General features: G+C 32.2%; 10 non-coding genes across 10 annotated transcripts; 2 read left to right on the top strand and 8 right to left on the bottom strand.

Moving 5' to 3' along the window:
* Nucleotides 1-26,329: 26,329 nt before the first annotated feature.
* TRNAY-GUA (transfer RNA tyrosine (anticodon GUA)) lies at nucleotides 26,330-26,421 on the top strand. Its single transcript is given in 2 exon segments — nucleotides 26,330-26,366; nucleotides 26,386-26,421. It is a non-coding gene; the product is annotated as a tRNA-Tyr (tRNA).
* Nucleotides 26,422-33,621: 7,200 nt separating this feature from the next.
* On the bottom strand, nucleotides 33,622-33,715 carry TRNAY-GUA (transfer RNA tyrosine (anticodon GUA)). Its single transcript has 2 exons — nucleotides 33,679-33,715; nucleotides 33,622-33,657 (listed from the first exon to the last, which is right to left on the bottom strand). It is a non-coding gene; the product is annotated as a tRNA-Tyr (tRNA).
* Nucleotides 33,716-34,106: 391 nt separating this feature from the next.
* Nucleotides 34,107-34,199, bottom strand: TRNAY-GUA (transfer RNA tyrosine (anticodon GUA)). Its single transcript has 2 exons — nucleotides 34,163-34,199; nucleotides 34,107-34,142 (listed from the first exon to the last, which is right to left on the bottom strand). It is a non-coding gene; the product is annotated as a tRNA-Tyr (tRNA).
* Nucleotides 34,200-34,590: 391 nt separating this feature from the next.
* Nucleotides 34,591-34,683, bottom strand: TRNAY-GUA (transfer RNA tyrosine (anticodon GUA)). Its single transcript has 2 exons — nucleotides 34,647-34,683; nucleotides 34,591-34,626 (listed from the first exon to the last, which is right to left on the bottom strand). It is a non-coding gene; the product is annotated as a tRNA-Tyr (tRNA).
* A 391-nt stretch (nucleotides 34,684-35,074) lies between these two features.
* TRNAY-GUA (transfer RNA tyrosine (anticodon GUA)) lies at nucleotides 35,075-35,167 on the bottom strand. The gene is made up of 2 exons: nucleotides 35,131-35,167; nucleotides 35,075-35,110 (listed from the first exon to the last, which is right to left on the bottom strand). It is a non-coding gene; the product is annotated as a tRNA-Tyr (tRNA).
* Nucleotides 35,168-35,559: 392 nt separating this feature from the next.
* On the bottom strand, nucleotides 35,560-35,652 carry TRNAY-GUA (transfer RNA tyrosine (anticodon GUA)). Its single transcript has 2 exons — nucleotides 35,616-35,652; nucleotides 35,560-35,595 (listed from the first exon to the last, which is right to left on the bottom strand). It is a non-coding gene; the product is annotated as a tRNA-Tyr (tRNA).
* Nucleotides 35,653-36,043: 391 nt separating this feature from the next.
* TRNAY-GUA (transfer RNA tyrosine (anticodon GUA)) lies at nucleotides 36,044-36,136 on the bottom strand. The gene is made up of 2 exons: nucleotides 36,100-36,136; nucleotides 36,044-36,079 (listed from the first exon to the last, which is right to left on the bottom strand). It is a non-coding gene; the product is annotated as a tRNA-Tyr (tRNA).
* Nucleotides 36,137-36,527: 391 nt separating this feature from the next.
* TRNAY-GUA (transfer RNA tyrosine (anticodon GUA)) lies at nucleotides 36,528-36,620 on the bottom strand. Its single transcript has 2 exons — nucleotides 36,584-36,620; nucleotides 36,528-36,563 (listed from the first exon to the last, which is right to left on the bottom strand). It is a non-coding gene; the product is annotated as a tRNA-Tyr (tRNA).
* Nucleotides 36,621-37,011: 391 nt separating this feature from the next.
* TRNAY-GUA (transfer RNA tyrosine (anticodon GUA)) lies at nucleotides 37,012-37,104 on the bottom strand. The gene is made up of 2 exons: nucleotides 37,068-37,104; nucleotides 37,012-37,047 (listed from the first exon to the last, which is right to left on the bottom strand). It is a non-coding gene; the product is annotated as a tRNA-Tyr (tRNA).
* An 8,523-nt stretch (nucleotides 37,105-45,627) lies between these two features.
* TRNAY-GUA (transfer RNA tyrosine (anticodon GUA)) lies at nucleotides 45,628-45,722 on the top strand. Its single transcript has 2 exons — nucleotides 45,628-45,664; nucleotides 45,687-45,722. It is a non-coding gene; the product is annotated as a tRNA-Tyr (tRNA).
* Nucleotides 45,723-72,089: the final 26,367 nt, after the last annotated feature.

Genomic DNA, 72,089 nt, shown 5'->3' with positions numbered 1-72,089 from the left:
GATATTTTTAGATTTATAAAAGATATTTAAAATAGAATAATATTATTATAACTTCAAGGAAAATCATGTTAATATAAAAAGAAATAATAGTTTTTTATTTTATTTAACAATTGATGATTAACTGTTATCATAGTAACAAAAATTGACAGAAAAGCTTTAATTTGGAAAAGGGTGAAACAAGAATGTAATATTTTCTAGTTGCTTTTTAATCTTTATACAGATTTTTTCCCTGGGCGCACAACGAGATGTAATTATCAATACCCGGACACAACAATTCCAAAGTAAATGAATAAAAATTGAAATTTACTTTAAAAATCAAAACCATTGAAAACGTATTTCTGAAAAATTTACTTCGAAATAAAAGTAAAATGAAAACAATAATAAAAATCTAGCATAAAATAGTACCCACCGGGTTGGTCTAGTGGTGAACGCGTCTTCCCAAATCAGCTGATTTGGAAGACGAGAGTTCCAGCGTTCAAGTCCTACTAAAACCAGTTATTTTTACACGGATTTGAATAATAGATAGTGGATACCGGTGTTCTTTGGTGGTTGGGTTTCAATTAACCACACATCTCAGGAATGGTCGAACTGAGAATGTACAAGACTACACTTCATTTACACTCATACATATCCTCATTCATCCTCTGAAGTATTATCTAAACGGTAGTTACCGGAGGCTAAACAGGAAAAGAAAGAAGCATAAAATAGTAAAATTGCCGGACGCAGAAGACAGAAACATGACATTTTTAATCAAATGGACTAATAATCTAAGAAATAAAATAAATACTATTTTGTATAAAAAAATGACCCGATTTCAAAACCATACTTCTGTGCAACCATGTCTGATCAATAAATGAAATTAAAGTAACTGAAAATGAAATTAATTAAATGACATTAAATGAACCATCTGAAAATGTGCGTCCTAGAGTTCCAAATACCGGCCGCCAGATTTTAATATTAGCTCTCAAACGTACGCTAACTTTACTCGTAAACAAGATGGCGTCGACGCAACAGAAGTCGTTTTGTGTCCTATAATTCAACAGTCCCGTAATAACGGTTCAGTATGCGTTTCAGGATTGATCCATCATCGAAATTCGTCGTATATACAATTTATAAATAGTTTGAAGAATCAAGGTGTTTATGTAAGGGGAAACTTCTAGAGCGACGATGCATTTCATATGAAAATTTTCAACGAATTCAAGAGGATTTTCAGCAAAGCCCAAAAACGTACACTCGTCGAGCCAGCCGAAAACTTGTGATCTCACATATGACTAATTGGCGTGTTTTAAGACGACGCGTGCATGTCAGTTCGAAATAAGATACGGAATCCTGGAGAGCTGCATCAAACCAGTCAAATGACTAAAGTAAAAAAACAAAAAATTTTTAAGAAAGCACAGTAATTGATTTTCGATCCAGAGTAACGTTATTATTTTTTTAAACGGATTTTGGGTTTTTATTTATTTACAAGTAAATTTACTGCTCAATTCAATTGAATCTGATAGGATTTTTTAATATTTTTTATGTATTTTCTTTTTCTTATTTGATTTTTTTAATTTAGTTATTTACGGATAATTAAATTTTATTTTAGAACAATAATTTTTTGCTGTTGAGCATTCTTATTATCCTGAGATATTTCAGGACTGGTTTTTGTTACATACCGAAGAATTTAATTTTCAGCAAGATGGGGCTCGCTAAATAAGCACAACCGAATGTGTAGCTTCCTAAATGAAACACGCCTCGACGTTGGATAGGGCGTACGGGAGCTCAAGACTTGGCACTGTACACTTGTACCCCAAGATAAACTCGCATCACACCTTGTGACTTTTTGTTGTTGGAATATGTGAAACAGAGGATTTCTGTTACACCATTACCTGCTAATTTTTATGAGCTGAAAACCAACATCAGAGTTGCAGTTACTTCTGTAACAGAAGTTGTTTTCAAAGCGTTGCGGAAGAATTCAGCTGTCATCTTGATGTTACCCGTGAAGTAGATAGAGAAAATTTATAACTTTTAACTGAAATTTTAAAGAATATTGAATAGTATGTAATTTATCTTTTAATTGTAACACGTTTTTATTGATATACTAGCTTTTCCCGGCGTGCCTACGGCACGGCCTTCCGCAGCTAGGCTCTCCGGACGAGTTGCCCTGACGGGCCGCGTCACCGAATGGGTTTATTACGTGTCCGAAATTGATTTATTATAATACAATAGAAAAGGATGGTGGTTTACAGAACCACCAAAAGTAATTTTATGTATTGAACAAAACTCATAGTTTGCGTGTGTGTAAATAAACGTCAATCGTAAATCAGTATCAACCCTAATATTTACCGATGATTTTAAGGTTTAATATCCAATTTTTTTTCATAAAAGAAAATAATTGAGAATTCATTCTGACACCATTTCGTAACTAAAACGTTTATTTTTTCAAAAAAAAAATTGAATAAAATTAATATAAAAAAAATTTGACTGATTTCTATATACAGTTTAAAGTTTTTCGTTCTCGATTAACGTAAAAATGTATTCCTATCTTCATCCCAAGAACTAAAATACACTTTACTGGTTCTTATTGCTCAGTGTGGACAATTTGTATCATCGATTTTCGGTTATTGGTCATTTTTCAAGCTACTGCTTCTTCTGGTTAATTTCGGAAATAATAGTAATTTTCTTAAAGAAAAGATGATATTTAACGATATTAGTATAAGAATTTCCTTAAAAGAAAAACATAGTTCAGTCAAGAGTACTCTATAATAAGCGCTAAATAGAACTATAAAAATGTATTTAAAATGAATAAAAATTCAATATTAAATAATAATAGAAAAAACCAATTTATAAGGTGAATTTAAACATCAGTATTAATAATAAAAAAAGTATTAGCAATTCCTCTTTACTTCCTTGTACGACGTAAAGGAAGTACTGTGATCGCAAAAATATTCGGTTTTCAGATTTCAACGGAAATATCCATTTTGATCATCCCTGAATCTATTCTGACTAGTTTCGACGTGACCTCTGCACGTATGTACGTATCTAGCATAACTCAAAAACGATTAGCCGTAGTATATTGAAATTTTAGATTTAGTGCTGTTGTAACGTCTAGTTGTGCACCTCCCCTTTTTGATTGCAATTGATTCAACCAAAACGTCCAAAAATGCCCAAAATTCAAAAACATCTGAATGTTTTACTTTTACTTAACTGCAATAACAAGCCCTCATTAAGGGCTTTTCAACAATATATCATAAGTGGTACTTATTTTCATTGCTTCCGGAGTTACTGCCAAATGAAATTTTAATTAATGAAATATTTGGATCTTACAAGGCACATCGTTTCGAATCAGGCTTAATCTCCTTTTTTTTAACATTATTTTTTTATTTAAATGTATTGAATTATTACTCCGTGATTGTGAAAAAAAATACTATAATTAATTATTCAATAACAAAAAAAGAAAAAGGAAAAAATCAGAAGTTATTAGTGAAATAAAATTTTATGTACTTTTAAAAATGTGTATAAGTAATTAAGTACACATTATTACATATGTGTATATATAATAGAGTTGGTGAAACATATGATTATTTAATATTAATTGAAATTTATAATTTAGAATCATATTATTTTTGGATTTTCTACTTTAATTTCCATTTAATTTTATCTAATTATTCTGTAATTTCTGTTTAATTTTATTTACATTAAAGTTGACTACAGAGTGACTGAAAAATAGATCTTCCCAATAACAACAGATACATGAGGCATACGTGCCCGATCTGTAATAAATTGCAAAAATTATTATCTTTTAGTTCATTACTCCTCTGACATTGTCGGACAATATTCCCCCTAAGTCGTACAAGGAAGTTATGTAGTTTCACATCAGATTTTTTTTAATTAAAGTGGATGTTCGATTGATAATGAATTCGAAAATTAAATGAAATCAGAAAAGAATGATGAAGGATAGTCAGAAGAAACTTCCAGTTGTATCATGGTTAATTTAAATACTATTTGGTTATATTTCATTATTTTATGAAGAAAAACAACCACAAAAAAAATATTTTTAATCTATATTTCGCATTTATATCGATATATGATAATATAAAAAGTATACACCTGACCACTACGAGATATGTACTAACGAATCCGATATTTTCCGCTAGTGATCTGTATATTCCAGTGCCTGTTATCTGTACTAAGAGGTACAGACGCCGGCCTCCGTGGCGCGAGTGGTAGCGTCTCGGCCTTTCATCCGGAGGTTCCGGGTTCGAATCCCGGTCAGACATGGCATTTTCACACGCTACAAAAATTTTCACTCATCATCCTCTGAATCAATACCTAAAAGTGGCCCCGGTGTTTAAAAAAAAAATAAAAAAAGGAGGACGGACACACACAGACAGACAGACACACGTACAAATGTCCTTTGTAGGATAGGATATCTCTTTGAAATTGGATTTTTTTTTAATACAGATTAAGGTCATCTCATTACATCTTTCTTTTAAATAAAATCTAAAGGTGAGAAAAAGAACCGAGTTACATTGAATGGCGTGGATTAATTACGTGGCAGTAAAACTCATTTTAATAATAAATTATAATAAAACGAAGTAACGATACTTGACATATAAAAAAAAAAATTATTTATAAACCTTTAAACCATAATATAAATGTAGGAAAATATAATAAGTTAAACGTTGTTTATTAACTATAAAACATTACGAAGGATGGATTATATCTTTCGTAATTTACATAGCACTATTTAAATTCCTTTTACTGAAAATAAATTACATCTAAAAAAATTAAAATATAATATATAATGAGATTTAGCATTTTTTTCTTGGTGTAAAAATATATTTATTTAAAAAATTGAAATAAAACAGCCAAGAGAAAAAGCTAAAAAGTCATTTAAAAAAAAAAAAATTGAAAAGTTGTACAATTCAATGAAGCTTTTACAGAGGAACTATTTTTATTTTTTATTTTTTTTCATTTGTTAACGGTGTTGCGGAGAAATACCATTTACATACCTCCCACAAGTATGGGAGTGTCGGACTCGCACGGGTTCGCCTAGATGTTAATACTAGGAGCCTATGTGTGCCCGCACACTACCGACTAAAACTCCTATTTCACCGTTCTTCCCCATCCGAGGTCGTATCCGCAGTTAAGCAATACGCGACCCCCGGGGGTGCATTTGAGCTCGGGGGTCAAGTTCCGCACAGGGCTGTCTATCGCTCCTTCGCTCTCCGGTCAGTTCTTCACTGTATTCAAGGACTTAATTTTCTTTAACTCTCTTTTATCTTCTTTCTCTTCTCACTTTTCTCCCCTACTTCTCTTCTATTTTCTTATTACATCAGTTTATGACTATGCTAGAACATCATGTTCTCAGGACTTCTTTTTTCCCTCTCTTCTCTCATCTTTTTCTTCACTCGTTTCTCTCACTTTTTTGCTTTCTCTTAATACATTATTTTATACTTTTAATGGTGCCTGCATCTGTATTCTATTTTAATTTAAACGTCACCTTAACGGACCCATGGAGTATTAAATAAATGGATAGAAAGAATTGATACTAATTAAAATGAATAAATAACGGATAAAAATATTGTATAAAATATATTTGCCGATATCTGTAAAAAAAAAAATTGTTAATTAAAAAGTTATACAATATCTTGTTTCATAAGCTCAATCGAATATAAACGGTAGCTTAAATTGCAGATTAAAATCGTTGACACTACATTACCGTAACAAATTGAAAGCAACCTACAAAGTATATACCAAAATCCTATACTGTATTACTCCACAAAGATTTTGGCCGTATTTAACTAAACATTCACTTTCGAATTGGATCGACAATATTGATACCGAACTAGTTTAGAGTAATTTTATTTTTTTCTAGCACGAGAAAATTTTTTTTTTTTTTTTTTTTTTTAATTTTGGATTTTATACGCTATTATACAGTTTAAATTCTTATCCCAGTAGTAGCTGCAGTTTTATTATCCTAGTAATATCTATAGTGCTGCTTTAGCTATATATCTATAAAAGAAAAAATATAATAAAAATATAAAATAAAAACAAATATAATAAATAAAATAAAATATAAATCGGCGGATGTTTGCAAGTATTGACATTTCAAGACTTCTTTTCTTAAAAGAAAAAAAAATCTGATGTGGACACCACATAACTTCCTTGTACACCTATTAAATTACATATACACATTTTTTTACTGCACTTATTTAACTCCTCGTTTCATTTGAAAGTGAGATACAATCTTCCAATTCATTTATAAAGTGGACAGTTACACAATTGCGTTGTGGTGTACACCCCATTTTTTTTGTGGTCCGTATCACCATTTTATATTAGTTTATATATTAATTTTGTTTCACGTAACTCAAATAGTTATGTAGTGTAAGTGAGAATGTGTCGGATCTGTAACCATGCACACATAAGTTCGAATCCGACTTAAAATACATATCATTTTTGTTCTTTTTTTTTTAATATATTTATTTATTGATAATTATTAACCTCTGATTAATAAAAAAAATGAAAAAATATCATAATTATTAATAAAATAAAATTTTACGTACTTTCATTTAAAAAAAAAAGAAAGTTATATGTAATTATAATAGGCGTACAAGGAAGTCATATGGTGTTCACATCAGATTTTTTTTATTGTTATTATTGAATTATTATTTACTATAAAAATATTTTTACAATCAGAGATAATATTTATTAATAAATCAATATATTTAAATTTAAAAAAAAGTTAAAAAAAAATGTATATTAAGTCGGATTCGAAATGTGCCTTCGCCTTGTAAAATCCAAATATTTTATTAATTAAAATTTTATTTGTCTATAACTCTGGAACCAATGAAAATAAGTACCACTTATTATATATCGTTGAAAATGTCTCAATTAGGTTTATTACTGCAATTAAGAAAAAGTACAAAATCCAAATGTTTTGGATTTTGGGCTTTTTTTGGATACTTTTGGTCAAGTCAATTGCAATCTAAAGGAGAGGTGCACAATTAGATGTTACAACAGTCCTAAATCAAAAATTTCAACATTCTACGTCTAATAGTTTTTTAGTTATGCGTGATATATACGCACATACGTACGTACAGACGTTACGCCGAGAATAGTCAAAATGGATTCAAGGATGGTCAAATGGAAATTTCTGTTGAAATTTGGAAACCGAAATTATTCGCGATCACTATAATTTTTTGTACTTCGTACAAGGAATAAAAAAATCGACATTTATAAATAACAGTTAATTATTTTAATTGGTCCCAAATTATTTTTGTTGGTAACTGGTCCCTGGTCATTGAATTCACTGCTGTAACAATTTGATTTTGCAGATCTTGAAGCGTAGCAGGCTTAATTGGTAAACCGACCGGGTTGGTCTAGCGGATAACTCGTCATCCCAAATCAGCTGATTTCAAAGTCGAGAGTTCTACGGTTAAAATCCTAGCAAAGGCAAGGAAAACGTTTTTACGGATTTGAATACTAGATAATGGATATCAGTGTTCTTTAGTGGTTGGGATTCAATTAACTACACATCTCAGGGATGGTTGACCTGATATTGTACAAGACTACATTTCATTTACATTCATACATATCATCCTCATTTTTTCATCTGAAGTAATACCATACAGTACTTCGAGAGGCAAAACAGAAAAAAAATAACCCTGATGTAAAAGGTTACACACACACATATATATATATATATATATATATATATGTAACCTTGTTTATATTCTAATGTCGACATATTACAAAATGTAATATATATTACATGTGTATAAACGAGTATTTCGGTCTAAAGAAATAAAAAAATTTATTACATTTGCTATTTAAAAATTAAAGAGGTAAAATATTTTATTTGATGGAACGTAATAATATTAAAAATGCCTATCTTATAAAACAAAATTTACAAAAAAAAATACGAATAATACACGTGTAATAAATACACGCTTATAATAAATTATAATATGAAAATTAAATTAAAATTTAATGTTATATTTTATCACATTATAATACAATACAAATAGAATAAGACAACTTGCACTTTAATATCAACGCGTCACTTTATATTTAAATAACTTAAAATAATGACGTGATATTTAATAATTAAAGGTCCGATGTATACATATAAAAGAGGTCATGATTTTAAATGGAATTTTATTTAAAATCAGTAAAATATTTTTAATAATTAAAAATAAATAATTGTTTTTATTTTTATGTAAAATATCTATTTTTCAAAGCGAATGAATTATGCAATTTTAATGGGTTGCAAATGGAAAAACCCCTTAAATTACAAAATAGTTTATTTTATTATATTTTTGGACAATCAAATGTTTTAGGGGGTATATTTCATAAGAAAGCTACCTATTGTAATGGGTTCCATGAATCGACTTTTGGAAAATTTCGACATATCTTCGCGTTTCACATCCCCCAGACCCCAAAACCACCCTCAACTTAAAAGTTTATATTTATATATTATATATATATATATATATATAATCATATATTTCACTTTCTTGTGGACACGATAACTACAGTAATTTTGCGCCAATCACTTTCAAATTAATACATAAAATATAACGACCCAAAATCTCGGTCGAGTTCGTTAATAGGGTAAATTGGACCATTGGAGTGGAAATTGGTGGGCTTTTTCGAAAAAAAACAAAATATTGCTATAACTTTCTTATTAATTAAAATATCGAATTCGTTAAGGGCCTAAAACTTATGTAGGTAATTTATTTTTTGATATCACCAACCACTGGCCCAAGGGTTGGAAAAAATTGGGTTTCGAAGACAAAAAAAAACCATACCTACCTTAATAGGCACAGTATCGAATCGGTTTAAAGTGGTCATTAGTCCTCTAAACATTACCTAAAACCTTTGCCTGTAACAATTTCTGATATAACCAACCTTTACGGCAAGGGATGACCAACATTTTGCTGAAATTTTAAGAACATGGACTTGTATGCTAAACATGTGAAATTTTTTTCATATGCAACCATTGTCGTATTGACTAAATTTGAAGTTTTTCTTAATTTTAAGGATGAAATCTATTTTATCCCCTACTTAGCACCTGTGAAATCTTCTTCCGTCTTCCGGCGTGTCGAAAGGAATAATTTTTTTTTAAATGTTTGCTTTTTATATTTTAAAATAGTATCTCCTTGCCTACTCTGATGATTTGGACCTCGTGGTGGTGGAGATGACTGAGCAGGGGGTGGCTAACGCTGCGAATGCTGCTATAGCTAAGATCGGAAGATGGATGACGAAAAAGGGGTTGCAGCTGTTCCGAAGAAAATCTGTTTTCTTCCCGCTGGCGAGGAGACTGATGCTGGCGCCCATCGCGATCAACAACGAGGGTGAGGTGGTCCAGTCGCGGAAAACCACCAAGGGAATGAAGCTGGATCACAAGCGATCGTTTACCCGACATATGAAAGAGGTTAACAGAAGGCGAGACGATAGGTGTAGCGTCTGGCTAGCTTGCTCTCAAACATCGGCGGTATACGAGCATCGAAAAGAAGGCTGTATTCACACGTGGTCAATGTAAAACTTTTCTACGGCGTTCATGCGTGGAAGAGGGCCATAGCCGTGGGGCGCAACAGGAGAATCCTAGAGGGAGTATAGCGCCGCATGTCCTTCAAGGTGGCATCAGCATACGATTCGGTGTCGACAGAGGCGGTGCTGGTGATCACGGGGCAGGCACCTCTTCAACAGCTGGCAGAGGCTCGAGTGTTGGGCCACCGGGGAGTTCCCAAGCGGGACAAACATACAGGCCAGGCATTAAGATTTGAATGAAACCGAAATCGGTTCGCGTAGATGCAACGCATCTTCTTGCGAGTCGCTTCCGTGTATCGGACGGTTTCAGAGTCTCCCGTACTGGTGGTCGCCGACCTCATACCCATTGCTCTTTTGGCAAGGGAGCGCCAGACAGCCTGCAGGAGGCGAGGGTAAGAAGACCGGAAAACCATCGCCAAGGAGGAACGGATTCGCACGTTTCTCGCACGGCAGGAAACCTGGGACCACGAAAAGAGAACGATGAATCGCAAAGCTTATCCCTCTGGTCAGACCGCGGACAAAGCGATGGCACGGAGAGGAGGAGTACTATGTGACCCAGTTTTTAACGGGTCACAGGTACTTCGGCACTTATCTCCATGTCATTGGTAAAGCGCCGTCCACCGGCTGCCTCTATTGCCGCGGTGTAAGGGACAACGCCGAGCAGACCTTTTTCAAATGTGCTCGGTAGGCGGCAGATCGAGGGACACTAGAGGCGGATCTTGGAGCACTGAGCCCCCAGAAGGTGGTTTACGATGGTGCTCCGTGATCTGAACAGCTGGGAATGTGTGGTCCCGATCAGCATTCTCAGGGACCAAGAGGAGTGTCCTGGATAGTCGTGAAAATTAAGTAGCGGCCTTCTCAGGCTAAGATAGGAGGACTCGGCCTGAAGTAATGTGTTAAACGGTTCCGGGTGGAGTTGCGGTACGAAGGGGAGTGGTTTAGTCGGTAGCGGTTGGATAATACCCCCAGTGGGAGCCCGACACTCCGAGCGTAAATGTGTATTTCCACCTAAAAAAAAAGTGAGAAAGACAAGAATTTTAAGGTCTATAGAACTGTTAGCAAGTCCAGATAAATCGTTGCCATTTTGTTTTTAAAGGCAATCTGCGTTCATAAAATTCAGTTACTACATTCTTAACCCAATTTAACCTTCTATAGACATAACGTTTTAATCTTTTATTCGGGTAAAAGGTTCTTTCGTTTTTTTTTTACTCCAGTATTAAGAATAACTTTTTAACAAGAAGAAAAATATTTACTGATTAAGAAGTAAAAGTTTTTTTTTTATTAAAACATTTATATTATATAATAGAATAAAGGAAATATTTGTATTCCCGTTTATCTAAGACTTGCTTTTGTTTATTATTTATATGCCTCAATTCAATTACGTACAGTTTTCAATTACTCGTAAATGACAAGGCAAATATCTTCAACTATAAAATTTAATTTACATTTATTTTTTATTATCCCACTAAAATCATTTTATTTCTTTGTAACCCATAAAAATGATGGGTTATCGATCGAGTAGTGATGACTTATATAACAGTTAATAACATTTGTACCGATCTTTGTACTCATAAAATAAATAAAGTAAGGTAAGGTAAAGTTTCAAGAGTAACTTCTTAACCATAGTTATATCCCAGAATAAAATTAAACGTAAAATAACAAAAATAATACATATCGAATAAAAAATCAGTAAATACAAATATTATTGTTATTCCCAAGAACATTTCTTAATATAATATAATATAATATTGTTATAAAAAATATATATACATATGTAGAGAGTGATTGAGATGGAGGGGGGTGGAGAGAGAGAAATTGTATAAAAGTCATTCAATAACATTAAAACGTTCTTCATTTTAAATAATAATAGACTATTGGTTTTCGAATATTTTCAAACTACTTTTATTTTACCCTAAAAAATATGTGATGATATTTTATACAATTTCACTATTTACTCTGTAAATTTATGTAAATATGTCAAACTTAAAATAAAATATGATTAAATAAACGTAATGTTAGTTTCTTATAATTTTTTCGATTTGGCTACGTTTACAACTTTTATTTTATTTTATTCTGTAGTTTTATTTTTTACAATATTCTTTCAACATTTCGGTATATCTTTTCATTTTTTATATCTTCCGACCGCTAGATATTATTGGTGTTTTTTTTTTCTAATTTTGGTCTGGAAACCGTCTAAAATTTTAGATTATTTTTTTCTAAAAGTTTCCCTATACTGAGATATCTTGTTCAAAGATCTGTTTTTCTCTCACATTTTTTCTGAGTTCTGAGAACACAGTTAATTCAGTATATTATTTTTACAAAAAAAAAATCTTTTTTTGACAATCTATTTCTGTCAATTCTTAAAAACCAACCGTATTAAACTTTTTTTCTTATCAAATCGCAAAGTTATTCGTTTTTTATATAATATTTTTAATTTTATATTATAAATAATTTTGTTTTACTATTGTGTAAAACCAACGATAAGATATTTAGTTTTTCATTTTTCTTTTAAATTATCGATTTTTTTTGTATGTTTCATTTTTTTATTTGTCTAAGCGATAACAATAACAACAAGTCTGCAATTTATCAAAATAAAGCAACTAAGTTGCTTCTATTGCTTTATTTTGTAACTATATCATAATCTACTATTACTATTGTGTAACTATATCATAAGTAACTGCATAACGATGACGATAAAAATTGTAAGACAATTAATTAAACATTTAACAAACCTATTGTGCAAATTAACCAAAAATTCAGTTTTATAATTTTATCTAGAACTGCCATTGAGATCAGATGTTTACTTTTATCTTTATATATAAAAATGTTAAATTCGTTTGTGTACGCTTCAAAAACTCAAAATTTTCTGCACCGATTTAGCTCAAATTTTAGCACGATAGATAACTCGCATCAAAGATTGTTTTTATCTATTTTTCGCATCAGTCACATACCCGCGACCGCGAGAAAACAGTTTTTTAACGGTCAGCTGTGTACCAGTGACCGCGCCATCTGCCGGAAGCGAGGGGAACACTCGCCATACTAGCTAACGATAACCGCAAACGTTCAACCATTCGGGAATGCTTTGATATTGCTCGCAGGAGATTTTAGGCAAACGTTGCCTGTAATTTCTCAATCGACACATAAATGCTAGCCTGAAATATTCAACACTGTGGCGACACGTACGTACATTGCAGTTGACTACGAATATGCGTGTCCAGTTGCAGAACGATTCATCAGCTGAGGTATTCTCACGACAGTTACTGGGCATTGGAAACGGACAGCTGCCAGTCGATGAGACGTCTAGACGAATATCATTTCCTGATAATTTTTGTAATTTAGTAACATCGAAAGAAGAACCGATCGAAAAAGTATTTCTTGATATTCAAATTAATCATAGAAATCACGATCGGCTCAGTGAACAAGCTATCCTTGCCGCAAAGAATAAAGATGTCTATTAATAATGTTATTCAATCCAGCATTCAAAGTGAGGAAATTACATATAAGTCGATAGACACCGTTGTGGAAGCAGATGAAGCAGTTAATTATCCAACGGAATTTTTAAACTCACTTGATCTGCCAGAGATGCCACCACACATATTAAAATTGAAAATAGGTGTGCCAATTATCCTGTTGTGGAATATTAATCAGCCAAAACTGCAACGGCACGCGACTTGCAATTAAGAAATTGATGGATAACCTAGTGGAAGCAACAATTTTAACGGGGCCTTTCAAAGGTAAAGATGTCCTAATTCCTCGAATACCCATGATCCCAACCGATACACCATTTCAATTTAAAAGATTGCAATTCCCAATTCGATTGGCATTTGCAATCACAATCAATAAAGCTCAAGGTCAATTTTTAGAAATGTGTGGTTTAGATTTAGATGCGGATTGCTTCTCACATGGACAACTGTATGTTGCGTGTTCCCGAGTCGGCAAACCAGATAGCCTTTATATCTACGCAGACAGTGAAAAAACAAAAAATATTGTATATCCACAAGAATTGCAAAATTAAACTTCTATGAAACGTATGCTTTGGTTTGTTTCTCATTTCTCATCCATGCAACCACAATGTGCCATAGCGAAGCGTGGCAGGGTACAGCTAGTTTTCTTATAAATTAAAAATAAATGCACAGATGCACTCATTTTTTTTTAATTTGTTAAAAAATAAATAACAGCTTTACCAAGGAGGTATCAAATACAAGGAATACAATTTTCTATTTATTTTTCATCTGTTTTGTTGAAATAAAAAACCGATTTTTAAAAGTTTTTATTCACTTTTTATTGGCTGTATTTACATTAATTTTTTCAGATATATATTCTCTACACATTTTGTTACTAAATCCTCAGGCATTTAACAAAGGTATTGTTGTACTACAATCCTAAAAAAAAATTGTTTTTCAACACTGAATTTTGTGTTTTATGTCGGCTATCTTAAAAATTACTAGAGCTTCAGTTCTGGGACTTATTTTATCCTATTTCCCAGCTTAAATTACATAAGAAATCATCAACTTTACTCCTTAATTTAGGTCTCAAAAATTACAAAGGGGCTTTTTTTATTAGAAGAGCTAAATCCGGGCGAAAGTTTTCGCTAGCAGTAACTCGGAAAAAAAAACGTTTCCAGACCTATGTTTATATGAATTTTTTACATTATTTTCACCATTGTCTTGAAAATTTCTCCGTTTCTTCGTGGAACACTCTTTACATTCTAGCTTTGATCTGATATTCGACATCATCGGACAAGGAGGCATTACGGTACCCATACTTATTTTTAAAACTATAATTTTTTAGCTTTTAACATAACACCAAATCGGGCAGACTTGTTAAAGTAAATAATTTCTCCAATAATGAAACTTTTAAGCTCCAGAAAACTGAGTCGAACCTGAAGTTAAAATAAATTTTTTTTTTTAATTTTAAATATTCAAGATTGATAATCTAGCTGTACCTAATGTTAACGTAGACGACACGGAAACATTTTTAATAAAGGGGTTCCGTTTTAAGAATTTAAAAAACATATTAGAATTTTTTTATAATTTCTGATACTTTATATGTTTTTCAAGTTGTAGCTGATGTTAAATATGTACTTTACTTATTTTACTAAAATTTAGAATTTTTTAATTCTTCTATAGCTTTTTTAAAACTAATTTCCTGCTGATAGCAGCAAACAAAATTAGAAAAATAATATGAATTATTCATCATCAAAATCTGAACAGCCACCAAACAATTCTGATTAATTTGGTTGCAACAGTGTAATTAATCTACTGATTTCGCTAGTATTAATTTCCTAAAAATATAAAATTTTTTTGTTAAAAAATATTTTTTTAAATTATTAAAAAAAATTGTTCGTGTCAAAATATTCAAGAAAATTGTTGTAATCTATCCCTATTTAAACTAATCCTTAATATTTTATACCTCGAATATAAGGGATTAGATTTTATGGTAAATCCAAGATGGAATTATATTTTATTAGTTCGTATAATCTTTTTGTGAGATTACACTTGATAAAATGTTCTCATTGTATCAACTACAGAAGTGATAACACAAAGTATTATTAGATTTCTTATTGAAAATCATGCTATTCATTTTCAAATCTCGGAAGTTTTATAAATAAATAAATATATATATATATCTCTGTGTACGTATATACATATATATACTTACACTGACATAACAGGCTTTTATAAAGTATTATTTAAGAGATATTTTAACCTTTGTGAAGTATAGATGATGTGTGTATTTTTGTCGTTTATATGAAATTTATCTTTTCAAATAAAGAATATATACTAAATTCGGTCTTTACAGTTTCAGATTTATATTCAGTGTAAGAAAATACAGAATAAGAACTCTCTGATTTTATACTAAATCATAAATACGTTGTCGACTGTAAGAGTATTAGAAATACAATATATTTTTTCTATTCTACTTCCGTACATAATAAATGTGTCGTAGATCATTCTTTTTTTTTTATTATTCTTATTATTATGAACTTTACTTTCTGCTCTACTGCTAGAGAAGGGAGCTATATAAGTTTGGGTATAGGTGGTGTATTTACATTCCAACAACTTATAAACAGCTGAAACGGTTATCCTAAATTACCGTCAATCAAACCAATTTATTTTATTCACGCAAAATGATACTGAGTACATGAATATACGAACAAAGAAAAATGGCTTTGTTTTGGTTGACACCGTTTTGACAAGTTGAAAAAAGACGTAAGACAAGTTTAATAAGACTATTTTATAAATAAAAATATTCGAAAAATAAATATCAAACATGCATAAACATAAAATGAATTCGATGGTATTGGGAGATTTGAATACTAAATCGCGGATACCGGTGTTATTTGGTGGTTGGATTTCAATTAACCTGACATTTCAGGGACGGTCGAAGGCTAAACTGAAAAAAAGTCATTTGACATGAGATATAAATCAATAACAAGAATGACTCAAACAATTCTCAAGAAAATTAAGGAACAGATGTTGGCAGAACAAGCAAAATGAGGAGAAGATAGGTTTCCTATTGCCTTTCTTCATTGAGCTAAATATGCTATTGCACATCAGCCTGCTATTAACTCCGAAATTGTGTTGATATTCAACTACATATGTGACACTTTCACTCTGTTCTCTGGAGAAGATTTGTTTACAAGATTCATCATTACTCTCGAGAAGGCAACAGTTATTTGTATTACTTATACTTAATATATTTTATTTAAATCACACAAAAAATGTTTTTTTTTTTTGGCCTGGTGATAGATGGTATTATAATAATTTTTAGATGCATCAATAATTTAAAATTTGTAAGGGATGTTAACTACCACTGCAAAAAACGGAATAGCATCCAAAAATTGTTCTTTATTCATATGTAATCTTTGACTTGTATAATCCATAACCTTCTTCTTTTTCCTGTTTAGCCTCCGGTAACTACCGTTTAGATAATTCTTCAGAGGATGAATGAGGATGATATGTATGAGTGTAAATGAAGTGTAGTCTTGTTACATTCTCAGTTCGACCATTCCTGAGATATGTGGTTAATTGAAAACTCAACCACCAAAGAACACCGGTATCCACGATCAGTATTCAAATCCATGTAAAAATAACTGGCTTTACTAGCGCTGGAACTCTCATAACCTAAATATTTATATTTCACTCTGATCAATTAATTTTACGTTTTTCATCCTTCAAAATATAGTCTTTGTTTATGTAATTCACAAATATATATCAATGATGAATGATAATGCGAGTCTTCAAGCGATGTACCTAGAATAGACTGAGAGACCAGACTGACTGAACGAAACGGAACGCAAAAGTGGCGGGAGTTTCACAAATTCTCCCTTCGAATCGCAGAGCCTGGACAGTGTCCCTTGCTGCTGTATCATTCTATTAATCGGGCGTGTTTAGCGGTTTCTTATAATGTCTGGTATGAGTTTAAAGGTTTCTTTTAGTTTTATGGACGGATTTTTTGTATAGCGTTCCATATCCGTACGAATCCACGTTCTCACACCCATTTCTGGGTCCGACCGCGGGAGGCTAGGTCTTTAAAACCCGTGCTCTCGAAGTAATTCCCCTTCAGAACGTCCACTGAAGTCCTTTCGGTGCTAACGCTTAATAGGCTAGCAGGAATACGCCACAACGGGGCACTAGTTGTTTGGAGGGAGCAATGCGCCCCCTTCTCCGGTGGGAGTCGCAATTGCTGATTTAATTAAGTTATTTCATTGTAAGTGTCTTTAGGAATGGATAAGGAGAAAATCTTCATCCGCTTCTTTTATGGCTGCCCTTCACGGTGCATCTCTGCTGGGCTCTTTTCCAGACTCCTGTCCGTGACATCGGGTCGCGTAGAAACTGACTGAATGTTGGGAATAGCTTGCTTATATACTGTGTAGGAACCGCTGAATCGTCAGGAGCCGAATGAATCCGAAAGGAACTGTATTAACTGTAATAGAGCCGAGTGATGCCGGCAGGAGCCGAGTACATCAGTAAGGAGTTGTGTGAACTGTACGGATCCTCTGAATCGTCAGGAGGCGAATGCATCCGAAAGGAGCGGAGTGAAATCTAAAGAGCCGAGTGATGCCTAGAGGTGTCGAATGCATCCGTAAGGAGCTGTGTGAACTGTACAGAGCCGCTGAATCGTCAGTAGTCGAGTATGAATCGGACCGAAGCCGAAGATCTTTAAATTTTAGTCCGAATTTAAATGAAATTTAATCTTTCTCATTAATAGTGAATTTTAAATAACATGAATGAAACCTAAGTATATACACACTTACCATTGACAAACAAAATAGGAGAAATCACTTGATTGTTGAGAATATTGCTACGAAGTCAAGATTACCAACCCATCCGTTAGTGCCAACTTAAAAGAAATATTTTCACATCAGTGGATTAATGAGTTCAGAGTTGCGTAACTTTTCGCTAATTCAGTACAAATGTTCTTTCTTTGACACTACATCGAGTTGCTTCTCTTAGATAAACGAATCTAATGACAATTCATTGTAGCGGATGGATGCGGTTCGATACTACGCTAACTTGAGTACACCAGTTTGGATTAAAAAAGTTCTACACAATATCTGCTAAATGATATTTAATTGTTTAGGTATTAGCATCATTTTTTGTTTTGTTGCCTGCAAAAGCTGAAGTATAAGTACTGTTTCAACATTTTAAAAATAATATACAGTTAATTGATATTTTAATACATTGTTTTAAAAGATACGTAAGTTATAATTATTATGAATTAATTAACTTGTTTTGTAAATAGATTTTTATACTTTATGTACATTTTAATATTTATTCTTTATTTTCTAATAGCTTTTGTTGGTTTTATTATTATGACAGAGCTTAAAAAGAGAAAATAATGTACATTATATTGAAACTCTGTTGAACATTTTATATTATACATACACTATTCGTATAATATATTAAAAATATTGTGTACATAACTGTACTATATATATATTGTATTTATTATGTTTACATGTATCCGATTTTATTTGTATTTGTTTAATATTTAGCAAACTCGCTGAGTATAACAGTAATCACCCATTCTTTGATGAAATATGACATACTGATACAGCATCATTAAGTAAATAAAATAGGATATTGTATCAGTTTATATAAGGAATGATATCAGGAGGGTGAGTTGATAGATCTGTTCTTGATATAAAAAAATCGATATAAATTAACAATGTATTTACGGGAGGGACCACAAAAACCTACGCATATATATTAAAAAATATAAAAAAATAAATTGTTGTTAAAAAATAAAAAAAATATTATGAAACTTATTTGATGAAAACAAATTAATATTTAACCTAATTTCTGTTCTCCAAACCAGAATTAAATTGAAAAGACAGAAAGTTAATTAAAAGTTTATACATACGACAAAGAGTTTCAATGAAAGTAAGTAAGAATATTATTGAGTGGGTGCGTCGAGTTGTTAGGCAAGGCCTTTCACCTTTGTTTCGTTTTCTTGTTTAGCCTCCGGTAACTACCGTTTAGATAATTCTTTAGATGATGAATGAGGATGATATGTATGAGTGTAAATGAAGTGTAGTCTTGTACATTCTCAGTTCGACCATTCCTGAGATGTGTGGTTAATTGAAACCCAACCACCAAAGAACGATTGGTATCCACGATTTAGTATTCAAATCCATGTAAAAATATCTGGCTTTACTAGGACTTGAACGCTGTAACTCTCGACTTCCAAATCAGCTGATTTGGGAAAACGCGTTAACCACTAGACCAACCCGGTGGGTTAAGGTCTTTCACCTACACTATTCAACATTTACGTTGGAAATATGACAAGGATTATATTAGAAATAATAATAAGAAGAAATAAGTGTAGGAGGACGAAAAACAAGATGCATAAGTTTTACTGATGATATGGAAATTTTAGCTGAAGGGGTAAATTCGGTCTTCAAAAATTCTTAAAATCCCTTGAGGAAGGAATGAAAGTGTATGGAATGAAAATAAACATCGAAACAACTAAAGTAATGGAATTAAGCAACAAAGGATTTAGTGTTAGTGACAAGTGATGAAGTAAGAGAAAAGGTAAAAAATAAGTTACAGATATATGGGGACTTTGGTGACAAAGCGAAATGAAAAAAAGGAAGGATTAAGATGACAATGGAAGCATTCAGTAAGAATTAAAAATTACGATACAGTATAAATATGAACCTATAGTTAAGGAAGAACTTGGGCAAATACTATGTATTAAGTGTCATGTTGTGTTAAAGTGTAGCATAACCGATTAGGAAGAGGGAGATGAACTGGATTGAGGCTTTTGATATGTGAATATGGAGAAAGAAGGAAAAAGTAAGACGGACAGATAAATTGAGAAATGAGGAAGTAATGAACAGGATTAATGAGGAAAGAACACTTATATGCTCTTACGAAATGTGGTTAGAACTGGAATCTTAGAAATTGCAAAGAAAAGATCACTAAAAGGAGAAAGGAAGCGAGGAAGAAGAAACAGTTAATATACGAGATGAAAATTGAAAACTACGAAGGGGAAGACTTGGGACAGATATGAATGGAGATTACGGGGTGTCAAGCACCTGTTACCATATAGAACACCGGATGATTAATCCAGAATCCTTATTAAATCTAGCGATAAGACTATCTTTGGTAGAAGTCCTGACAGTATATATGTAACCGAAACAATGCATACGATTCAACAGGAGTTTGGTAACAGCATTACGGAAGTTAACTAAATTGAATTGTTTTAATCAGTTTAATTTGCTATGACTGCAAATTCAAGTAACTTGACAAAACTGAATAAAGATCAAGTCTGATCAATTAATTAAAATATATTTGATTAGATTTACGAAGAAAGTAAACAAGAAAAAGCTCTGTGTACATAATAATAAAAAAATAATTTAAAATATTAAATTGTGGTCTTGCTAATGTAAAATTTGATACAGAGACACACAGTCATTTTAATTTCATTATAAATTACAGCAATATTAATAAATTTTTAAAAGATATCTGCTATATACATTATGAATGATCATGACCCTCTGGTAGCTCAGTGAATAGAGTAAGGTAAACTGTACTTGATAAAAGGTATCTGAGGGTATCCGTAGATTGTTAGTTAAAATCCGACCCAAAGGATTGTTCTTTTTGTTTTATTAAATGTAAGTATTATGTAACTTTATTAAATATTGCAAAACGATATTTTAATTTTTTTAGCAGAGTAAATAATTATAACAATGAAATTTATTCACTTCGTGTGACTTTAGCGGATGATTTGGGTAAATGGTAAATAACAGTGAATTGGTTTAAGCAGCTTTCTCTTGTTTTGCGAGGAAACAACGCTCGCTCGTCTTAAGTTAAGGTGTTGTCCTATTTCAACTGTAATTCTGACTTTAGGAAGACGGTGAGTAATGAGGTTAAAACTTCTGTGTTCGGTTAGAAACTCACTAGTTAAAATTAACATGTCACAATAAATTTATGACATTTCGTCACTGGATGAAATGAAACTTCGACAAATTAGACACTACAATATCCGACGTTATGAATAGCCCAATTGAGGAGGCTAAAAAAATTCAGCTGTAATGTCTAACTGGTTACTGAAGAAAAAAAAATGGATTCTTTAAGTTTAAAACTGAAGGTATGAAATATACTTGTATCGTGCGTACAATGAAAAATAAAAGCTTGTGTTAGAGAAGAGACTGCATTACTACCGAACCTGAAATCACTTATACCCATCTAATAGGACTTCAATAACAATAGTTTTACTTTTATTAATGCATATATTATTTATGTTTTATTAATTATAATTAAATATTATGTAATTAGTATTAATAATTCAATAAATAAAGATTGCAAAAACAAGAATTTTAATTTAGGTGTATTTTTAAACTTTTTTTTTCCGTAGAAGGAGGAAAAAGCTTTGCCAGCCGCCGCCAGGTCAGTTCTGACGGCAAGTGCGGAAATCTCACTCGCTAAAAAACCTTTCCCTCTAGTCACGCAGGAGACAGACCTAATCCACATGTTATGTGCACAATCCCTGCGCAACCACCCGGGCGCGCTTGTTACCGAATTGGAATAGCCAGAGCAACGTCCCCAGGAGATCATCGGCGACTCCGAGGAGCCTCCGCCGCCCACCCCCTAAGGCCGCGTATAGCCGTTCGGCATCGGTCTCTCCGCTTCAGGTCAACTGTAGTTTTCCAGTCTGCCTGCACCTTTACTCCACTGCCTTGTTCCTAATTATGGCTGGCACCGCAGTCGTCACTCTCGTCCAAGCATCTCTGTCAGCCAACATCACACTTATTACATCGTCCACGTTTACTACGCCGTGGCTCATCATGGCAGCCCTCAAGTTTCTCCACATCGTGCGTGAAAACACTACGTGTTCTGCCCTATCCTGCTCCCTACAATCATAGCAGCATCTCGTGGTACTCCTACTAGGTAATGTTTAAAGCACCTCTGCCCTGATAGAAACTGGGTGACCTCGTAATTGGTATCATCGTGCTTCCGCTCTACCCAGCTCCTGACGTCACTGATGAGCCGGTGTGTCCACCGCCCAGTCGCCGCCGCATTCCACCTGCCGTTCGTTCCAGGTTCTGAACTTCTCATCCACAGCCACTTTACTCTCACTCCCCGAAGCAATACAATGTTTCATCCTGGCCTTCAGATCAATAGGTGGCACACCAGCTACGACTGACGCCGCTTCTGTACCTATCGTGCGATAACCTGCAGATTGAGCCATCGTTGTTGGCTCAACAACCTCCTCCTGTTGCGTGCCCTATCAAGAACACAACCCAAACAGACACCCCATAGAGCACTACTGAGGAGTATACACTGGACAGGTGTATTTTTAAACTAAAGAAATCCTAACTACAGTTATGATTTTTTAGTTTAAAAATACAGTATTTCGAATTTTTTTGTTAAACCTTTTTTTCTGTACGATTGTTTTCATTGTTGATTGTACTCTTATTATTATTAACACTTGAATCTTGAAATTTGCATTATATGTCTAGTTTCTGATCAAGTTTATCATCTTCTCTGTCTCCATTGGAACTTTCACTGTACTTTCACTACAACTGTCTAGATGTATAATAAATTTCGCCAATTAGCAGTTCCATCTTCTTATACTCAGTTAAACCTTTTTTTTACATGTTTGCAATATGGTTTCCAATCATCCTTATTCACTCCACTCATTTTTTGCTCAGCTAATTTTTTAAATATCTGACATTAAAAATGTTGTGTTATTACTATCAAAATATTTTTTCAGAGACGACCATACCATCTCGAGCGGTTTTTAAATCGGGATGGTAGGGTGGAAGTCGCAAAACCTGATGCTCTATTATTTTATAGTTCATGAAAATGTACCTTTTGAATTTCATGCGATTTAATTATCTCATACAATTGTGGTTTTAATAAGTTTGCTTTATTAAACTGAATATTGTTCTTTTCTAACCACCTTTCCACTTTTCCTTTCCTATCATTTGAATTCGAAGGCTTCTCTACAAGTGAATTGTGGTATGTCGCATTATCAATAAAAACCACAGACTGGGGAGGGAAGACCAGAAATTCATTTTTCAGATGCCCACTTCATGAAATTGTTGTTGTTGCGGTGTCGTGAGATATGTCAACGCTTTTTTTACTCGTTTTCCAAATTAATATCGCGTTTGGAATGAACCCCATTTATCCTCCAGCGTGAATTATGATTAACAGTTTATTAATCGGAAATTTACTCCTGTACCACTATCATCCGAATGACAATGATTTTGTCGTCGAATGGAAGATAAAACATATGATTCTTCAAAAAAAAAAAAAACAATCAAAAATTCTCTTCCCTGCAATCGGTAATTTTTCTTAAATATTCAATCCAATTCAACCGGATGTCTACTTTCTCAATCAAAGATTTCCTATTATTATCAGTTTTACACCACAAAGCCTAATTCTTTTAGGATATCTGCTAGTGTAGTTCTAGAACCTTTAAACCGAACACTCTGTTGAGTTCTTCACATAATTTATTTAATGTAGGCAGTTCAACAATTTTGTGAACTCGTTAACTGTTATTCTTATAACGCGTCGATCAAAACTGTTTAATCCACTAACTGGTTTTGAAAGTTATTTATACTTTTTTTGGTGTGCTGAATGAGCACGACTGTGATTTAGATTTAAAAAGATCTTGCTTTTCTTTTTTGGAATTTTTGAAGTTCTGATTTTGAAATCTCACAAAATGCAGAGAAAGCAGTTTTTTCTAAACATTTTTAAAAGCGTATTAAATGTTTGTCATCTTCCAGTTTTCCTAACTTTATAGCTTCTTTCTTCATAAAATCGTGGATATTACTACTTACTTCACGCGCTTGACTACGGAGCGATTTATTCTCATCATAAACAATGCGTACAAAAAATATTATCTGAAGTTTGTTCAGTTCCCCCCACACCATAACCAAATCACCATAGGGGAAGACACCCGCCTTGTGACGATTCCGGTCGTCACACCCCCCCATCCTAAACCCAAAATTCACCTACAATACTCTCACTAAGCAGTCAACATTAGTACTGAATAATAATCACAATGCGATACAAAAGTTACTTAGCTATTGTATGAATACGTATAAAATGACTAAGCTATTAGTAAATTATTATAATTTGTTGGGTAGGGCCTATTATTTAACGATGATTTTTATTATTACAAACATCATCAATACTAATACTCATTACAACAATTGTAATATAAATATAACTAAAATGAAATATTTTGACAAAGTTTATTCGAATAAAGTGGTTCAATCACAATCACAATCATTTTACGTCTCATTCGATGGAGGGAGTGTAATACAAGTAATATTAAGTATAAACTACTCATTCTTGTACTGTATGCAGTAAGATATATTAAAGAGGTTATTGTCTGAGATTAAAAAAAAAATATATAATAAATATTAATTGTTGAAAAAAGTTTTGCTATTAATGAAAATAGTTAAACACTCTGTATTACAGAATACTTGGTTTCTGAATAAGCCTAACGTTACAAGAAAAGAGTAATATAATGCGCTGCACAGCGACTGTCTGCCTCGTGCACGCAAGATTTTATTTACATCGTAGGAACTGTACATACGTAAAGAAAACGAAATCAGCCTGTGGTAAAATACAACCTGAAATTATATTTACCCTGTATAAATTGATTTAGCGATACCGTCGAAAAATGGAACCAGATAACAATTTTAATCAAAACTTCTTCAAACAAAAAGTAAATAAATTTTTCTACAATACTGCTTTAGAAATCTTTTATTGTATTTCATTATTCGTCATAGTGAAAACTCATAAAATAATTTACGCTTGAATTTTGTATGGAATGCTGCACGTCTGTGAGCAAAATTACGTTTTAATGTGATCAATTATGTTCAGAAATTAGCAAAACGTAGCAAAAAGTAGCAAGTAAGAAATATTACTGCCGGTTATACGCTTTCAAAAAAGTAAGCACCATTGATTACGTAAATTTTTCTCTAATTAAGTTGTTATACTATTTAGTATAGTTGATATTCTTTTCCAACTGAATCGAGGTAAAGTAAATAATGTATTTTTATAACATGAACGGAAATATTAATTTGTATATTATGTATCAATGTCTTTATAATAGGTGTGATGCATGCAAAGCACCTGAAATACAAGGGACTAGTGATAGTTGCTTTTTCTGAAAGTGAAGAGTGTACCACTCTTCACTTTCAGAAACATTAAGCCAAACATTCGATGAGTTTGGCTTAAGAATTAAAAAAAAAAATTCTGTTAATCGGCGAAGGAAAATATTTAACTCAATTTTCTTTGGTAAGCCTGGCATGAGATGCCGGTTGTTTTTGAGAATCTTTATCTCAATTAGGATTGTGATTGACGACTTGACTCAAGTCACCTACAACTGTAACTGGTCACGTAACGGTGACAACAGCTAACAAACAATAAAAAAACATATGCTTCAAACTAATAGTAAGTATATTTTAATTAAAAAAAAGAAAAAGAAAGTTATATCTGATTACATTAATGACCAAATACAAATATGATTAGTATTGAAAATATCAATAAAAATACAAATTTCTTAATTGATAAAAATATCAAACAGATCATAGAGGTATAGAAATGATTGACTGAAGCGATCAACATGAAGAAAATCCTTTTTGGAAGTTATGTTTTACGTAAATTCTGTTCAAACCAAGCAAAGTGAAAAATTATTTCACCATCTGATATATTGTTTATAAATTCTTTACAACTCTCAATGTAATGGCGAGAAAAGAGAATGAAAGAATACAGATGTAATTTATTATTTATATAATAAAAATCATAATTTTTTTGAACATATTAATATTAAGACAAAGAGAAGTAATATTAAGACGAAGAGATATACTCCGTAAAAGACAAAACTGATATTTTTTTATTGAAAAAATCTAATCACTTCTTATGAAATATTAATAAATATAAATTAAGTATTAATCACAAATTTATGGAGAAATTTTTAACAAAAAATTAATCGAGCTCGTCCTTTGAGACTTAAGGTAAGTAACGCTTCAATATAAACCAGTAAATTATAGATAGTTTCCTGAAAGAAAAAAAAAAAACTAGCTACAAAGAGAATAATTTTTTTATCATAATTTTGAATTCAACGCTCGATCAGATTTGGAATTTTCACACGCTGTAAGATTTGTTTCTTATAATAAAAAAATATATAGAGAGGGTAGCTGTAATCGGATATCGTCCTGAAGTTTACGGAGTGGATAAACAAATAATTAAAATTATAAATGTAAAAATTATTACTAACTGCAAAATTTTAATTCTAATAAGTAACATATAAACGTCCTCTGGTAGCTCAGTTGGTAGAGCGGTGGACTGTAGTGTAATATATATTGGAGTAATCCATAGGTCGCTGGTTCAAATCCGGCCCGGAGGAGGAATTTTTTATTCGGTTTTATTTTATAAAGAATTTCATTAGTTACTGGTTTACATCTGGCCAGAAGGTAAGTTTATTTTGTTTAAAATTTTAGGAAAATTTTTTATCATAAGTGTTTACTGAATAAGCCGGTTACAGAATATCGTATCTATTAATTATTTAAAAAAAAACCTCGGTTCGGTACTTCAAAGACTTTTTCGTGAATCGTATTAAAATATCGGGAAAGACGTATTTTCAATTAATTTTTACAAAGTACATTTGTTTTTTTAATTCTAAAAATAAATATCAATCATCTGCAATAAAAACATAACTAAATTTTTATTTTTAATATTAACTCATACATAATTTCAAGTTAAATCCTCGAGTTTTGCATGTATTTTGGAAATCTAAAAAAAAAAATATTTAAAACAAAAAATACAAAAGTTAGAGACCTGATACACAATAAAATGAATAATAGTGATTTTAGATTATTTTAAGGTACTAAAAATTACAAAAAATTATAAATTTCCTTAATTACACCTATGTTTTATCCTTCTTCCAGTTCTTGAGAACAGAAATTGAAATTTTCATAAGGCTTATTACTTATAAAAAATGTATAAACTTTTATAACCTTATGTTAAAAAAATTAAGTACCGATAATATATATATACACACACACAAAACGATCCACATCACTTTTCGTTAGTTTTACGCACAAAAACACGTAATAATATCACATATTGAAGTATACATTTACAAAAAGCACGAAAAATTTAAAGTTATCCGGTCTAAGTTTAGGCCTGAACTATAAATATAAATATTTATTTATATAATATAAAGAGGAAGAGTTTTTGTTAGTTCCGAGATAAAAAACTGCTCGATCAATGGCAACCAACTTTTTACCCATGTTTCTTGGCGTAACTGAGAAGGTTTTTAGATATATTTCATCTCAAAAGATCTCTAAATATATAAATGTAGTAGTAGTAGTAGTAGTGGAGATTTTCCGGTTAAAGCATAAACTTTAATGAATTGAATTAATGAACTGTGAGTCTTTATCACAGTGTGAGGTGGGTTTGAACTGAATGATTCAATTCAGTCGAATGAATAATATTAGAAAAATAATAGAGTTAAATTTATGTTAAGTAAAATAATATTAAATAAATTATAAAAATTTATTTTTAACAATAATGAGGTTTTCATGAGGACTGCGTGTGAGGCCAGAGTGATAAGGTGTACGAGCACCTCGTGGAAAACTATACCAATCATCACCATCAACTGATAACAAACGGGATGCCTTGGGACGTTGTTTTGGGATGTGCAATGGGGTGCTCTTATAATATTTCCGATTTATAAAATCGATCTCTAAAATCTTCCGATTTTTAAAATTGAAACTGGGTATTTGTTAGTTCTAAGGTTCAAATCCTAGTAAAGGCTGTTATTTTAATACGGATTTAAATACTAGATCGTGGATACCGGTGTTTCTTTGGTGGTTGGGTTTCTATTAAACACACATCTCAGGAGTGGTCGAACTGAGATTGTACAAGACAACACTTCATTTACACTCATATTTATCACCCTCATTCATCCTCTGAAGTAATACCTGAAATGTAATTCTCGGAGGCTAAAAGGAAGAAGAAAGAAAAACCTACTATTATTGTAGCTTTTGTAATTTAGTTTCTTTTTCAGGTTTTTATAAAGCCTGAATACTATAATTATTATTTATTAGTATTATTCTCATAACCATGAGGATAACGTACAATGCAGAGGTTCATGGGGTGGAGCCGTCCGGCTAGATGGGAATGATGACCGAAGCAAGCTCTATGGATGCCCAGAGCGCCAGTCGCCTTGGAAAATAGGGAATGGCGAGCGAAGCGAGCTCTGAGGCCATGAGGTAGGCCCCGGGAGGCCACGAGGAGCCTCTGAGTTAGCTCCGGGATTCGCCTGAGCTGACATGAGCCCCGAGGGTTCAGGTTTTGCATAGGGCCGGCTAGTATATATATAAATGTCAAAAAATATATTTCTAGAAACATTCTGTTATAGAAAAATATATTTATTTTTAGATGGGCGAGGATAACAAGAAATTAACTGGTTTTAAGTCGAATTTTAAAAAGAAAGAAAGAAATTTGTGATATGATGTAAAAAAGAAAGAATATTGTTAGATCATTTATTAAGGCATCAAGGTTTAGTAGATTTGTTTGTAGAAGCAAATATAGAGGATAAAAAATACAGAAAGATAAAAATTAGAATTTATGAAACAGATAATTGCGAATGAATGATGCAGGAGTTATTTTAAAACGAAAATATTGACACAGAATGTAAAGGAAAGGAGAAGTGCATTAGAATTGTGTAATCAATAAAAACGAAGGAGAAATACATTTACTAAGTATTCTTTTTAAACAAATATAATTACAGTATTTTTTATTTAAAAGTATATAACTAATTTATTAATAATTTATTATGTAACCGACTGCGTTTACTTTTTTATTTCTATGACCGGGTTGCTGAAGATAGATCTTTATAATTTCAATAATTTTAAATGATGTTTGAAGAAAAGAATACTGTAATTCAACGTTTTAAAAAAGCAGAGATTTAAATACTTGACCAAGTTAAGAAATAGAAGCAGAAAATGATAAAATTACATTTTTAATTATAATTTCAGCTTGTTGAATGGATACAATATGCTAAACAATTTATGAGCCGTAGCATCGTCCTGCTGAAACCACGTGTACACTAGTCGGTCTGCAGGTATAGTGTTTACAGATTGTTGCACTATCTGTACGTAGCGCTCACTGTTCAATGTGTCGTGAAAGAATGTAATGAAGTTTCGCCTACGTGACATTGCACACCAAACAGTTACATTTGTCCGTGGAAAGGAGACTCGTGTAGAGTTGATGTAGATTTCCGTCCACCAAATGCGTAAATTCTGTGTATTCACGTACGTATTCATCACGGCGGAACCATGCCTCGTCAGACCAGAACTGATAATCGAGTTATTTCCCATCTGGCGTTACAGATGACACGAAAAAGAGAGCAACACGTTTTCCATTCTTTGCAGATAACAGCTCGTGGACAATACGAATTTTGGACGGATACATCTTTCGCACAGACTTATCAGGACTAACAGAATATGCAGCTTGCACGTCGATCAACTTTTCTGGTGTTAGCAGCTTCGGTCGACCACTTTTGGCTGCATCTGCCACATTCCCTGTCTCTTGGAACTTGTCCGTACAGCCGCTTCATGGAGGACATGTTTGGTGCATCAATACTATACCTTTCTGTGAAGGTATTTTGGGTCTGGGCATAAATGACATATCTAATGTATCGGGAGACAATGAATATTCTCTGCTGCATTGTGTAACCCGTTTTCCTCAATTAAACAAGCAACCAAATAAAGTTACTTCTTCTAAAGGTTGCGTCACGTTTTGAGGTGACGCAACGTTATGGAAAGTTGCGTCATTTATGGAAGGTTGAACAGTCAAGTGACTGATCAAAAAAAAGAAGAAAATTCATTTTTATTATAAACTGCGAGAAATTTTTGACATGTTAAAGACTTTAAAAAAAACAGCACCAACTGTAAATGAGCATGTAAATTAATTATATAATTCCAAAGAATATAGTTTAAAAAAAAAAAACCATTACGTTACTCACGTTAAAACTGTTAAAAGTCATATATATTCATAAAAATGAGTTATATTGCTTTACAAATATACATGACAAAGAATTATTTTCAATAATGTTTTATAATAATTTTAAAAAATTGCAATTTTCATAATCTACGGGAAACGTCATTTATTCATCACAAGGTCGCACTGTTATTGTTTACGTTAAATCATTTTATATATAACGCCATTTCAAATACATCAATTACATTTAGATCTATAAACATTTAAAAAGAATAATAAAAACACCCGTAGTAGTATTACATCATATTTCAAATAACGTAAATGATTATACGAGGGAATTGTAAAATAATATGAGTAAAAGAAACGTGTTGATATACAAATGGCTTTAGAGAATTTTTAACCAGTTAAGTCAAATATAAACTGATGTAATTTAACTAAAAATATCATGAATCGTAAAAATGTTTAACAATTGACGGTAATAAGAGGAATAAGTAACACCAATTTTTGTTTTGTTTTTGAAAGGAAACAGTAAACTATAAATGTCGTTAACGTTAAATTTATTTACATTTTGTTTTCAATCGTTTGACAAGTTTTAATGCACCTCTCCACTTCATCCAATTCTGTCAATAATCTCGCTCTAATATAACTCCTACTCAATACCCAATTTATTTCTAAATTACTAATACAAAAGTAACCTTTAATAATGAAAAAAGTAAATAACTTGGAGTATGTTTTACATATAACTTCACGTTTCATTTCCGCCTAACACCATTAGTTTCCGACGTACTCATAAGGTGCCACGCGTAAATGAGTAATTCCATCGGTCATCATACAGTCGTATACTGGAGAAAAACGTGTTCGGAGTTGTTTATGGTTTCCTGAATCCAAATCGGCTACGGAGACAATTCTTGACTAAATATCGCAAGCCACCTCCTCAAAGACAATCAGTTATTGCACGGTACAATTGTTTATAGAATCAGGTTGTGTTTCGCATAGAATGCCAGGTCAGGTTAGACCTTCAGTTTCTGAAGCGGCAATCGAATTAGTTTGGCAGACCATCAGTGCTGGATTTACCTTGGACGAGGCCCCCAAGCAAATCGGTATTTTTGAGGCCCCCCTCCCACGTATGAGGCCCCTGGAAGGCCCCCTGGAAGTTCCAATTGCCTATTATCTTACAAAATTTCATTTGATAAACATATAGGTTATGATAACAGAAATAATCAGACACAACCTGATACATTTTTTAATGAATTTTATTGACCTTTATTTTTCGTTTGAATTTTTAAATAGTATGATTCGAATACATACCTTGTATCTTTGACTCAATCAACGAAACAAGATGCTTCAAGAATATCTGCCGGTTTAGACAGAGACGAACAAAACATTTGACCAAGGCGCCATCTTTTTGTTACACATGGAAATGACGCGCGGGAAAAAATGGTTTGCATGACAAACCAATTTTAAAATATACTGTCATTATAATCTAAGCTATAAATATAAATGAAGCTTTTACATAATTAAAGATAGCAATTACAATTATACGTAAGTTATAAAAATAATAAAGTATTATAAATATATTCTTTATTTTTTGTTAATTTTACTTTTATTTTTCAAAATTTTTTACTTCGAGGCTACTGTTAAAGTGAGGCCTCAAGCAGCTGCTTGTTTTGCTTTATGGTAAACCCGTCATTGCAGACCATTCATTCATAGTACAGGTATATCAAAGGGAAGCGCCAGCTTACACAATTGAATATTCCTAGGGTATTGCGTAATCGACTGTCATTTAAACCTACAAATTACAAATGATACGAGCTTTGAGTTATGGTGATAAAAGAAAAACGAAGTGTGTTTTGTGTAAACATGTTAAACAATATTGAGACATAAGATAAGACACAATATTGAGATAATGTTAATAAAATTGTGTTCACTGACGAAGGAACCTTCCATACGAACGGTAAAGTAACTGACATAATGTTCGGATATAGGGAGAGCGGAATCCTCGTCAAATAATCGAAAATGTACGGGACGTGCCTAAGGTAAATGTTTTTGTGTTATAAGCCGCCACAAAATTTACGGTCATTTCTTTTTTGCAAAGTCAACTGTAACTGGCATGTGGTACCTGAACATGCTTGAACATCTAATGTTACAATTACAGCAGAATAGGGTACAAAATTAATTTTCCAACAAGATGGCGCGCCACCTCACTGTGCAGTTGTAGCGTTTTTCAATAGCAAAGTGCCAACTTGGGTTAGATGTGGTGGAACAATTTCCTGGCCCCCCACATTTAATTCCAGTTGATTTCTATATATGGTGTTACGGTTAAACACAAAAGTGTTTGTTCCTCCGCTTCCAGGAAATGTCGACGAGCTACAGCGCCGGATAATACAAAGTTACCACCGTAGATTAAGACATGATTCATAGGATTTGACAGGAAATTGATTACAGGTGGTGGGACATCTGCCGTGTTACAAAAGGTAGCCATATTGAACATTTGTAAATGAAACTTGAAGATATACCATATTCAGTGTTTTATCAAACATTTCTGTAAGTTATTTACTTTTTTCATTGTTTAAGATTAAAGTTTTTTATAACATTTAAAAAATATTCTGTATATAAAACCTACTCTTTAATATAACTTCTATGTTCTCATTTATCTGTTTCATTTATTCTAGTTCATATTTTTCTTAATTTTTTATTCTTTATTCTCCTTCCACAAACATATGCAACTATTTGTGCTTTGATAAATGAAACGAATAATAATATTATGTTTTATTTTTTACAAGATCATGCTACAAATTTCTTTCTTTTTAAAATTCTATTTAAAACGTTATTCATTAACTGTTTTTTAATTAAACAAAATATTTTTCTATAATAGAATGTTTCTATAAATACATTTTTTGAAATTTATATATTACCGGTATTGAATTTTTTGAACATAAGTTTATACAAGTTATAAAATATAACAATATCAATATAACTTATATAAGTTATAAAACATCTTTTTACATGTAATAGGTCAAATGAAAAGTTTAATTTTCATTCTCGAGAACTAGACAAAAGATTAAAACTTAAGGTATAATTAAGAAAAAAATATATATTTTTTTATTTTCAGTATCTTAAAATAGTCTACAATCTCTATTACTACATTAATTGTATTTTAGTTTTCTAATTGTAATATTTTTTGTTTTAATTTTTTGAAATTTCAAAATATATGAATAACTCGAGGATATAATACTTAATTACTATCGAATTTGATGATCTCCGTGGCAGAGTGGTAATGCCTCGGCCTTTCTTCTGGAGGTCCCGGGTTCGAATCCCGGTCAGACATAGAATTTTTCCTACGCTACAAGATTCCGTTTCCGTACACCTCGCACACGCTTTTAAATATATGTGGTGATATTGTCAAGGAAAGAAAATTTAAAACCAAACCTTGGGTGTCTATAATTACAGATGATTGATAAAGAAGGCATTTTTAAACATTAAAAAAAAAAAATTGTTGTTTTTTTTGAATCTTAAACAAAATAAATCATCTCCTGGCAGGATTTAAACCATTAACTGATGATATTCGTTATAAAATAAAAACTGAACAAAAAATTTTTCCTCCGGGCCGGATTTGAACCAGCGACCTATGGATATCTTCAAGGTTGTTAATACACTACAGTCCACCGCTCTACCAACTGAGCTACCAGAGGATGTTAATCTCACTTATTACAGCAATAAAATCTTTCTTGTTAAAAATAATTTTTACATTTATAATTTAAATTATTTATCCACTCTAGCAAATTCAGGCTAATACCCGATTACAGCTACCCTCTCTTTACATTTTCTTATCATAGGAAATATATTTTATAGCGAGTGAAAACGTTTGGACGTGTTATATAAAATTCCTTTGAAGAAAATCGAAGTTTTATAGTGATCTACTCCCACTCTGCTGATCGAATTTTGAAAAAAATAATATATTCATTGACCCATATACAGAAATATTTGGGCCAAATTTTAAGAAAATGTGTTTTGTCAATCCTGAGATATAAAAACCAGCAACTGACGAAATTCGTTATGAAATAAAACTGAACAAAAAATTATTCCTCCGGGCCGGATTTGAACCAGCGACCTATGGATATCTTCAAGGTTGTTATACACTACAGTCCACCGCTCTACCAACTGAGCTACCAGAGGATGTTAATCTCACTTATTACAGCAATAAAATCTTTCTTGTTAAAAATAATTTTTACATTTATAATTTCAATTATTTATCCACTCTAGCAAATTCAGGCTAATACCCGATTACAGCTACCCTCTCTTTACATTTTCTTATCATAGGAAATATATTTTATAGCGAGTGAAAACGTTTGGACGTGTTATATAAAATTCCTTTGAAGAAAATCGAAGTTTTATAGTGATCTACTCCCACTCTGCTGATCGAATTTTGAAAAAAATAATATATTCATTGACCCATATACAGAAATATTTGGGCCAAATTTTAAGAAAATGTGTTTTGTCAATCCTGAGATATAAAAACCAGCAACTTACGAAATTCGTTATGAAATAAAACTGAACAAAAAATTATTCCTCCGGGCCGGATTTGAACCAGCGACCTATGGATATCTTCAAGGTTGTTATACACTACAGTCCACCGCTCTACCAACTGAGCTACCAGAGGATGTTAATCTCACTTATTACAGCAATAAAATCTTTCTTGTTAAAAATAATTTTTACATTTATAATTTCAATTATTTATCCACTCTAGCAAATTCAGGCTAATACCCGATTACAGCTACCCTCTCTTTACATTTTCTTATCATAGGAAATATATTTTATAGCGAGTGAAAACGTTTGGACGTGTTATATAAAATTCCTTTGAAGAAAATCGAAGTTTTATAGTGATCTACTCCCACTCTGCTGATCGAATTTTGAAAAAAATAATATATTCATTGACCCATATACAGAAATATTTGGGCCAAATTTTAAGAAAATGTGTTTTGTCAATCCTGAGATATAAAAACCAGCAACTTACGAAATTCGTTATGAAATAAAACTGAACAAAAAATTATTCCTCCGGGCCGGATTTGAACCAGCGACCTATGGATATCTTCAAGGTTGTTATACACTACAGTCCACCGCTCTACCAACTGAGCTACCAGAGGATGTTAATCTCACTTATTACAGCAATAAAATCTTTCTTGTTAAAAATAATTTTTACATTTATAATTTCAATTATTTATCCACTCTAGCAAATTCAGGCTAATACCCGATTACAGCTACCCTCTCTTTACATTTTCTTATCATAGGAAATATATTTTATAGCGAGTGAAAACGTTTGGACGTGTTATATAAAATTCCTTTGAAGAAAATCGAAGTTTTATAGTGATCTACTCCCACTCTGCTGATCGAATTTTGAAAAAAAATAATATATTCATTGACCCATATACAGAAATATTTGGGCCAAATTTTAAGAAAATGTGTTTTGTCAATCCTGAGATATAAAAACCAGCAACTTACGAAATTCGTTATGAAATAAAACTGAACAAAAAATTATTCCTCCGGGCCGGATTTGAACCAGCGACCTATGGATATCTTCAAGGTTGTTATACACTACAGTCCACCGCTCTACCAACTGAGCTACCAGAGGATGTTAATCTCACTTATTACAGCAATAAAATCTTTCTTGTTAAAAATAATTTTTACATTTATAATTTCAATTATTTATCCACTCTAGCAAATTCAGGCTAATACCCGATTACAGCTACCCTCTCTTTACATTTTCTTATCATAGGAAATATATTTTATAGCGAGTGAAAACGTTTGGACGTGTTATATAAAATTCCTTTGAAGAAAATCGAAGTTTTATAGTGATCTACTCCCACTCTGCTGATCGAATTTTGAAAAAAATAATATATTCATTGACCCATATACAGAAATATTTGGGCCAAATTTTAAGAAAATGTGTTTTGTCAATCCTGAGATATAAAAACCAGCAACTTACGAAATTCGTTATGAAATAAAACTGAACAAAAAATTATTCCTCCGGGCCGGATTTGAACCAGCGACCTATGGATATCTTCAAGGTTGTTATACACTACAGTCCACCGCTCTACCAACTGAGCTACCAGAGGATGTTAATCTCACTTATTACAGCAATAAAATCTTTCTTGTTAAAAATAATTTTTACATTTATAATTTCAATTATTTATCCACTCTAGCAAATTCAGGCTAATACCCGATTACAGCTACCCTCTCTTTACATTTTCTTATCATAGGAAATATATTTTATAGCGAGTGAAAACGTTTGGACGTGTTATATAAAATTCCTTTGAAGAAAATCGAAGTTTTATAGTGATCTACTCCCACTCTGCTGATCGAATTTTGAAAAAAATAATATATTCATTGACCCATATACAGAAATATTTGGGCCAAATTTTAAGAAAATGTGTTTTGTCAATCCTGAGATATAAAAACCAGCAACTTACGAAATTCGTTATGAAATAAAACTGAACAAAAAATTATTCCTCCGGGCCGGATTTGAACCAGCGACCTATGGATATCTTCAAGGTTGTTATACACTACAGTCCACCGCTCTACCAACTGAGCTACCAGAGGATGTTAATCTCACTTATTACAGCAATAAAATCTTTCTTGTTAAAAATAATTTTTACATTTATAATTTCAATTATTTATCCACTCTAGCAAATTCAGGCTAATACCCGATTACAGCTACCCTCTCTTTACATTTTCTTATCATAGGAAATATATTTTATAGCGAGTGAAAACGTTTGGACGTGTTATATAAAATTCCTTTGAAGAAAATCGAAGTTTTATAGTGATCTACTCCCACTCTGCTGATCGAATTTTGAAAAAAATAATATATTCATTGACCCATATACAGAAATATTTGGGCCAAATTTTAAGAAAATGTGTTTTGTCAATCCTGAGATATAAAAACCAGCAACTTACGAAATTCGTTATGAAATAAAACTGAACAAAAAATTATTCCTCCGGGCCGGATTTGAACCAGCGACCTATGGATATCTTCAAGGTTGTTATACACTACAGTCCACCGCTCTACCAACTGAGCTACCAGAGGATGTTAATCTCACTTATTACAGCAATAAAATCTTTCTTGTTAAAAATAATTTTTACATTTATAATTTCAATTATTTATCCACTCTAGCAAATTCAGGCTAATACCCGATTACAGCTACCCTCTCTTTACATTTTCTTATCATAGGAAATATATTTTATAGCGAGTGAAAACGTTTGGACGTGTTATATAAAATTCCTTTGAAGAAAATCGAAGTTTTATAGTGATCTACTCCCACTCTGCTGATCGAATTTTGAAAAAAATAATATATTCATTGACCCATATACAGAAATATTTGGGCCAAATTTTAAGAAAATGTGTTTTGTCAATCCTGAGATATAAAAACCAGCAACTTACGAAATTCGTTATGAAATAAAACTGAACAAAAAATTATTCCTCCGGGCCGGATTTGAACCAGCGACCTATGGATATCTTCAAGGTTGTTATACACTACAGTCCACCGCTCTACCAACTGAGCTACCAGAGGATGTTAATCTCACTTATTACAGCAATAAAATCTTTCTTGTTAAAAATAATTTTTACATTTATAATTTCAATTATTTATCCACTCTAGCAAATTCAGGCTAATACCCGATTACAGCTACCCTCTCTTTACATTTTCTTATCATAGGAAATATATTTTATAGCGAGTGAAAACGTTTGGACGTGTTATATAAAATTCCTTTGAAGAAAATCGAAGTTTTATAGTGATCTACTCCCACTCTGCTGATCGAATTTTGAAAAAAATAATATATTCATTGACCCATATACAGAAATATTTGGGCCAAATTTTAAGAAAATGTGTTTTGTCAATCCTGAGATATAAAAACCAGCAACTGACGAAATTCGTTATGAAATAAAACTGAACAAAAAATTATTCCTCCGGGCCGGATTTGAACCAGCGACCTATGGATATCTTCAAGGTTGTTATACACTACAGTCCACCGCTCTACCAACTGAGCTACCAGAGGATGCTAATTTATCACTTATTAGAGCATTAAAATCTTTCTCGCTAATAATAATTTTTACATTTATAATTTAAATTGTATATCTACACCAGGAAATTCAAGCCGATATCTGAATACACCTACTCTATATATTTTTTTAACATAGGAAATATATTTTATAGGGTGAAAGTGCCCAAAATCTGATCAATCTAACCTAATCGAGCTACGAACCCAAAATTATTTTCTTTGTAACTAGTTTTCCTTTCAGGAGTCTGTCATATATTTTAGTGATTTATATTCACGCGATACCTTAAATATCAAAGGGCGAGCTTATTTAATTCTTTGCTAGAAATTCCTCCATAAAATTTATGATTAATACCAAATTTAGATTATTTATTAATACTGCAAAAGAAGTGATTAGATTTTGTTTCAACAAAAAAAAATTTATCAGTTTTCGTTTTTACATAGTAAATCCCTCCGACATTAATTTTAATCTATACAAAAAATAATGGTTTTTTTTTATTATATAAATAAAGAATTACATCTGTACTCTTACGTTTTCTATTCTCACCATTATAGTGATAATATTTATTCTTGGTTAATATTTTAAAAGAATTTTTCAGTTTCCTTCATCTGAAAATAATGTACGTTCAAGATAACTTTGTAGAACGCTTCAGTCACTCGTCACTAAAGATCTGTTTGATATTGTTATCATTTAAGAAACTTACATTGTTTATTGATATTGTTTGTCATTAGTGATCGATCATTTTCGTATTTGATCATTGACCCATTGATGTGATAAGTTTTATAATTTACTTATTCGTTATTTTAGCTAAAATATATTTATTATAAATTTCAAGTATATGATATTTTTTTTTGTTAAGTCTAGAGACTTTGTATTAGGAAATCCAGATTTAGCAGAATTGAACTTTTTACCACTAACAAAATAGAAACAGAATCCCTAAGAGAGTTTACAAGAAGAATTACTTCTAAAAAATCATCGAAATATTAAGTATACTGTACCTGATACGAACCCTTACCTTAGCAGCTATCCAAGGAGCTAAAATTAAAATTAACTGAACACACCGAAGAAATAGGATTTAAGGAAAAAGGATTTATGGTTAGCAGTTCTCTTGATCTAACGTGATGAAAATTTAAGAACGATTCAAAGAAACCTATTCCAAGGGATGTTCTAAAGTTACTACTGTAATCCGATGCTTATCTATTAATTTACGGTGGATTATTTTTAAGTAGAATGAATCAGCATTACTATTGATCAATGATATTTGAACTTCAAATATGAACTGCAACAAATTTCTTATTTCCGTTATACATTTATTTATTATGTGATGAGAAAAATGCTCCGGTTCACTACAGAAATTCATTACCAATTTTCAGAACTATATACTTTCAGTACATAATCAACTCGATAATAAATCTTTCTCTAACATTTCCATATTATTCTTATTACAAAAAATCAGATGTTGAAATTCATATGCATGCATGTAAACAAACAATAAGAATAACAAGAGGTAAACATTTAATACACTAAATGCAAAAAAAAATTGGTAATTTCTAATAATAACTAAATAGGAAAATTAAAGAGCGTGCGGCTGACAATTTTGCTTGTATATAATCATTTCTTCAATTCTTTAAAATTTATTTAAACACATACACACACACCCACATATATATATACATACAAGGCATATTCATAAAGTGTAAGGGCCGTTTAGTCATTAAAAAAAATTAGCTCGTGAAAAAAGATTTTTACTTACAGTTTTAGTTTACTACATATCTATTTAATCCGTTCGGCTACACCAGCTACATTATATCTATTTTTATATTACAGACCAACACATAATATCTACTTTACTTTTCCACATAATCGTCATTTAGTTCTAAACACTTTACGTAACGCGGTACCAGTTTCTTTAACTCCTCTGCACTAAAGTTCGCCGCCGTTCCTCGTCGTTTTCAAACCGTTATCCAACAAGCCACTTTTTCAAATGGAAGAAGAAGTAGTCGCTAGGTGCGAGGTCGGGACTATATGGAGGGTGGACAAAAAATTCTCAACGAAAAACTTGAATCATCTTCTTCTTGGTTAAGGCAGTGGTGTAAGGACTCACATTGTCGTGAAGGAGGATTATGTCGGACGACAGTTTCCCGCGTCGTCGATTTTGGATCTCATGTCTCGGTTTGGTGAGCGTTTCGCAGTACACGTCAGCTTTAATTGTTGATCCACGTTCCATAAAATCAACCGAAATGACGCCCTTTTCGTCCCAAAAAACGGTAGCAAACATTTTTCGATTCGAGTACGGAGATTGCTTAAACATTTTCGGTTTTGGGAAACTTGAATAGTGCCACTCCATTGACTGTTGTTTCGATTCTGCGTTTCTGTAGGGTATCCACGTCTCGTTCCCCGTAAAAATGTGGGAAAACAAATAATCTCCTTCATCTCGATAGCGGACCAAAAACGCTCGTCCACTGCGTATTCTTTCCTCTTTGTGTTGGTCGGTGTGCATTTTCGTTACTCACCTTGCAAGCAATTTGTAATATCCGAGCATTTCCGTGACAATCGTATAGCTAGAGGTGTGTCCTACATGCGAAAATTCATCAGCCAGAGCACTAATCGTCAATCGCCAATCACATAGCAATTTTCGGTTCAACGATTTCCAACGAAATCGTTGAAATACGGCCTCCTTTAAAATACTGGTTTTGTCTGAATACTGGGCCTGCCATTTCGCTCTTCGTCATGCAAATTTGTGCGGCCATTTTTAAAGTTTCGACATCATTTTCTAACGTTTCCTTCATCCATTATTATAAGTTCAAACACTAAGCACATCTCCCGATGAATTTCAGCAGCTGAAGATCCTTTTGCAAACAAAAATCGAATCACAGCGCGCACTTCACAACTGGCAAGAGAAAGTATCGTGGATATTGCGATCTGCATTCACAGGCATGCAAACGACTACTCAATCAAAACAACAGCTGCAGTGGCTTCGTAAATAGCCGATAGATACCCCTGCATGCCTGAAACTGTGTTTTCAAACCCGCTAATATTTAAATATAAGCCAATGGACCTTACTTTATGAATATTTCTCGTGTGTGTGTGTGTATATATATATTGCTTATGATACTCCCAGTAATGAAAGTATTCAAACGCGACAGCATACATCTAAATCGGTTCATTTAAGCTGCTACGATGAAACATACGCACATATATACATACAACCTAAATACATTACACTCCTTTTTGGGCAGTAGTGTAAAAAACGAGTGTATACCGAATGACAAAGTTACTACAGTTACTTGAAAAATAAAATAATTATCTTAATCAATATCTTTATTTACTACTATATTTATTGTTGAATAAAAAATTATTGTAATTTTTAAAAAAAGTAAGGTTTTAGAATATCAAAAAAATATTTTTCATAAAATGTGTACACTTAAATATTTTTAATCCCATACAATAAAACATGATCATATTACCATTTATTCTATTCTATTTTTTTTTTTTTTTTTTTTTTGTATTTTTTTCTTATATTTAAAATAGAAAGTATAATCCTCCGGGCTCGATTTGAACCAGCGACCTATGGATATCTTCAGATAACTTTAATCCACCGCTCTACCAACTTAGCTACCGAGGAAGCTAGTTGTTAAATAATGTTTTACAATTTTTAAAGATTTATTTATTTTCGCTTTGTTCTGCTGTCGTTTATAATGATTTTGTCTGAAATAAATTTTACATTGAAAAGGCAATAATTAAAATATATATTGGTTAAATTATTAATGATTCAAAGGTAATTTCTTAAAACGTACGGAATGCACTTTTAGTTTCTGAAAATTATTTAAGTTTCGCGTAATGACGTAATTTGCATATTAAACTGGTTCATTATACAGTTCAATTAATTTCCATAATGGTTTTAAAAAAATATTGAATGATATACATTATTTCACTTTATATTTGGCAAAACATATCGGTTTTTATCCTTGAGCAAGCTGAAACATCATAGAATCAGCAATTATCTTTCCCAAAACGGCTGGATATATGTATATCAGAACTGTCAGATATTCTACCATACGAGTCTTTTTTGTCGGTTAAATCTGTTCTGTGGATTGGAAAACAGAAAGAAGATTAAATATTATTTTTTTAATATTATATTATTTCCATTTTAAAATCTCGTTGAACACAAAGTAGAGTTCCGAGAAAATTTTGCAATCCTTTGTTGGTTTTTTATAAGTTATAAGTGTGGTTCTTTGTTTTTGCAGCTACAAGACTGTATTTCATTATTCTGTTTAATATATCTGCCTACACCGTTCGATAACCGACATTTCCACCATTATAAAGCCACTTTGACCAATAATCTTTAAGTGAGAGCTGATGAAGTGAAGAGTGAAATCGCTTCACATTATCAGTTTAAAAAAGGATTTTCACTGATAGAAATTTCTTTTGTAAAATTCTTCAGATGTTAGAAGTCAGTGTAACTCATAATTTTTTGCGTAATAATATTGTATTGAAATTGTACGAACTATTTTGAATTTTCCTTCTTCCTTGATAACTGAAAATCCTGTATTTTTCTCGGTTCTAAATATTTTTCTTAGTTTCCTTATAACTTCTTCCCTTCCTTATGTATTTAATGATCCTAATATTTCTTTTTCCCCTTCTCCGTCTATGATCTTTGCTGAAGATTGAAAAGAAATCCATTCAACCCATTTTATTTTCTCTAGTCTTCTCCTCAATATGCCAACAGTTAACATCTCCTCAATAATTAACATATAAATATTATTCCCTTAAAAAAATTAATAAATGGTAATAGGATCATTACATGGGATTTTTTTAATTTTTTTTAATCTCCGGGACCACAGTTACGTATTGCTTCAGAGGATGAAATGAATGATTTGTATCATGTGTGAAAATGCCATGCCTGACCGGGATTTGAATCCGGGACCTCCAGGTGAAAGGCCGAGACGCTACCACTCATGCCACGGAGGCCAGCCACTTTACATGGAATTAAAAATATTTAAGTGCGTACTTTTTATGAAAAAAATTTTTTTTTATAATCTAGAACCTTACTTTCATAAAAAAATTGGTAGAATTATTTTTTATTCTACAATAAATGTAAAAGTAAATAAAGCAATTAAGATAATGATTTTATTTATTTAATAAGTATAACTTTTTCATTCGGGAGTCGTTTTTTATTGTTGTATTTTGTCTACATAATGCATATAAATTTCAACAGCTGATTTATTAATATAAAGAACAATATGGAAATGTTAGAAAAATGTTTATTGTTCGCTTGATTTTATTCAAAGAGCCCAAATCAGTGAAAATTTATTTTAGTAAAACGGGAGATTTTTCTTATTAAATATTAAACATATAACGAAAATAAGAAATTTGTTGCAGCTCATATTTGAACCGGTCAGATCATTGATCAACAATAATACTGATCCCTTCTATTTAAAAATATTCCTTCGTAAAATTTTGCAAGATAGGCATCCGATATATGTAGTAACTTCCGAACATCGTTTGGAATGGAATGGAATGCAAAGTTGGCGGGAGTTTATTTCTCCCTACAAATCGCAGAACCTATACAGAGTCCCTTGGTGCTGGATATTTCTAATCGGGCGTGTTTTTTTTAAAAGGTTTATTTTTAAATGGCGGGTCTAATTTTTCAAGTTTTGTTTATTATTATTTAGTATTTTAAGGACGGATTTAATTGCATTCCAATCCGTTGTTGAACCAGCGTTATCGAACCCATTTTGTGGGCCGACCGCGGAAGGCTAGGCTTATGAAACCTGTTCTCCCGACGTAATTCCCCTTCAGACCGTCCACTGAAGTGCTTTCGGTGCTAACGCTTATAGGCTAGCAGGAATACGCCACAACGGGGCACTAACTATATGGAGGGAGCAATGCGTCCCCTTTTCCGGAGGAGTCGCAATTGCTGATTTGTGTTAATTATTATTGTAAGTTTTAGAGGAAGTGTTATGTAGAAGCTCTTCATCCGCTTCTGCTATGGCTGCCCTTCAGGACGCATCTCTGCTGGGCTCTGTTCCGGACTCCAGTCCGTGATGTTGAGACGAGTAGTGGGTCTCCCTTCTTCATCTTCTTCTTCTCCCTCTTCTTCTTCCGAAGACCTCTTCATTCTTCTTTGGCCTGCACTTTCCAAGAATTGGTAGTAACCGAAGTTACATACCGTTAACCTTAAAATTCCCGCGGCCCCGAAGGGCTGAACGGGGAAAAGTGCAGGTTTCTTCCTTCTTCCGTGCTGCCAGTGACTGCTGGTCAGGTGACTGCTGGGCTTGTGACTGCTGGGCTGATGGCTGCTGGGCTCGTTCCCTCTTTCTTCTTTCTTGAAAGGAAAGGTAATAGGGAACTTACAAATTGGTGACACCTATTCGCGATCGCGGTTTTGGGGCGGCACATCGTTTGACTAGGTTTTTTTGCCTCGTACTTAGATTTGCATCAGGCTAGGTCATGAGGAATACTCTCTTCTTTCGTTTTATGCTGGAATCCTACTTCTTCAAGATTTTATGGAGGGGGTTTTCGTATCAGGTACTGCAACCTCATATTTCGATGGTTTGTTAGAGGAAATTCTTCCCGTGTACTCTCTTAGGGCCTCTGTTTTTATTCTGTTAGTGGTTCAAAAACCCAATCCTGCTAAAGCTGAATTTTCTAATTCACAGTCTTTAGCATCGAAAGCAAAAGAGTTAACAACAAACACCATCAACTTGAAATTGATAATAAATTTCGTTTTAGCTAAAATAACAAATAAGTAAATTCTATAACTATTACATCAATGACCAAATACGTATATGATCTGTTATTACAATATCAATAAACAATATAATTTTCTTAAGTGATAAAGATATCAATCACATCTTTACGGGCAAAGTGATTGAAGCGTTCAACAAAGTTATGTTGAATGTAAATTTTTCAAATCAATGAAGTGCAGTAAATTACTGTATGATTTATTGTTTATACATTCTTTAAAAATAATAACTAAGAATACAAAGTTCACTGTAATGATGAGAAAAGAGACCTCAGAATACAGATAGATTATTCGTTATTTACATAATAAAATCAACATTTTTTTGTTCACATTACATTATATTTATTTACTGTACATTTATAATTCATCTATTGCACATTATATATTGTTGAAAATCCTACTCACTTGTTAAGCAATATTAATAAAACATATAAATTAAGTATTAATCACAAATTTTATGGAGAAATCTCTAACAAAAAATTAAATGAGCTCGCCCTTTGAGCCTTAAGATAATTCATGAATATAAATTACTAAATTATAGGTAGACTCCTAAAAGGAAAACAAAGAAAACATTTTTTTTTTTTTATAATAATTTTGGATCCAAAGCTCGATCAGATTTGTTTGATCATTTTTGTGCATTTCCAACCTATAAAATCTATTCCCTATGATAAAAAAAATATATAGAATATACTCAGGTAGCTGAATTCAGGTATCGGCCAGAATTTGCTGGAATAGTAAATAATTAAAATTATACACGTAAAAATTATTATAAAAGATTTTAATGCTGTAACAGCTCAGATTAGCATCCTCTGGTAGCTCAGTTGGTAGAGCGGTGGACTGTAGTGTAATACATGATTAAATAGTAATCCATAGGTCGCTGGTTCAAATCCGGCCCGGAGGAATAATTTTTTATTATTTTATTTAAAAAAAATTAAAACTGAATTTCATCAGTTGCTTTTTTTATATCTCAGTAATGACAAAACATATTTTCTTCAAATTTAGCTAAAATATTTCTATATGTGGGTCACGGAATATATTCATTTTTTTTAAATTCGTTAAAAGGAGTGGAAGTATATCGTTATAAAACCAATTTCGATTTTATTCAAAGGAATTTTAGATAAAAATTTATTAAAGTGAAATTGTTACTATGTAACAATGCATATATAAAAAATAATTATTTATTTTTTAAATGAAACCTCTTAAAATTGATATATATGTTTTTTGTTCTTTTCTCTATTTCCCTTCGGTTTAAATATTTTCCAATAATGTTCTGTAAGTTTATACTTACCTGTAGTATAAACATTCAAAAATGTTTAACATTTAAAAAAAAAAATTATAAACCCCAGACTTAAATGCAGAAAATTTTATTTTTCTTATTTTAGCCTCCATTGAAGATGGTGTTAGATTTAGAGAAAACATTACTTAATCAAATTTGTTAAACTTAACCTATATATTCATATATTTCGAAATTTTTTCTTATAATTTATTCCTCACCTCTAAAAAACATATTTTTTTGTTTTTGGCTCTAATCCTTTTAATTATTATTTTTTCTTCATAACTTATAGGATTAATGAAATTAAAGTAGTTTTGGCACCTATGTTATATGCTGGACCTAAGATGAAAAACAATTTTCATTACTAATCATAAAAAACTGAAACGCAATTGTTTCTGATGCATGGCTTACACATATATTTTTTCGTTTACCTAATACAATGATTCTAACGAAAGCGCGCACGCATATCGTATTTAATTACGGCGGGAGTGGCGCTACTAGCAGCGACACTCGGCGCTATCTAAACTAATGTAATTTCACAACTGAAATAGATTAAATTTGGCTTGTACGGCCGGCAGACTCGTGTAACCGCGAGGCTTAACGCACCAGATACCGACACGACTGGGCGATCGAGTTTCAGATCCAGCCAGACATACTTTTTTACACTTTAAATATTTTTCATTTATTTAATTTTACCATTCAACTGTGACGTCACAACATAGGAGACGAATACAACAACAGCATTTCTTGTGATGGGGGTGCAATTTTGCAAAATCTTTTTTGCAGATATTGTTATTTTTTAATGTTAATAAATGTGCCTAAGAAAAATACGACCAGGTATTTTTATTCATTGTTTTTTTGGTAATTAGGGGAAATCTCGATATACTGATTGATCCCAAAAATATTATGCAAATCTTGTTTTAAAAAGGTTTTCTAATCTTTTTAACGTTTTTTTTATTGTTTTTTAAATTGATGAAATTCTTTTTTGTAAAATTAAAAGTCAGACTTAATGTTTGAATTTCTGTAAAATTAAATAACTGTTAAAGGTATTGTAAGACTACGGGCGTAGCCAGGAAGTTATTACTTTACCACCTTTTCTTTTTGTTTGTTAAGTGCATTGTAGTTTAAGATTATATAATTACGTAATTTCTGAAAAAAAAAACACTCATACAATTGTTGACAGTGAAGAGAAAAGCCCTAACAAATTACTTTCGAAAATGTATCATTTTTCATAGTTCCAGATTTGTAAGATTCTTCCTACGGTTTCATCTAAAAATTATAATACCATAGAATGAGCAGATATTCTTTTCAAACGGCACTTTTTACATTTCATCCTCTATATATAGACCTCAGCCATTCATTGTTTTTAACAATAGAAAGAGAGCTTTTTTTTAAGCTCCGGTACTACCGTTAGGTATTGCTTCAAAGGATGAAATGAATGATATGTAGCGTGTAGAAATGCCATGCCTGACCGGGATTTGAACCTGGGACCTCCGGATGAAAGGCCGAGATGCTACCACTCGCGCCACGGAGACCGACTACAGAGAGCTTACGCAAGATTATGCTGCACTACATTGAAAATAATACTTTCAAAAATGTATGCTGTAATAAATAAATTAGTTTGAAGATAGACTAAATTAAACTATTATAAGAATTAGCTTCTAATAAGTAATATAGTCTGATTAAATAACGTAACTCTTAAGGGTATAAAAATTTATTATTTATAAGTTTCTACGAATAAGAGGTAAGTTATTCGAAGTGGATTCCATTTTATTATTATAATCTAGTACATTATGAACATATAAAATAGAAAAAAAAATCTAATATTTGTATATATAAAATTAAAAAACATTCTTCTGACATTCTACAAACATTCTACTGACCTACTTCTTTATAAGAGGATCAGTTTAGGAAAGGATAGAAGATTTGGACTTATTGCTTAACTCTGTGTCCGGCTTACCCTATTTTTTACAGTTAGTAAACCACACCTGTCGTTGTAAACGATAAAATAATACATGTTCAGTGGTTTGTTACCTTGTCTGGAACATGTTGTACGTTCATTCCTTTCTTTTTTCTCTAAGATATTACTATTTTTCTTTTTTCTCGTTAGTTTTATTAATTTTTTTATAAAGTACAGAAATATAATTAAATAAAAGCTCAAAAAAATTAAAAAAATACTTTTATTCATATTATTAACGACACTAAAAAAATTATTAGAAATTTTATTTAATTTTGAAGTCACAAGTGGTGAAATTATTCTAAAAAAGTATTTCCATTGATATGTACACAATTTTAAACAACAAATAATACGGAATTAAACTTTAATTTAAAATTTCTGTACTTATAATAATAAAATTTAAAATACTTGAACATTTTTTCATTAAAAAAAACTTTTTCATATTTAAATTAACAAAGAAAAATATTTTGGTGAATAGAAATCTTTGTAAAATATATCATTACGTATTATAAAATAAATATATAATAAATTACATTAATTACTAGAAGAATTTAAATACACAAAACAATTAACATTATTAAAGAAACACAAATTCAGTATCCAAAGTTAAATTTCTTGGAGACCGTTCTGAACCATTCGAAATAAAAACAGACTTCAGACAAGAAGACAGACTTTCTCCGACCCTCTTTAACTGCACTGTAGAAGAAGTAAAAATGGAAGAAAGAACTCGAAAAACTAAATATTGTAGAGAATATTAAAATGGGATATAAAAACAAATTTTTAAACACAACCTTATTAGCCTTCGCAGATGATGTCACGAAATTTGCAAAAAAACATGGACGACACTCGAATTAAAGAACAGAAAGTAAGCGAATGAGCTAATAAATATTCTCACAAATTTCTTTCGAAAAAACAAAATAGTTCTCCCAGGATAAATAAAAAAATAAATTATAAACATTAAGAATTCTCGAAAATCAGGAAATTTAAACATATCAAATTTTAAATATCTCGCAGAAGTAATAGCATCAAACGTTCTAGAAAAGGAAAAAAAAAATTTACCATTAAATTTATGTAACAAAAAATTGCTATTGCGATCAATATACTCTATTAATATAACGCTAAACTCTAACATAACAAAAAAGTTATTCTTCCGGCGACATTATAAGGCGATTGAGTGTTTGCAAAATTTTTCAGATAAAGAATTTTTTAAAATAGAAAAAAAGAATTTTAAGAAACATATATGGACCCGACTACCAGGACCGAATTTATAAATTAAAAAATGAAACCGAAAATTATAAAAATACAGAAAAAATAAAATACACAATCCGGAGAAGAATATTATAATTTTATGGGCATTTGTACAGAATGAGTGAAAACAGATTAACAAAACAAATATTAACTTTTATAACAGCAGAACCATTAAAACTAGTTGAGTTGGTTTAAAGAAGTAGAAAACGATTTTAAAACCTTTAAAATCTGTAAAAAAAAACCAGATTAAATAACGACCGATTTAAAAAATTAACCAAATAATCTATGTTTCCAGAGAAGAAACATAAGAGGAGTATATGGACAGGGGAAGAAAAACAATAGAGTGAAAAAATGAAAGAGTATTGGGAAAACAAAAGAGGTTCCAAACTATTATGCAAACGTGATCCTTAGTGGTCCATATGAACAAAAAAATGTTAATATTTACAAAAAGCAGTCACTAGGCAAGGCGACTCAATTAAAGAAGGATAACTGACATTCTTCCTAAACAGCTTTACTGGCTGCTATTTTTAAAAAAATTAATTTTATTTTGCTAATGGGAAAGTTAAGGAAAATTTTGGGGTACATAAATTAAAATCTAACAATGTGTTAAACAAAGATGGTACACCGATATATAATACGAAAGGTACAGTCGATGGATGGGTGGAATATATTGAAGAGTTATACGGAGGAAAAGAATTAGAAAATGGTGTTATAGAGGAAGAAGAGGAAGTTGAGGAGAATGAAATGGGAGAAACAATACTGAGATCTGAATTTAAGAGAGCATTGAAAGATTTAAATGGTAGAAAGGCTCCTGGAATAGACGGAATACCTGTAGAATTACTGCGCAGTGCAGGTGAGGAAGCGATTGATAGATTATACAAACTGGTGTGCAATATTTATGAAAGAGGGGAAATTTCCATCAGACTTCAAAAAAAGTGTTATAGTCATGATACCAAAGAAAGCAGGGGCAGATAAATGTGAAGAGTACAGAACAATTAGTTTAACTAGTCATGCATCAAAAATCTTAACTAGAATTCTATACAGAAGAATTGAGAGGAGAGTGGAAGAAGTGTTAGGAGAAGACCAATTTGGTTTCAGGAAAAGTATAGGGACAAGGGAAGCAATTTTAGGCCTCAGATTAATAGCAGAAGGAAGATTAAAGAAAAACAAACCAACATACTTGGTGTTTATAGACCTAGAAAAGGCATTCGATAACGTAGACTGGAATAAAATGTTCAGCATTTTAAAAAAATTAGGGTTCAAATACAGAGATAGAAGAACAATTGCTAACATGTACAGGAACCAAACAGCAACAGTAACAATTGAAGAACATAAGAAAGAAGCCGTAATAAGAAAGGGAGTCCGACAAGGATGTTCCCTATCTCCGTTAATTTTTAATCTTTACATGGAACTAGGAGTTAATGATGTTAAAGAACAATTTAGATTTGGAGTAACAGTACAAGGTGAAAAGATAAAGATGCAACGATTTGCTGATGATATAGTAATTCTAGCCGAGAATAAAAAGGATTTAGAAGAAACAATGAATGGCATAGATGAAGTCCTACGCTAGAACTACCGCATGAAAATAAACAAGAACAAAACGAAAGTAATGAAATGTAGTAGAAATAACGAAGATGGCCCACTGAATGTAAACATAGGAAGAAAAAGGATTATGGAGGTAGAAGAATTTTGTTATTTGGGAAGTAGAATTACTAAAGATGGACGAAGCAGGAGCGATATAAAATGGCGAATAGCACAAGCGAAACGAGCCTTCAGTAAGAAATATAATTTGTTTACATCAAAAATTAATTTAAATGTCAGGAAAAGATTTTTGAAAGTATATGTTTGGAGCGTCACTTTATATGGAACTGAAACTTGGACGATCGGAGTATCTGAGAAGAAAAGATTAGAAGCTTTTAAATGCGGTGCTATAGGAGAATGTTAAAAATCAGATGGGTGGATAAAGTGACAAATGAAGAGGTATTGCGGCAAATAGATGAAGAAAGAAGCATTCGGAAAAATATAGTTAAAAGAAGAGACAGACATATAGGCCAGATACTAAGGCATCCTGGAGTAGTCGCTTTAATATTGGAAGGACAGATAGAGAAGGAAAAAATTGTGTAGGCAGGCCACATTTGGAATATGTAAAACAAATTGTTAGGGATGTAGGATGTAGAGGGTATACTGAAATGAAACGACTAGCACTAGATAGGGAATCTTGGAGAGCTGCATCAAACCAGTCAAATGACTGAAGACAAAAAAAAAATGGGTACATTGCAATTCGTTCAACTAGTGAATAATAAGCAACTCCCTCAAAGTAATGAGATGAGGTGTAACATTTTGTTAATTGAACACCAACTACCACAGTACACTGGTATCCACTGTCTAGTATTCAAATTTGTATAATAGCAACTAATTTTTACTAGGATTTGTATCTCAGTACCTTCGACTTTGAAAATCAGCTGTTTAACAACAGATTTTGGACGACAAGTTAACCATTAGACAAGTCCGGTGGAAAAATATAACCAAAAAAAAAAGAAAAGAAAAAAGTGACAGATTAAAATATTTTTCAACTGATTTAGGGTAATGGCAATACTGAAATAATTTTGTAAATTTTTGTGTTAACTTTTATTTTTATATATTCCGGAGAGCCATCCCCTAGCTGGTTAGCTAAGCAATATGACTATAAACAAAAATTGGCGCTAGCACTCTTTCTCTTTTTCCTGTTTAGCCTCCGAGAATTACCGTTCAGGTATTACTTCAGAGAATGAATGAGGATGATATATGTGAGTGTAAATAAGGTGTACTCTTGTACACCTTCAGGTCGACCATTTCTGAGATGTAAGAATACCGGTATCCACGATTTAGTATTCAAATCCGTATAAAAGTAACTGCCTTTACTAGGATTTGAACACTGGAACTCTTGACTTCCAGATCAGTTGATGTTGGGAAGACTTATTCACCGCTAGACCAACATGGTGTGTTTGGCGCTAACACGAACCTTTTTAAATTAAACTTAATCCTTGTATTTGATAAAGGAGCAGATTTCCATATCCTATTTGATACTGATATATTAGATTTAATTCCATCTAAATCAGTCTTTACCAATTTCTTAAAAAAATTAATAAACACCAAATTGAAAGAAGTAATATATATATATATAATCTAAAACATATTTTAGATTTTATTAATTGTGTAAAACAATCACTGAGAGCGTGGTGGCAAGGTGACTGGACGGCCACCGTTGATAATAAACTCCGACAGATTAAAGATTCTGTGTTACCATGGGACTCCTCATACAGAAAAACTCGGCGTGAGGAAGTAGTCCTTTGTCGATTGCGGATAGGACACACGAGGATCACACACGATTACCTAATGACAAGAGGACAAGCACCCCTATGCGCACGATGCAACTGCCCCATGACTGTGCACCATATACTCGTCGTGGATTGCATATGTTATGCGGCGTTGCGTCGTAAATTTAATCTACCCAGAAACATCCGTGGTGTCTTGTGCAATGATAATGAAATTTTAACCCGGATGTTTCTATTTCTGCGTTGTGCTGGGTTAATGCAAAACATTTAATATTGTTGCGTATATTTTTTAATGCTGGAAGAGTTTTTAATCAATTTTTTTTTCTTTCTGAGTTTTTGATTTTTTCTATCCGATTAGGAGCCTTTTACACTCCTTATCGGAATTTGTTAAATTTTATATAGTTATTTTTTTTTAATATTTTAAAGACTGTCTGTGATATTAGTTGTAAGATTTTAATAATGTTAGTTTTAAGTTTTATTTCACCTTTTTAATTTTTATTTTTAACCTAGTTGTAATTATATAATTTGTGTTAGTTTTAAGTTTTATTTAATTTTGTTATTTTAGTTTTTAACCTAGTTTTAAGTTTTATATTAGATCCTTTATGGTTTTTAGTTATCCAAGAAAGGGCCCATCTTGGACTTTGTAAAATTCTATTTACTCTTGATTTTATATTAGTTTTTACCTGTGATATTAGTTGTAAGTTTTATTCATCTTTTAGAATAGTTTTAAATCCTTTAATTTTTTATATAAAAAAAAATTCCGGGCGATGATAACGCGCAAGCGTTTCTCGCCCTCAAAAAAAACAAAAAAAAAAAACATATTTTAAATGATTTATTTTATTTTTTTCTATGAGATGATTTGTTATTAAATCGTAACACTTTAAGAATTATAATTTACAAGCGAAAGAATAAACCACAAAATTTTTCTATAAAATATTCTAGGACATCTACTTTCACTTACATTAATATATTTAAAAAACTTTTTTTTTATTAATGCAAGATAGTTTAAAAAATAAACTTTTTGAACCGTCCGGATTTGATTCCATCGTGACCTATCAGCATCATAAGACAAACTTACGAACACATTAGTTAAACGTTAATCGGCCTCCTTCTCATTGTTAATGTAATATTATGAATAACGTTAACAATGAGAAGGGAGAAGGGAAGATATGGTCAGGGATTACTAATTTTCTACTTTACTATCCGTCTGAGTAACATTTTTGACCTACAGTCAAAATTGTTAGTCAGACGACGACTATAAAAGGGCCTTTTTGGCCTGGCTTTATTTGATCTGGACTAAATCCTTATTGAAATCATTAACCTCACTGGATGTTTTGAACTCTAATAAATAAACTTGTTTATTTTTAATACTTATTAATTCCCAAAATATTAAAGTACGCATAAGATAAACGTATAAGGTACGCATTTGGATAAATATAATTAGTGAATTATTTGTTTACTTAATACAATTACTACGGCAACAGCCTTTTATTATGATTTAATTTATTTTTAATAATAATCGACAATAAATGTTAATATGTATAAAAGTTAAATATTAATCATACAACTAGCCTGTGTTTTTATTAAAAAATTAAATTATTATTATTAATATTATTATTACTGATTTGTCTTGTTTTACTATGTTTGTAAACCAATAAATTGTAATTATATAAACTTTTTCAATTGTCAATCTCTCAATATCCTGATCGAGCCGCGAACACGCAACAATACGTTACGAAGGTGAATGTGCTCTGAGTTCTGCTCTGTGAATGATATCCCTTTCGGCACCGGCGTACCGAAAGGGATTTCTTTTTCATATGTAACTTCATCTGTATAATAGTTTTATAGAATTATGTTTTAATTGTTAAACTTTTTATTTAAAACGAAATGACAACTCATTTATTCAAATCGGTTGATAAATAAATACAATATCACTGAAACTGTTAAAAGTGGAACACTTCAGACTGCGTAATTTCCAGTCTGCACCCCTGGAAATAAGCGGGTAAGGTGATACTCGATTTCATGTTTAATAGTTTTCTTCAAATGCCATTAAAAAGATTTGATATTATTACGGCACGCGATTTAATTAATATGATTTCTTATAAGGGATATATAATACAACAGGCTATTAATTTTTCCGAGCTGGTAACATTGCTGCATTCTGTATCAGCTAAATAAATATCCCCATAATCTCTAGAAACATTTTGTAGAAACCGATTTCTGAAATCCTTTACTAAATTTTTCATCTAAAATCGATTTAAAAAATCCTTTCCTATTTGTATTTAATAATTTATATCATCGATTTTTAAATAAAAGTAATAAAGTCATTAATATTTAAAAACCCAGACGTGTATTTAAAATAAAGGTATGTCAATGGCCAAGCCAGGCATGTTATGCAATTCTTTGATGGCTTTTTTAGATTTACCTTTACAAATAAAAACTATAGTATTGGAAATTTGGTTAATTTTGTTAAATATAAATAATATACACCCAAGATGGACATACGTTCATCAGTGATGTCAGAAGTTGGACAGAGAGGAGCCATTGAAAAACGAACTTCGAGTTTACCCAAATTCCTGTCTGGCCACGGGTGTTTTCGTGATTACTTACAACGGATGGGTAGGAGCATCACCAATCAATGTCATGATTGCAGGGAACAGGACACCGCGGAACAGGTGGTATTCTCCTGCCCAAAATGGTGGGATTTGAGAGTCGGACTGGTGGAGTAAGAAATAGTGGGTGCGAGCGATATCATAAGAGTATTGCTTAGCAGCAACGATAAGTGGGATAAAGTATTGACAGTGGTCTCCACCATGATACGTAAAAAGGCGCATGAGGAGAGAATTCGACAGAATATGGATCAAAGGATAAACCGAGGCACGGAGTTCGAGGACGAATGGTCGTGGGCCTCTGAAGGTGGCTTCGGGGACTCCCAGGAGTCGCCATCAGGGAACGCCACGGGGTCGTTTCGAATCGGATGGCAGAGAGCCCGGGTGATCTCACGGGGACTGAGTACACGCCATAGGGATTAGTTCCGGCCCCTGCGTGAATGGAGGGGGAGATTTTTACCCCTGAGAGCCCTGCACTGCCGTCAGAGTGGGCCTGGCGGCGGCTGGCAGAGCTTTTTCTTCTCCCTACGAAAAAAAAAACTTTTGAATACTGTTTATGTTAGCTTTATTTCTATGATAGATACTTAATAAAGAGGAATAGAGCACTAATCAGCCAATTTAAACATTGGATTGTATTTTTGGAATGATAGAAACATTTTTATTCTCATAATTGAAAAGAAATAATGTAATTTATATTATTTTTTTATTTACAGTTGCATCAACAAATAAAGTTATTAGCGATTCATCATGATCTATATGAATGTATCGGTAAATCACATTTACCGTTTAATTCACACAAATTCAGGCCGACTTGTGACATGTGATGACAAAAAGCTTACTACGATTTGAATTTTAGAACTCTTGATTCCATAATCAGCTGATTTACGTCATTTATGTGTTAAAAAATTAAGAACAAAAGATATAGTTCAGAAAAGGTGGAATTTTGAGATGACATCCCTTTATTTTACGTTTTGAAATTTTCTGATTGTTATTGCGTATATCATGGAGCAACAGATTTTAACTTCTTTTATCTGAGAAATGAAGCTTTTCTTAACATTTCAAACAATACAAATACTTAATTACTATTTCAAAAGAAAATTGAAAATTAAATAAAAACGATGACAATAATGTAATAATTAAGCAAATACTTAATAGAAACCGGCCTTCGGTGGCGCGAGTGGTAGCGTCTCGGCCTTTTATGCGGAGGTCCCGGGTTTGAATCCCGGTCAGGCATGGCATCTTCACTCGGCAAAAAATTGCCATGTCATCTAAACCTTTGAACAATACCTAAAGATGGTCCTGGAGGTTTAAAAAAAGAAAAAGTACTTAGTAGAAAAACACAATTGTTACGTTTTTTTTAATATGGAGTTTGACTTGAAGAACTATCTTGTGGTGTGTTACAAATTTACGAATGTGAAATATAGACGCTAAGAAATTGAGAAATCAAAAGGTTACGAGCTTATTAAGTGTTGGTATATGAGAACATAAGAAAATGGAAGAAGATTAAATAGAAAGACAAAGTGAAAAATAAAGAAGTAATGATGAATATGAACTAAAGTATTAGCTTAATGAGGAAAATTTAGAATAGAAAAGCTAATTGGCTGGGTTATATTATTAAAGAAGAAGGATTAATTAAAACAGTGCTAGAAGGATCAAATAGAAGTTTGAAAAGAGAGGCCAAAAACGTGTAGAAATTATAGATAATCTATAAAGGTTTTAAAGATTTAACAGGGAATGGGGAAAAATGGAGGATGACATTGAACAAGGAATTTACGTTAGAGCAAATCTTTTTGCTACTCATGATAAGAAATTTAGAAATCTAAATTTTATAAAAATAGGATTCTTTTATAATTTCTACTATCAATTCAAAAACAAAAAAAAAATTAATGGGTAAATAAAAAATAAAAAATAGAAAATAGTAGTTAAAAAAATAAAAATGAAATAAAATGTATTGAAAATAGTAGTCAAATTTATTCAACAAAAATTTATCGTAATAAAAAATAAAGTTTATACCATTTTTTAAAATAAGCAGCGTTTTTCTTAGTTCAGCTTACGTTAGATTTAAACATCTATTATGGAACATATTGAAAATAATAGTGTTTAGTAGTAGAACTATGTTGGTTTCTTGATGAACTGGAAGGGAATTGCGCCTGGAGAAAGATGCATAATTTTGCAATTCTCCCGAGGAATAACCCCAGTACGATCTAGTAATGGGATGGAAAGTTATCCTATACTCTGTCCAATTGAGTACAAAATAAACATAATCTATACCCGCTACTAAAAAATGGATTATCAGCTATCTAATTAGAAAAACCGAGGAACAAAGAACAAATATACAGATTCTGCAGTATGTAGGGGAAAAACATCCTCGGACACACTTGCGTTCTGTTCTTTACTTGTACTTTCGCATTCCTGTTACCACGCTCGTTTCATAGATTGAAGTCATCGAAAAAAATCTGGCTTAAATGTAATGAGAGAAAAGAGAGAGAAGGAAGAGAATTTTAAGGTGCTAACCATGACAAATAGTGATAGAACTACTTTATTGATTTTGGATTAGCAGATGAATATCTTTACGTAATCTTCATTTTACTGGTGATTCAGAAAAATGTATACAAACTTTAAACTGTAATAAAAATTTATTTTGCTACCTACGAGGTTAAATTTCTGGAAAAAGTAAGACTACAGTCAATTTGAAAAATAATTGTACTTTCTGATCAAGATGAATGTTACAGATAGTGATTAAAATAAATGTTCAAATGGTGCCCTTCAAAATCGATAAATTTCTGAGTACGAGTCACGACCTATACTGTAGCTCGCACCAAAGTGTCCGATGGGATTTCTGCGCATGGCGCTTGAATCTTATTTCAAAGAGTATCAAGGTTACGTGGTTTACGACGGCACTCTTCATCTTTTACTGTGCCCCATAAGAAAAAATCGAGCGGCATAAGGTCAGGAGAATGTGCACGAAACTCAATTGGTCACCTGCGTCCTATCCATGCCTGGTATGCCCTGGTATATTTTAATCCAGTTTTGCTCGCACATCTCTATTATAGTGCGTTAGGATGCCATGTTTTTGGAAATAAAACCTTTTTTTTCCTGTTTAGCCTACGGTAACTACCGTTTAGATAATACTTCAGAGAATGAATGAGGATAATATGTATGAGTGTGAATGAAATGTAGTCTTGTACATTCTCAGTTCCATTCCTGAGATGTGTGGTTAATTGAAACCCAACCACCAAAGAACACCGGTATCCACGATCTAGTATTCAAGTCCGTGTAAAAATAGCTTGCTTTACTAGGACTTGAACGCTGGAACTCTCGACTTCCAAATCAGTTGATTTGGGAAGATGCGTTCACCACTAGACCAACCCGGTGGGTTGGAAATAAAACCTGTCATTACCGTACACTGCACGAACGGAAGGGAAAATGAAATCAGTAAGCATTGTTAGGTACTTTTCTCCACTTACAGAACCTTCAAAACGGAAAGGTCCAGTGAGTCCCCTAGCAGACAAACCACACCACAGATTCACACCAGGCAAATTAACAGCCTTTTCAACTGTAATATTCGAGATTAACTTTAGCCCAGTATAAACAATTATGTCTATTGACAATTCTATTAAATTTTAATTGTGCTTCATCCGATAAATAGTACTACCCATAAATCCCGGTTTACGTGTAATCACCCTCTTAACCCGTTCACAAAATTGTATGCTGCGATCTAGTTTGTCTTCACTTAGTTGTTGCACCAGCCTTCGAATATACACAAGCAACTTGGCTTTCTTCAGAATGCGTCAGACAATATTAGCACTTCTACTATTCACGTGAGAGTGCTACGCTGCCACCAGTTGAGGAAATATAACATTACTTTTTCCCAGAAATTTAACCTTGTAGGTAGGGCAAAAATAAATTTTCTATGATAATTAAAAAAAAAAAAATTGTTTGCGTCAAAAAAAAACGAGTTGCGACTCGTATTCAGAAATGTGTCGATACTGAAGGCTACTATTTTGAATATTTACTTCAACCACCATTTGGAACGTTCAGTTTGATCAGAAAGTACACTTACTTTTCAAATGGACTGTAGCCTTACTTTTCCCAGAAATTTAACCTAGTAGGTAGGAAATAAATTTTCTATTATAATTCAAATTATGTAAACATTTTTTGAAACAGTCTGGTATACAAGCTTAAGGAAAATTCTAGTTTTAAAATTAATTTTAATTCTACCAGGTTGAATTTTTACAATCATTTTCTCCCTAACATTTTTATTTAATTATTTATTCAAAACCCAACCAATCTACATTCTTTTCATTACGAAATCTTTTAAATGTTTTCGCAATCTATCAAATAAAATATATTTTAGTACATTAGTTTTGGAAATTGTTTATTTGTTTCTCTTGGGAATAAAAAAAAAAAAAAAAAAATGCAGCTTATTATGACTACTAATGACAAAATCTAACGCCTGTGGTTTGTTTACCATTAAATAAACAGGAAGCACGAAGGGGGAATTAAGTTGCTTACTAACTGAAGTAAAGCAACACTTAGCACAATAGAATAAAAGAACTGAATGAAAAATGAATGAATGAATGAATGTTGGTCGAGTACGAATGAAAACGAGTAAAAAAGAAAAAAAATCATAAATACTATTTGCACGAGGCGGGCACAAGGCAGTTGACTCGTATATACTAGGGGGTTAACTCATTTTAACTGCGGGCTAATGCAAATCGCGGAATACATTCACAATACAATAGCGTACAGTATAATGACAGAAATAGGTGCGTGCTACTGCGCGTGCACGCGTGTTTATAATTCTTTACAATCTTGCTTTTTTATCCTCATAAATTCTGGTCAATTTACTGACAGTTGTATGGAACCACATTTATTATTCTTAATATTAAAATTAATAACGGCAAATAACGTACACCAATAACTACAACAAAGAATAATCAAAGTATTTTTTTATTTATTTAAAATATTAGTTTGTAATAAGCAGTAATAATTTAAACGATCTTTTTCTAAATTTTGAATATTTTGTTCAATAATTCGTATAAAAAATGATCTGAAACAATAGATTAACCATGTATTTCCGATTTTTCTCCCAGGTAAGGAAAGATATTTTTCTATTAATTCTTTCTTACAGACTGGACGGATGGTATGTTTTTAATGAAACAAACTTCAAATTATTTTTTTAACCTAATGTGCGTTAGTGACAATACCGTTAAGTCTAATTTTCTGGTAGACCTAACCGGTATTTGTGGAATATTTACAGGATGTATTTTTGTTTATATAATGTTTTCCTTTTTTAATTTTGTTATATTGTTTATACTGTGTGTTGCAAAATGAATATCGATGTTTTAAAGTTATGTAATATTTATTAAGTTTTACTTAGATTGATAAATTATACATAAAATGAAAGAACAACTCAATTTTTTCCCCATTAAGTTTTCAATTTGAGCACCAATCGTCCGTGGCACACATCCAGCCGATACGTCAGTTCATCCCATACTTTAATTAGCAAGTCTGGAGTAATTGATGTGATAGCTGTGTCTCAAGTCGGATAGCTCAACTGGTATCCTTTATAAAAACCCCCAAAGAAAAACATTACACGGGGTCAGAACGGACGAACGTGGAGGCCATGGCAAACAATATCTGTCATCTGGTCCCCGATGATCGATCCAGCGGTCGGCTTGAATTTCATTCAACCGATCACGTACAGCGTTACACTAGTGAGGAGGCGTACCATCTTGTTGCCAAATAAAGTTTTGTGGTTTGTATTGCAATTGAGGAAGAGCCATATATACTTGCCCAAACATAGCAAGTAGAAGCAAATATGTCCAGACATACTGTGGAAAAGAACTTGTGGAAAAGAACTGTGGTAAACTTGCCGTCGAGATACGGCACAAAAAAATTCAGTTTTGGGGAGTCTCGTTCACACTAATATTTCGTGAGAATTTTTTGATCCCCAGACACACAAAATATGAGTGTTTACTTTTCCATTAACATGAGATGTTGATTCGTCACTGAATATAATACGATAAGTAAAGTCTTTATCATATTTAATTTGCTAAGCTAGTATGCAAACAATAATCTGTAGGCTTTAGAGCTTGTAACAGCTTCAAACGTTATGTACGCAGTTGTAAGCGTTTCCATACAACCTTCCACACAAACGTCACCTGGAATAGCTAATTCGAAAAACAGAATTCAAAACAGAACGCACGTTGAACGGTAATTACAGATTCACACTTTGCAAACTGCAAAACACAGACACAAACACAGAACGCTTTCTGTTGGGGAGTCACCATCTTTGCTATTAGCACTTTTAAACGGAATGTACAGGAAACAGTTTATGTGCTTGCGTATAGCTAATACTGTTCGAGTTGCTCTTTCATTTCATCTATAATATATCAATGTACGTAAAACTTAATAAATATTATATAACTTTAAAAATCCTATATTCATTTTGAAACACAAATTTATTTTAGATTTACGTTATGTTCTCAGTTAATAAAATTCTGGAGGTAGTACATAGCCTCCAGGATTTTCTTATATCTATACATAAAACAGTGCGGAATTGTCATTGTATGTTATTGTCGCATAATCTCATAATATTACTGAGAATACAGTGTGAACACTAGCAGTCATTTAAAGGTTTACACCGGCAATTAAACGAGTAAAAATAGTCTGCAAAATTAACTATTTTATCTTTTTTATCATTTTATTTTCTCAGTATCACTTTTAGGTGCTGAAGAAACGTCTAGTAGCAAACGCTAATTTATACAAATTTATTGATAATCTTGCATTCATTTTTTTTCATAATCATTTTTGTTTAATTTTATCAAAATAATTTTTGTTTAACTTTTATATCCTTTGAATGAAAGAAATTTTTTTTATGGAATTGATTTTTTGTTATGATGGTTTAAAAATATTGATGAGAAATAATAAATACCAAAAATTAAAAATAAATATATAAATATGTACTTATAAATTCTTCCACAAATTCATTAGATACTTTGTAAAATTATGTAATAGTGAAAGGTGTAAATTATATGATGAAAAGCATCCATATTTGGATTAAATTAAAAATATATTTGTTAAAAGTCAACTAAATCACAGAAAGTGAATAAAATTTCATACAACAATAGAGGTGTAAAGTAGACTCATACTTCGGAACTACGGACCTCCGTTTAACAGATTTTGGAAGTATCGTATAAAATCCGCTGTCCAGTGTAATATGTAATTGATTAATAATAAAAATCCGTATTATATCACGCACGCAGCGAGCGTATAGCCCCCGCCGAAATTGTCGGGCGATGGGGGCTGCAGCCCCAATCGTCCGATCGAATCTGAATAATTAGACTTATCATTCAGGGGTTAAATCTAGTTAGGTTGGGTCCAAAAAATCCGTTTCTAACATTTTACATTTTCGTAATGTATAATATCTCAAAATTATTTTCACAAAATTTCAGATAAATCTGTACATAATCATCTCCCTAGTCATTAATTCTCTCCTATATACCTTAACCCGCCGTTACTCGACCCTGCAAAAGTAACGTCGTTACTCGACGTGTGAGCGCCGCACTCACTCTGACGCAATCGTAATAAAAATAATTAATTACCGGAGATTTCCCGCAAGCCAGAAATGCAAAATTTCTTATTGCATTCCAAACACATGCGTAGGCAGCTAGACGACGTTCCAAGAATCTTCAAAACGTTTTCATATTCTTTTGCCAGGTTTAGCTAGCTCTGGAAAAGTGGATGAACCAAAAATCTCAGCGAAGTATTATGATAATAAATGTTTTGAATCTATCCTTCAAGTGTAGTATCTTATTAGGTGCGAGGAGATAAAGACATAAAATTTAAAATGAGATTTACAAGTGATTGAAGTATAACTACAATAAAGAATATTTTCCGAATATCCATTATCTCTTGCAAGATTTAGCACTCTTCCAGTAACAATATGTACTAATGAACACTCGTTCTCCACGATGAAGAGAGTCAAAACGATTGCGTGTAACAAGTCGGGGGGTGAAAGATTAATTCTTAGTTTCTTTGTCGGTGCACAGAGATATTACTGTTAATCCTGATGAAGTTTTAGATATTATGGCGAGAAAGAAAAATCGACGATTAGCTTTCTAATAATTGGTAACTTTTATTGGACTGTAAATATGTGAGTGTGAAGTATAATTGTGGATTATGAAAACACTTATATTACTAACACTATGATTCTTATTTGCGTAGTAAATGATGTATTAAATCTAAGCATATGTTTAGTATTTTTCAAACGCAATAAACGATAAAAAAAACCATATCAATATAAAACGATTTTCATTGTTATTATTATTATTATTATTATTATTATTATTATTTTCATTATCAGCCTCCTTAGCACGTGGCTGTATATAGTGTATATTTACAGTACTCTGATATTTTACTCTATCAAATTGAATAGTGTGCTTGATTAAAAGTACAGTACCGTATTTATTCCTCTGTATTTTACTAAATGTACTTGTTGATACTAACGTCTAACCGCCACCTTAACCTAACCTTAGCGTAAGTACCTACGGACAATCGGCTTTATCCCCTCTTTTAGTCCGATAAAAGAGCGGACCGATATTCCCCTATTTTAGTCCGTAGTACCGAGGTATTAGCGTAATAGTATATTCAGTGAAGATTCTTACTCCTTTCTACGTATATTTTTAAATTTATTTAGGTAAAAAAAATAATTATTTAGATATAAAATTATAGATAATTTTATAAATCAAATTTTGGGGACTTCAAAGAGGGTCGAAGGAATAATTACCAAAACTTAAAAAATTAAGTGCAATTCTGTTTTCTATTAATACTTTCATATCAAAAACACACTTTTTTTTAACCTCCGGGACCACCTTTAGGCATTAATTCAGAGGATGAGATGAATGAATTTTGTAGCGTATGTGAATTCCAGACCCGACGGAGATTCGAACCCGGGACCTCCAGATGAAAGGCCGAGACGCTACCACTCGCGCCACGGAGGCTGGCAGATAATGTATAATCAGTTTACATTTAGATAATTTACACAGATAATGTATATTTTAAATAATTATTTATAATGTTTTGTAAGACTATTAACCAAATTATATTATTAAACAATAAAACATAACATCATAATTTATAAAATTTTTCGCTTATACCTCTAAGTTTTTTTAATTAAAGTTGATATTAAATTCAGTAACGTTCTTAATTTTACATACCTTGGATATTAAATGAAACGAATTTTGTTTACACGAAAATAATTTTAATCTTGAAAAATATTAAAATTGTAAGTATATAATCGCGAAGTATATCGCAGGTGGAAACATGAAACGCAATATAGAATGACTACCCTTTGATCTTAGCCAAGAGAAGCGATAATATAGATACACTACTTATAATCAATAAATGGTTCACAATCAATGTATATTATAATAAGATATTTATAAAAGAACATGTCGCGAGTGATTCATAATCAACGCCCAGCAAAAATTACTCAAGATAAATTGATGAAAATTTGTATACACATATTTTTACTATGTTAGTCCGCATTAAGAAAGAATTTTTTTGAAATTCTAAGTTTAAAGGATTAAAATAGAGTAACAATGAACTTCCATAATTATAATGTACTTTATTATGTACTAATTGCTAATTGCACTTTATAATAAAAAATAAAATAATAATAAATGTCATTTTTCAGACCTTATATATTTTTGATAAACATTCTAAAACATTGTTTTTACTTCCTTGTACGAAGTAAAAGAAGTATTGTGATCGCAAAAAATTTCGATTTTCAGATTTCAACGGAAATATCCATTTTGAGTATCCCTGAATCCATTTTGACTAGTTTTGGGGTGGCGTCTGCACGTACCTATGTATTTCGCATATCTCAAACACGATTAGCCATAGGATGTTGAAATTTTAGATTTAGGACTGTTGTAACATCTAGTTGTGCACCTGTCCTTTTGATTGCAATCGACCAAAACTGCCCAAAAAAACTGAAAATCCAAAACATTTGGATTTTAAAATGTTTCTTAACTGCAGTAATAAGCCCTCATTGAGAGGTTTTCAACGATATATCATAAGTGATACTTATTTTCATTGGTTCCAGAGTTATAGCCAAATGAAATTTGAATTAATGAAATATTTGGATCTTACAAGGGAAAGATGTATCGGTTCAAATCAGACTTTTTTTTTAATTGAAATATATTGATTTATAAATAATTATTGACCCCCGATTGTACACAAATTAAATAATAATTCAATAATAAAAAGAAAAAAAACACAAGAAAATGAATATATATCAGAAATTATTAATGAAATAAACTTTTATGTACTTTTTATTTAAAAAAAAAAATGTGTAAGTAATTTAATAGGCGTACAAGGAAGTCATGTGTTGTCCACATTTTTTTGTTGAAATTTTTTTTATTTAAAATTTTCGCATTTATAAATTGCTAATTTTTATTATAAATGAAAATATCTGCATAAACATATTTAATTTACTATAATAAGAGTCAATAACGTACATTTTTTCATCTTATTTTATATATTTATTTATTTATTTATTTTTTGGATCACACTGAGTGGCCTCATAACAGTTTTTATTTTAAAAATGATCAAAGAGTAAGGAAATAATTTCATTTGTGGAAGAGTGGAAAACACTGTATAAGCACCTAACCACGTTTTATTGTTTTCCCTTTATTTCCTTCTTTTTTTTTAATCCGTAATTCAAGCCGTCGATTGTAGGATGATTATGTTAGCCCCATATCACGAGATCGCATTACGTTCCCCTGTTTTTTCTTCAACCTTTTCCTTTTACCTACCTACAAATAATAAATTTGATAATAATAATAGTAGTATATAAGTAACGTTCCTGCCGAGCTGTATGTAGAACGTTTTACCTTGCTGGTGATTTTATATGACGTCTTTGTTTTGATAGGTTTCCCTCTTTCCTAGTTACAATAAAATCTCGTGCATCTTATATGTATACAAAATAAAGGTAAATAAAAAGGAAAAATCAATCCGGTTAGTAAATAAGGTTTCATATTTAAAAATCATGTACAGAAAATATTCATTTATTATTTACTGGTGACAAAGAAAACCACTTAACAAACCCCTATACCGTACCAATATTCTATTTTAACGGGAGAAAACGTCCGATTTAATCCCCTCAGGTCACAATTTAAATTGAAAAAAAAGAAGGAATTTCTAGGAGTACAAACACATATTGCGTGAGTATATGTGCGAGTGTAACAGCAAGAGACGCTTCGATTATTTTAAGTGTGTTTATATGTATGCATATGTATGCTTTCGCTTAGGTTGAGTGATTTTTTCTTATTTTTTATTTCGCTAAAAAATAATGTGAAAAATGCTTTTTTTAAATTAAAAATAATTTTCATTCAAACTCTGCGTTTAATTTATAATTATTCTAATTTAATATCCTTTATGAACTACAGAAATAACTGTATACGGTAGTTTGGGAAATTTAATTACTGTAGGAAGTACTATACAAATATTTATTAGAAGCAGAAATATTCGATGATTTGTTCATAAAACTAAATAGTGTGGAAAGCACTGTAGGTGCACTTCACGAACAAAATTTGAAAATAATGCATTATGATGACAAATTAATTCTGCAGTTGAAATGTTTAATATATATGTTACCGTGAAAGACCGAAATTAGACCGAAAATCTAATTATTGAGGATCAATATTCTCCAGTGAATGTCGACACACATCAAATACGTTGGTGAAAGACCCAAATATTTGCTTATTCGGACCTTCGCCGGTATAAGTTGAAAAATACAGATAAGGCTCTGGTGGGGTTCGAAACGATAACTAAAAATTAAAAAGAAAATTACCCAATCTGTAAGGTATATAGATTATGAGAAACCCTCGTAAAAAAAGGAAAGTTTAAATTTAAGACAAGCATAACCTTCGCTCCCTTAACCTCGCTAACCTCGACTAATTAACGTTAGATGTACAAGTTATATGTATTACGATTCAACACTGGAGGGGATTAATCCAATTTACGGCATTTAGCATGCGCTGATGATGAAAGTTGAATAAAAATATTTTTATAAAAAACTGAACAAAAGGCAAACCATCAGACCGTTTATTTTTATCGTTATAGTTCATCCATGCAATTAACAAATTTTGTATATCCTGATTGACTCTTTCAATTTATAAAATGCTGAAAATTTGATTATTTTTTTTTATAAATACAATTATAAAACTAGGGTTTCTTGTAATAATCTATTTACCTTAGAGGTTGGTATCGGGTAATATTTTTTATTTTTAGTTATAGTTTCGACCCCCACAAGAGAGCTTATCTGTATTTTTTTACATATAACGGCGAAGGTCCCAGTAAGCAAATATTTCGATCTTTCACCGACGTGTTTTGTAAGTGTCGATTCACCGGAGAATATCGACATTTGCCAGAAGTCGATGTTTGCCAGATGTTCGTCTTTACGGTAACATATATACTTAACCCCATTCACAGCATCCGACTGGAGAAGGAATGACGGCTCTGCTGCACCGCGTCACTCGACGAGGGATGCATTGCGGGATAGATATTCCTCTCAGAGTCCGGTTGGAATGCTTTATATCTAAGATGTGTTACAACATTTTAAAAGTGAAGATGACTGAAGAAGACCGGCATGAATGTGTCTATGCATGAGGAGGATTCGTAGGACCGTTTGAGGGGGATGGACAGCTCGGCAGCTGAGGCATGGGGGATCCTACAGGGTTGCCTCTATTGAAGAAGCTGTCGGGACGTCACTGTACTCGGACAAAAAACAGAAGACAACCACAGTGGGGATGAGTGTATGGGCGTGCAAGTGTTAATGGAATAAGTAATGTTCGACTGCGGTTGAGCCTGACAGTTCGTCATTATTTGGGGAAACAGACTTTTAAGGCTATACTAACCTGGGTAAATTTGACTGCTTAATATCTACCTCTGTCATGGAATACAGGCTTGTTCAAGTCTAGCGACTAAAGCATCTACGCTATTTACTCTCGTCTTATGTTGCGTCTTGGTAGTGGATTGCCTAGTTGCCGGGGATGAGGATCATTGTGGTTTCCATTCTGTGCGGCTTGGCTTCTTTTCTGACATCAGGTGACGCAGGGGAGCGGCATGTTCCAAGTGATACCGAAAGGTTGGTGTTGGGCATGTAGCTATCTGGGGGGGGGGGGGGGGTTGGATCGGCTTGATCGACCCAGGTCGGTTTGGCTGGAACCCAACATAATCACATACGGGCGCGTTATGGTATCTGCGAGCAGATTTTTTGGTCTTCTCCTACGTAAACCCAAAAAAAATCCCTTTACAAGAATTTAATATTCATAAAAATCTATTTTCAAATAGATTAATTTTATATTTATATAATCAAAATAAAGAAAATTAAATATAAAGCATCTATACAATGACTACAATGACCTTAGGTGTAATTACAGCTAATCATTATTAAATATCTATTATGCTTACGTATAATCTTGTCTAACAAAAAATGATACCTCTTCGAATTCCCTTAAAAGTTCAAAACAATATTTAAGATACAAAAATAGGTTTTTCAGATCATTAACTGGCGCCCATAAGTATCAATCGTGTAGACCGATATTTAGATAAAATTAAATATGTCAACTAACCCTTTTTTTATGAATGTGCAACCTTTACTAAAAAAGAATAATCTTTTATAAAAAAAAAATAATAATAATAATAAATAATTAATTATACACCCCTAGCTAAACCAAACAAAAGAATTGTTTTCATGTAATTCAACATAATACATTGGTTTACGAGAAAGGGTTTTAATATGCTTCCGTTGTCATTTTTTATTAAATTACTGAACCATTGAAAACAATCTACCCACCTCTTTATTTAAAATACAAATAAACGATTTTATTTTAACAACACAATATTACTCTGTCGATGAATATTTAAATAACACTAACTTAACAATTTTAAAAAATCGGATTTTTGTTCATCCCGTTCCACGTGTACAAAAACACGTGCTCAAAATAAGTATCAATACCTTCTGAATTGTGAATTATTTTGTACAAAATTGTTTGTATTTAATTATATTTATGTTAAATTTATTTCATTTGTTTAAGTTTCAGTAAATAATTAATGTTGTTTTCTCCAATCAGTTTTCCAGCTACTGTCGGGTCTCTGTGTATCTTATAGTCAAATGCAATCACTGCTACTAGCGTGCCAGGCCTGAAATAGCTTCAGATATAGTGCAATATAAGTGTAAATATACATTTACAATATACAAATATACATATTGTCTGGAACAGACTCAGGTCAACCACTTCCGAGACATGTGGTTAATTGAAACCCAACCACCAAAGAACACCGTATCCACAGTCTAGTATTCAAATCCATAAAAAAGCAATCTATTTAAAAGAAAATATACATAATATTGTCTTATTATGTTCGGATCACAATAAAATATTTATTTATATCGTACGTTAATACTTTCAAGTAATCAAAACTTTGCTTTAACTTTAGCTCTTCTTTTAAGAGATTTACAAGTTAAATTTGTATTTGAAGCGATCTTGAAATCGTCCATCAATCCGCCGGCTAAGGGTTTTTGGAAGAAAAATGAAAAAGTATTTTAAAAGTTTTGTATTGAAAGTTAATTTTCTTTTGTACTTGAAAAGAATAATGAAGTATTGGTAACGGTTAGATCGTTTGGAAATTTATGTGTTCTACATTAGTGTTTTCTTATTTGTATGAACACTATGATTAGTATCAAATTAAAATCAGTAAAAAAAAATTAATATTAGCAGTTAAATAAAAACCATATGCATCTTTGGCGATGAGTCCAATTACTAAAAAAAATAAAAGGGTAAGCGTTAATTTTCTGTTTCCCTATTTTTTCTGCTATAGTTTGAAATTTCACTTCATTTTTAAGTGTTCAAGACAAAGGTAAAAAGAAATAAGTTTCCTTTCTAGATCTCATCCTTCTCAACCTTATTTCACGTAAACTAAAAAAAAACAAAAAACAACATATATTGCCCTGAGGTAGATAATCCCCACGTCCGGAACACAACATCTATGTTCCACGTCCAGGGCGGCAACAGCTGTACCTTTGTACATCACATATAGCTGGCTAACGGGGTTCCGAGTAAATTCCTCGGTTATGCTTTGTTAAGTTCGACCTGGTTCCAACTTCAGGTCACTAAACGGACCGAATTTTTGGCTACCTGCAGGAAATGGAATAACAAACGATTTTGGAAATGGATTTATACCACTCTTAGAGCTGGCGATGTGGCGGCCAGGGTCAATGTTATTGCAGGTGTAACGGAGACCCTTCCGTTGTCCACATGCCCCCTGCGATGGCAAGCATGTAGCAATGGTGCCCATGTATGTCGGTGCATGGGAGCTCTGAAAGCTTCGGTGAGTAGGAGCCTGGAGTCAGTGCAGAGACTGCGCATCCGCTCTCTGCCAGGACATATGCCGGTTCCACCGGAGTACCGGATCGGACCTCCAAGGTTAGTAGCCCTGGAGTGGGGGTGTACCCCGGCGGCTAGCCTTGCTACAGAAGGGATCCACTGTTCATGAATATTGAACAATCAAACGTGGCAGAGGGTGCACATAAACACCCTCGTTTAGAAACCTCCGATTCGCCGCAAGCGAAGAGGAAAAAAAGTAAAGAATCTGATAGGATAAAGAAAGATGCTGATAGAATCAGTAAAGAATTAAAGAAAAGTCTATTTGGCTATAGCGCACCAAAGCCAAGATTTTTAATTATTACAAGGGAGAATGGAAACTTTCAAAAAGTTAGTCCATTCCTTATCGCAAGAGAAGTTATAAATTGTGCTGGTGGTCCTGTCAAGGAAATTCGTAAAACTTTTAATGGATTACATGTCGAAACCATCAACGACATGCAAAGCCAGAAAGTTTTGGCGTTGAAGAAGATCGGTGAATTTGCGGTTTCTGTCCAACCGCATAGCACACTGAACTCATCCAGAGGAGTTGTTGTTTGTCGCGATCTTCTTAATTGTACAGAAGAAGAAATTGTACAAGAAATGTCGAGTCAGGGAGTAACTCAATGTCGCAGACTTACTATGAGAAGAAATGGTGAGATTCTTCCTTCGGCCTCGCATGTTTTGACATTTAATAGGCCGAATCTTCCTGAAAAGGTACGAGCTGGCATCCATCGGCTTGATGTACGAGCTTTCATCCCGCAGCCGATGAGATGTTTTAAGTGTCAACGATTCGGACACACAGCAGCAAGATGTGAAGCGCAGGAAATATGTATATGTGGAGAGAAAACACATGAGGGTTACCCATGTAAAGACCCTCCAACCTGCGTTAACTGTAAAGGGCATCACAATTGTCGTTCAAGAAACTGCCCTACATATAAATTAGAAACAGCAATTCAGGAAGTTAAAACGCTTCAGAAGGTAAGCTATCCTGAAGCAAAGAAGATTGTTAATAAGCGTACACCACGACCATCGACTTCTTATGCAGAAGCAGCGGCTGCCCCTTCCACATCTAAAATTAATGTGGAGCAGTTGCTTAACACGATGGCACCAAGTCTTGCGACGATGATTGAAAGAATCATTGATTCAACGATTGAGTCGACTCATCAGAGAAAACAAAGTAAAGATGAGAAGGCTCATCCCCGGACTGACGCCGTTGACATGAGAGACACACCAGCGCCGTTTAAAAAACCAGCTAAATCTGCGATTGTAAAGTCACCAACTTGTATAAGAATTAAAAATCTTGATTTATCTGACAAAGAGAAACAGATCGCTCCGTCGTGTAGTCACAAATCTAAAGAAATTGTGACAAGAAAACCTGAATCTGCGGAAATGGAGGTGCAAGTTATTATAGAAAAAGCACCAGGCGCAGATGA

This window comes from Lycorma delicatula, chromosome 5 (genome assembly GCF_047948215.1).
Source record: "Lycorma delicatula isolate Av1 chromosome 5, ASM4794821v1, whole genome shotgun sequence".
NCBI lineage: Eukaryota > Metazoa > Arthropoda > Insecta > Hemiptera > Fulgoridae > Lycorma > Lycorma delicatula.
The sequence above is the reverse complement of the archived record's forward strand: the minus strand, read 5'-3'. Positions and strand labels throughout refer to the sequence as shown.